Source organism: Passer montanus, unplaced genomic scaffold (assembly GCF_014805655.1).
Source record: "Passer montanus isolate IOZ18808 unplaced genomic scaffold, ASM1480565v1 scaffold36, whole genome shotgun sequence".
Classification (NCBI taxonomy): Eukaryota; Metazoa; Chordata; class Aves; order Passeriformes; family Passeridae; genus Passer; species Passer montanus.
In genome coordinates, this window is record NW_024368374.1 from 563,719 (window position 1) to 635,807 (window position 72,089).

The 72,089-nt window shown below is 37.7% G+C and overlaps 1 long non-coding RNA gene across 1 annotated transcript; it reads right to left on the reverse strand.

Annotated features, from left to right (window-relative positions):
• Positions 1-17,233: 17,233 nt before the first annotated feature.
• LOC120505848 lies at positions 17,234-40,242 on the reverse strand. The gene is made up of 4 exons (XR_005628358.1): positions 40,125-40,242; positions 35,472-35,582; positions 32,875-33,055; positions 17,234-17,371 (listed from the first exon to the last, which is right to left on the reverse strand). It is a non-coding gene; the product is annotated as an uncharacterized LOC120505848 (long non-coding RNA).
• Positions 40,243-72,089: the final 31,847 nt, after the last annotated feature.

Here is a 72,089-nt window from a genome sequence, read left to right on the forward strand (position 1 = left end):
AAAAAAAAACATAGATAAAAACACCATCTAAAATAAGTTCAGATATAATGAGACCTTGGAGACCAGATACAAAAAAGCAAGGTGTGGCACTTGTTATTGAGCAAATAACCAAGATCCCAAATGACTCCTACAGTACAGTAGAAAAAACTATCATTATGATCATACTTCTCCCAACAATGGGTTCAAAATTTGACAGCAGACTGTATACTCCACACACATATGGAATTAAATAATTCAGCTTAGAATCCAGAAGAATATTGGAAGAGTAACCACACCACCAGCATAAAATTAAATAAGCAAAGAACAACACAAATTTACATACTGACACCATATTTAAACTGCTCGGTCCAATTCTGTGCTCCTCAGTACAAGAAACACATGGACCACAAGACAGGACTGAGTTTGTCAAGAGAGCATAAAGATGATGGAGTTCCTGGAGCATCTGTCCTGCCAGGAAGGGCAGAGAGACCTGGGACTGCTCAGGTGGCAAAGACTCAAAGATCCTACCCTTAAGAGGTGTATAAATACAACTTAAGGGGAGTAAAGAAGACAGAGACAGAGCCTTCTCAGTGGTGCTCATGGACAGGACAAGACACAATAAGCATGAATTGAAATACAGAAAATTGCAATAAAGCATAGCAAAAAAATTCTTTACCATAAGGGAGACACAGGTAGCACAGGGAGGTGGTGGTCTCCATCCTTGGAGATACCCAAAACCTGGTGGGACGTGGCTCTGAGCAACCTATCTCAGTCTGCTTTGAGCAGGCCAGCTGGACTAGGTGCTCTTCAGGGATGCTTTACTAATTCAGCCATCCTGTGATTCTGCAATCATCTGTGAATCTATGATGGTATGAAAAGGGGAAGTGTGTGCACAATTTTTAACACTTTTCTTTCTGTAAGACTCCTTTTTTTTATTTTTTAATCATTACATCTGGACTAATAATAATTCACTGATTAAACTGTTTAGATGTTAATGATAAATTATTTTACATATAAGGTGGTTTTCTTTTCCTATAACAAGGTTTTGAGCATTTCCAAAGTGCAAATGTAGTGTACATGGGGTGTAGTCAGTGACTGGGCGTGTATTCACTAAGAGAGCTCATTTTGTCAGGGACTGTACTTAGTACTTCTTCACTTCTATAGAGTGATTAAATCTTCTTTTTGAAGGGTTATGTTCTAGTTTGTTGTAGGTCAGCCCAGTCACATAGGCTGTTCCAGCTGTAATACAATATGACTAGCTAACAAAGTGTTTTTGTGAAGTTTGCTACCCTTATTCACAACTAGAAGCAATCATGGTAATTGTCAGGTTACAGCAATAACTGGAGCATATTTTACTAGGTTTAGGTTGCATGTGCAGTAGCCACAGCTACTTGGTATTTTTTTGTGGGAAGATTTTTTTTTTGTTTGGTTGAGGGTTTTTCTCTTTTTGAGGGTTTCCTGGCTTTTTTTACAAGACTTGAAACAGGTTTCCACTTTATATTTTACAGGGTTTGGGTTTTGCTGGCTTTCTCTATTAGCAGTAATAGTCCCCTAGTTTAGCAAACACAACTGTCCATTACTATGAAGCAGCTCTGAGTTGGTGATTGTTGCCTTTGGCTAGAAGGGTGGGTGACACTAAAAGAGCTCATAGGATCCTCAATGAAAAAGTAACACAGAAGAAAATGAGAACTTGTAAGAAAGAACAGAAAGAACAGAGAACTCATGCATCAGAACAAATAAAATAAATATTTCCAAAGCCTCAGAATGAGAGACAATTTTAATGAAAACTATTAACTCCTATAGAATAAAAATCAAAGTCCACCCCATTGCTTTTTGATATTTACACAGAAACCAGATGGATTTTGTAGCACAGAAAATATCAAAAGACTGCAATGAAAGATGGAAATCTCATAACAGATCTTAGACATGAAAACCTCTCTATGAAAAGTTCTGACCAGCAGGTATTTTGTTGTGAGCTACCATTAGCCTCAAAGTGAGCATCATATATAATTTCTGTGTCATACTGAACGCTATAATTCCCTTGGCAGAAAAAACAAGAGACGAGGTCAATGAGGATGAAAAGAGAGCTGCAAATACTTATACATCTTGTAAACAAACAGTTTGGAATTGTTCTACTACTAAACACAACAGAACCGATCATAATTGGTAATTTCTGATTCAAAACAATGTCATTATTTTGTCAGTCTTTGCTTCTATTCATGATACCAAATTACACTTGCAAATAAGGAATTATTTTTCTGCTACAGAGCTTTTTATTTTTTAATGTTTCATGCATGTATTTTAGATTACAATTCATATATTCTAGTTAGCAGCAGAATTTATATGCTTCTATGATATAATATATAAGTGTACAAGACATAAAAGGGCTTATACAGGAAATGTGGTGCTGTGTAACAGAAATTATTTTAAACCTTTGTGCTTCCGTCAACAACCAAATACTAAAATCTGAAAAAGAAGGAATTGCAATGTTTGCCTGGGGGGTAAGTGGGCCAACCATCTGGTTTTAAATATAGCAAGACAGTCAAATTGCTGTTTGTATTATCATGAAAGCAAAAGCAGTTGCAGTGGAACCTAGTGGTAGGATATTTCAGACAGAGACTAACCTGCTTGTATAGTGTTGGAGTGTTGCTGAAGAGTCTTCTGAGAAGAAAATCCAAGCTCATGCAGAAGCAATTTCTGACTCTGCCAGTTTCACCCTGGATAAAGCCAAGCAATGTTCAGAGTACTTGCTATCACTTCTGTCAAAACCAAAAACATTGAAACTCATAATTAATTATTGTGTTTAGTGAAATATTACATGAGCCCAGCTGGTCACAGCAATAGGCAAAGGTACCAGTTTTGGCTTCTTTCACTATTGGCATTTTTGCCACATCTCATCAAAGGGCTGCAAAGTCTTTGCTCCTCCCCATCCTTCTGATATAGCTTTCATGCTGGGTCTCCATGATGAGTGTTATACTCCAATCAATATCTGCTTCTTGATTCTCCTGCTTCTAGTTGAAGAATAGTATATCACATCACCTGTCTTCCTGTTAATTAAAGGAGATCCTGCTTGTGACATTTATATAACAGATTAAAAGATAATGTAATAAAAGAAAATGCTGCTAACTGGCAGCTTCAACACAGCTCTTCACCATGAGAATTTTCTCTAATTCAGCTGTTTTACATACAACATAGCAAGGATAATTAAGCTGTAAGGGAACAAAGAGTGAATTGACATGACAACCAGTGGATCAATTACTGAACAGGAAGCCTTTTTAAGACCTGGACAAAGGTAAGGAGATCCAGCCCAGTGTGTCTTCACCTGCATTTCTCTGTTAAGCCCCTGAATGTTAAGCAATTTTGCCCATTGAGGCTATTGCCTACGGAAGTAAATGTCCAGGACTGTTCTCTGATGTCCAAGTAACTCATACAGAACTGCCCACATGATATATTGAATGGCTAAACCCTTGAAAATAAGATGACCTCAGTAAACAACTATTTTAAATGCCCCTAGTCCTTTTGAATACTGGACACTGGTACAGCATAAGCAGTAGACATTTAAGTGCATAGGAACATTCCTTCACTGGCACAGTTAATATAGTGAGAACTAGTGATTACTTCAGAAGATAAGAAGCAACTGAACTGATGTGGTCTAACAAATTCCCATGGAACAGAGCAGGAAAACTGGGTCCTAGACTGATTATGACTTCTATTTCATAAGGGATAACCTTCCCTCTTTCTATTGATGGTAGTCTGTAACATCATAAAGAATAAAAATTCTGAGGCTAGGAGAACTTGTCTTCAGCATGCACTTTCCACACTGTGAAAAACAATGAACTCATATTTGCTGAGATGTCTATTTCATATACAAACAAACCCATCAGTTTCAACCTTTTCAAAAGTGTGCAAGAAATTAAAAAGAAAGATTCTCAGTTTTGCACCTTAATATGAAAAATCTCTGATTTCTTTAAAGACAGTGAAAATCAGTAATTGAAGCTGAAAAGCAGGCTTCAAATTTCTTTTCTGATGTAGTGAGACTGAGCCGTAATGCTCAGTACACCACAACTCCTAGGTGTGCACATTGTGAACCAGACACTTTCAGACATATGGAATGAATAAATCTGAGCTGAATATTTTTATGAGTTCCTATTGCATGTTTTCTTCCCAAATGTTTTCTGAGCATAAGGACTATCTCAAGATGAATTACTTTTTCCTCCCTTCCTAATCACTCCTACAGTCTTACTGAGTTCAACACGTCAGCAAAATAGGTGGCTAAAAGGAACAATAAGAAACAAACCAAAAACTCCACAGATTGGTGAACTGTCTACATTTTCCATCTATAGAAGTCATTCTATGGCAAATATGCCTGATATTTTTCCTGCTCTGGCACTGGTATACTAACCCCTTCTCATGTTCCCAGGGGTATTTGCATTCTCAGAGGGTTGGTAGATCTTCAAGGTCTACACTTCACAAGCTGTACTGAAGGCTTTTGACGTTGCAGTTCATCAGATGATCAAAGTCTTCATTTGAAGCACTCTGAGAACTACTCATATAGTGAGAGGTATTCAACAAATCTTCCTGTGTCAAGTGTGCACTGTAACCACAGAACTCATGAAAAAAAAGGAGAGAACTCATCCCAGGAAAATTTTATAATCTATACCTTGGTACAAGTCTCTAGCCACACTTTAAAAGAGGCTGAGGTCCCAGTTGAAGATAGGCACCTCTGGTGGTCTCAGAAAAGATTTTAGTTTCTTGGAAATAAGAAAAATTATTTCTATCACCAGAATTTTTTCTCTGCTTTCCTGTGGTTAATTTGGAAGTGTCTCATTGGTAAAAAATAAGGCTCCCATGCTTGTGTATCTAATTCCTGAGAACTCCTCAGGTAGGGATGCAATGTATCTAAAAGCTAGGTCTTGCTACCACAAATTCCTCTGGGAATCTTAACCTTAATGTCTGCTGCTGCCCATTTAATGACCCATCTTTTTGGAGATTTTCTGGATGTCAGTGGAACTTGTCCCTAGACAGCCTGGCAAACCTCCACAGAGAACCTCTATCTTGTGCCTCTCTTCAAGTTCACAGTGTCAAGTTCATGACAACTCATCGCAGAATTAAAAACAATTATCCTTATTGCATGATATTTATTACAGTGGGAAAACAAACATGTAAATGACAAACAATTTCCAGCAGAGCAGATTACAAGTCATGACCTGTTTTAGTTTGGGAGCACACTTGAACTATCCATTTGCAGTGCATAAATTGCAAATCTGATGCAGTATTGACTGATATAATCAAGCAGATTTTGTAGCACTCTCTAATATTTCAGGCACAGCTGAGCTTTACTGACTTAACCTCAAGTATTCAAAAAATTACTGAAAGCCTGAATGAATGCAAAGTAGCACAAGCATTCCCCATCAGATGGTTACCAACAGTGTGACAGATATATTAAGCAGAGATAATTACTGCTCATAATCCAAGAGACAGGATTTTTTTGGTGCATATGTTTGCTCATGCAATGATTACCATGTATAAGAATGAGTATACAAGGCAATAACAGATTTCTTCCCTTTGGGAATGTTTGTGAGTCATATTACAATAAAAAATGAGTTCTTTTTGCACATGTACATAAAAATGGCACTTATTATGTAAATTCAGTCTGCCCAGGCATTAACTTACCTCTGTTACTGAAAAATATTTCTGTGTAAGGCCCCCAGGTCCACAATGCGGGGGTGCAGTTGAATGACTTTCCTATCATTCACATAAAAATAAATTAATTAAAATGGAAGTGATCATGAATCAAGTCTATGAAGATATTGTTATCCACATAAACTGTCTTAATATAGCCTAATTTATGCAGAAAGTCTATCTAATTACCATAGCGCATTGAGATTTCTGGGATGGCACAAACATTCAAAATAAAGCAGAGTGATTATCTAATTAATGTTTAATTGTAACTACCAGTTGCTGTCCATCATTGTCAAGTCTCTGGGTGCTTAAGCCTCCTTTTTTCTTGTCCAAACATAAAAGTTCCAAAGATTTACAAAAGGGTTTGGGATTTTTGGAGGGGGTTTTTTTTGTTTGTTTGTTTTTAAGAACACAAAGAAAGGCAAGCTCAGAGAAAAAGAAAAATCATCTTTGTTCTGCTAATCCACAATTTAGGGATGTCCCAGATACTCGGCTTCAACTTGTCTTTGGAGTAGAGCTGTGCTTTCAAATTTTTAAATTCTTCTCCCACAGGATAATTTTGTTCCTTCACTAAGAACTTCAAAATAAATTTTAACCTTTTCTATTTATTTTTAAAATGCGATGTACTTGTTTAATTAGAACAACTTTGCACTGTAAAATACATGAAATATAAAGCTAGTGTTTCATAACAAACAAAACATTATGAAACAGTAACTTAAATAACTTGGTAGAATCGTTTAGAAATATATATATATATATTATTTCATTGGGGTTTTTTTAATTGCTGGCTTTTATTTTAATTATTATCAAATATTTTATAAGGAAAAATGTGCAAGCAATTTTGGTTTAATATGTTATAAAATAAATCTAGTCTGGTTTTATTTAATTAATTTATTCACTATAGTTAATAACATCAGTGGTTGAGCCACAATTCTTGAGACAAGTTGTGAAAAAGAAACTCATGGGACAAAAGTAGAATTCAAGGTTCTATTCCTGGCAAGATCTTGGGTGGGTAATATTAATGCTTCCCAGGTGTGCAAAGATTGATTTGTTATAAATGTCTGGATACAGCTGAGCTGCTGAACAGTGCTCTGAGACCTGTACTTTAGGAAGATTCAAAAACTGCATTTTCCTCCAACCTAGTCAGGCAGATAAGAAACACCCTACACAGATTTGCAGTTAGCACCAAACTGAAGACATGGTGGGTCACCACCTCATTTTAAAACAGTGCCAAGAATGCACACTTCAGTTGAAGGAGGTAGAGCCTTAATCCGCTTCTCCCTGACAATGTTCATACCCATTGTTCCATTCCATGAGAAGGAAAGCCCAACACATAAGACCATGAGCTATTCTGAATTAGGGTATTTTCCATACCCCTCTCATTATGTGCTCTTCAGGTACAGCTGTTGGCTGATTTTTGGGGTGTCTACCCAAAGGGATCCCATGCTCTCACAAGCTGCTGCATAGTCAGATCAAAAGTCCATCTAGCACAGAAGTCTGCTTGCCATGCTAGCCATGAACTGATATTCTGAGAAAAGTAACAAAAAAGGTGTGTAAGGCTTTTATTTAATACTATCCCTGCTCCAACTATTTTGACATAATAAAATTAATGTAGACATTTACCACCTTATAGATCATAGCCAGGGCCATCACTTTCGTGACTGTAGATTTCTTAAAGAAAAAATCAAATCATTATTATTAAATAATATTTTTAAATATACCTTACTAAGAACTAAGCCATTAAATCACTAGAAAATAAAATCTCAAGAGTTCAGTGAGCCACTCTTGAATGTGTACATTCTGATATGTTCATGTCCATGCTGCAGTGCAAAATGAGTGACAAATGGAAAAAAGCAGTAATTATTTGTCTCAATAAACGAGTAACTTGAAGTACATAAGTAATTACTGAACCATCTAATATTTTACCTACATCAGGTAAATTATGAGCAAGGCAAATTACTAGGATGTCTCCTCTATAATCAAGAAGAATATTTGGTGACAGTGCTTATTATTATCAAAACCATCTTCATTGAGCAACTGCACTAGTGAAAAATTATATTTATATTGGTATTGATCACAGTTATTATTAACCATGACAACAGTAATATTATTAGTATTAATCACAGCTATTGTTATGCATTTGCATGGTACTTGAAAAACACATACTTAAATACCTTAAACAAGTTTTTTTCTCCTTTAATAAATTCAATAATACTCAACATAATCTGTTCGAGATCTACCCTAAAGAACTCACAATCAGATTAAGCAAGAGAAAACCAAATACAGAGTGATAATTTAGGTAGCAGTTTATCTGAGGAACTACTGGGGAGAATGGAAAATTAGGAAGAACCCCTGAAAGAATTTTGAGATTTAATAGAGAACTGGAAGAAAACAAAAAAGCTCACAAATTAAAAATAAACAATAAGAACTATAGAGGAAAGAGTATAGAGGAAAGAGAATAGAGAACAGTAGGAGAACAAAAACATAAGAGGAAGAAAAGGAAAAAAAAAGAGACTAGATAGGGACATGAAGATGATAATTTGTCGTGTCAGCTAGCCAGAAGTGTAAGCACTTAGCCCCAACAAATGGTGGGTACTTCTAGTTCATTCATTCATTCCCTGGTGCAATCCCTATAGGCTGAACACACAAGCATACAAGATGTTGACCTGTAGCAAGCTGTAATTGCTGATTAGCTATCCTGTATCTTGCATGTATGTCTGACCTTTCAGATGCTTAGGATGACCCTCCATGCTGCTGATAACCCTGCATGGCATGGCATGAACTGGGTGGCTATACCTACTGGGTAATCAATTCAGTAGGTTAATATGTGGCAGAGATAACACCTACCAATTTCTCCACTGTGGACCAGTTAAATGGCTTATATAACCAAGGAACAAACATAGCATTTGTTCAAATAAAACATTTGTTTTCCTCAGTTCAGAACAAGTTTTAGAATATACTTCCTCTGCAATCTTATATTCCCACCCTATAGAATTACAAAAGCATAAAGTATGCTATATGGGAAGGGATTTCTTGAGGCCAACCCATGCCTGCTCAAAGCAAGGCAAATTAAGCAGGTGGCTAAGGGCAATAAGAAATTTTCCTTCTCTCTAATATTTTTCAGTATTCCAGCTTGTGTCCAGTGCCCCTGCTGTACATCTCTGAGAAGAGTACCCTACACTCTGTGTTCCCTATTATGAAAAAGTTATAGGCAATGGCAAAATCTCCTCACAACTTGTTCTTCTCAAGGCTGAATAGATCAGCCCCCACAATCCCTCCTTGTACTCCAAGTGCTCAAGTCCCCTCACTGGGTTGGTGACCTCAGTATGTCAATGTCTTTTTTGACCTGGAAAGCTCAAAACTGGAATGAAATATAGTTTTGCAAGTGTTGAATACACAGCAATAATCACTTGCCCTGACCTGCTGCCTACAGCCTTGCTGCCCAGTATGAGGTTGTCCCTTTTTGCTGCAAGAGCACAGCTCTGATTTCTCTTGAACTTCCTCCCCACTGGGACCTTCAAGTCTTTTTCTACAAAACAATTCTATTCCCCACCCTCTCAGGTGCAGAACTGTGTTTGCCGTAGAAAACAATCACCCAAAGTCACCACAGAACTGGGTATTTCCAAGCAGTACTTCATAGAGCTTTGAATTGAAAATTACACTATCATGAGCAGAGTTCATAAGCAAAAACAAGATCTTTCTAAAGTACAATTTTAATGCTATTCTAAAAAAAAGGGATTTTAAGCAAGTTTAAGGGAATATTTTAGCTTAATTTTAGTAGCATAGTTAGAAATTAAACATCAAAACTGATAAATGAGAACATTAATTTACTGTACACTGCCATCACTGCCAGACTTTCATATCTGTATAAATAAGACCCAAAAAAGTGAAGAATTTAGGTGCCTCCAAAACATAATCCTGAGAGAACAAAAAAAAAAAAAAAAAAAAAAAAACACTAAAAAAAAAAAAAACAAGTATATTACCTCACCTTGCACATGACCAAAACTCCCAGGCCTGTCTGAGTCATCTCTTGCTTACTCTACTCACAACACTCAAGATTCAGGTGCAATTTCTTGCAAATTCTTGAACTGGAAGTGGCATCTAAAAAACACAGTAACACTAGCTTTCCAGTCTGGTTGTAAAAATATGGACCAGAAAGTATGACTTTGAATCAGTAGACCTCCATGGCACTGATGAAGACATGATTTTATCCACAGGTATGGATATATCCATGGATATTGATGACTTTGTGCCAGGTACTCACTAGCATGACCTAGACCATGGGCTTTGGAAGAGAATGGTTAGGCAGCCAAACTTCATGTAAGGAGATACTTGATTTTAAGAAGCATAGAGAGACATGGAAAATACTTGAGGTGCAATATGCAGCTATAGAAGCATAGAATAGTTTTGGTTGGGAGGGACATCTAAAGATCACCTAGACTAACACCCCTGCAATAAGCAGGGACAACTTCAACTGGATCAGATTGCCCAGAGCTCCATCCAACCTGACCTTGAATGTTTCAGGGATGGTACATCTATCACATCTCTGGGCAACTTGTTCCACTGTCTTACCATCCTCACCTAAAATAATTGATTCCTTATATCTGGTACAAATCTACTCTCTTTTCATTTAAAACCATTACCATTTGTCATATTACTACAGGCCATGATAAAAAGCTTGTCCCCATCTTTCTCATAAGCACCCTCTAAGTACTGAAAGGCCACAAAAAGATCTTCTCAAAGGCTTCACTTCTCCAGGCTGAACAACCCCAACTGCCTTAGCCTGGCCACATAATAGAGATGTTCCATCCTTCTGACCATTTCTGTGGCCCTCCTTTGGACTCATTCCAATAGGTTGATGTCCTTCCTCTGTTGGAGACCCCACAGCTGGATGCAGCACTCCAGGCTGGGTCTCAACAGAGCACAGCAGAGGGCCAGAAGCACCTCCCTTGATCTGCTGGCCAAGCTTCTTTCTATGAAGGCCAGGACTTGATTGGCTTTTGGGATTGCAAAAACATATTGCCAGCTCATGCCTAGTTTTTCATTCACCAGTATGACCAAGTCCTCAGCAGAGCTTCTTTCAGTCTATCCATCCCTCAGCCTGTACTGATACCAGTGTTTGACTGACCCATGTGCAAGACTTCTCAAGCTTTTCCATGTCTCAATCAGGTCCCAGGTTCCATATGCAGGAGAATATGTGAAAAAATACAAGTTCAAGCTTAGAAATTTTAGAAGCCAAATACTCATTTCAGAAGACACTCTGAAGTCCATATACTGTAAGCTTTCATATATTTCTAAGGCCACCCAGCCCTGAAACTATAAAGATCAATAGATCTTGACTAAGTTATGAATCCACAAAAGTTGTGCACTTATGAGCCATGCAGTTCTTCTATGAGGAGTTAGCATGAGCTATTGCAACTCCTGAGCCAACAGTACAGTAGAAATAACAATAAATGTTCTCCCAGCATGATTTTTTTTTCCATTCTTGTTGATGTGTATTTATTGAAGAAACATTTGAAGGTCTCAGACTGGGAACTAATATTGTTTGCCCTGTACCCATCACTTCCCTGTAGTATATCTACACTATTCAACATTTTTAACTCTAACACAGCAATTTTGCCTAAACTGTGAGTGTCATTGCTGACCATTCCAAAGAGTCATAAAAAAGCATATAAATTCTTTTTTCAAAGAATAACTGTTCCTAGAGTGATATATACATCACAAAAAGGGCAAAAGTATGGTGTAGGTTATTATACCTTCCAAGCATCCAAATGCTAAACTGGATATAACACCTTTTGGCCCAGCATGAGTGAGACATTATTTACTAAGCCAACAACAGATAAAAGTACATGCCAATGTTCTCAGTTTCAAGCCTGACCGTGAGTAAAAATGTGGAAGGCACAGTCATTTCATCCACCTACTAGGATTAAATCACTGGATGAAATATCACTGGTATTTATTTATATGGTGCCTTAGCTTTTATTACAGCCAGTGAAAAGAGAGCTCTCAGAGCTCAGTCTAAAGAAGACCTATTCATCTCCTCAGATGAAGAGCTGCTTCAGCTGCACTACCTGTATTAATTAGATCCCCCTTAACTGTATAATATGTAGCTCACATATAGATATCTGCCCTGCAGAGACCATATAGTCAGAAGTTTGAACCTGGAACTGCAACCTAAGTTTTTTCTTCTCTCATTAATTTTTCTAAACACCAAACTCCAATTTGTTAGCACTTTCCTACATAAAAATGTTACCATATGGAATCCAGTTGACATTTAAGCAATAGAATAGAGTTGGATTCACCTCAATTTTAAGTTTGTTCTACTTAGATGTCAACAGATGAGAGATTCACTGTGCTGTCTTAGTACTCCTGTAGCATCATTCCCTTGATCTATTTTAGAGAGACATTTTAGGATGCGAATAAATATATTTATTTATTTGCATTATTTGTAAGAGAGTTTAGGATAAATAGCTCAAACCTGACCACTTATAGCCTTCCAATCACAAATACCAAATGGCACAGACACACTGTAAACATTTCCTCTGTTCTCTCAGAAGAAACGAAGCTTGGAGAGCAAGATCACCTGATGAACCTCTGTCTTCAATTTACAACCCACAAAAGAACTAATTGTAGTGTTATTGTCTGGTTCATAGCTGACTGTAGCTAACCTGCAGCTTCCTGAGGATTTAACTTAGGAGACAAAGTGGGATCAAGTCTGGATTTTCCTACAGTGCTCAAGCATAAGCCAAGCAGAACAGTACTGTGAAATATTGAATAAGATATGTTACACACGTTTTCTGTCCTTGATAAGGGCTTTCACACATAGTCATTTAGTTCAGTAGCCAAGCAATTTGAAGCTAAACCCCTTAGTTTTCAAATACTGGAACACAAATCTAACTAAGAAAAAGGAATACTCTCCCATATGAGAAAAAAAAAAAAGCTAGAAAGAGAGCACAGCACACTCACAGTCAACAGATCTTAATGCAGGCAACTCAGCACCTTGGAGTTGCTGAGAAGGCTGAAAGAAGCTTTCTCCAGAAGTGTCCTCTGTGAGAGCTGTCACCTTGTCTGTTGTCAGCTCTAAGCATCACGTAACTGCATGTGCTACTCCTGGGGGGGAGCAGAATGTGCCAACAGAAAACATCATTACTTCCAAGTCTCACAGCTGCTTTATTTCAGAAAATCACAGAAGAAAAGGTCTCCTTGAAAGCTACAGTGTAGAGAAAAATGCAAGTGTCAGGCAGGCATAGCTGCCTCAGGGAGAGGCCAGGAAGAGAAAATCTGGAAAGCTGATCAGAGACTTGCCTAGAAGTGCAAAAGCTGCCGGACCCTACTTTCAGCTGTGCCCGCATTGCAGTGGGCACAGCTGATAATGGGCATCAAAGACAAACTTCACAGCATCCTGACTCTGTTCCTGGGCCAAGTCCCAAATGTGGATCACAGCAAAGCCTGGAGGCAATTTTGGCAACAAGTTGAAAATGATCCCAACATGCTGCCACCAGCTGAGTATTACCAGCCTGTACATCATGCCTGCTACTTTTTCTCCATCTTTGATGTGCACCTTATGCTGAGTACGTCAGGGTTTTGGTAGGGAAGCAAAATGGAGGAAGCATGACAGAAAAGCCACTACAATTCACAATGCATCGTGGACAGTCATGACACGAAATGCACATTTAATGCTTTTTACTTAAAAAGTGCAGCAAGATAAGTTCATTCCCAATACACATGTGATCAAGTTGTATTTTGTCATGTTTACATCTTTGATGTCTCTGTCTTTTATGTCTTTGATTCTTGTTACAGGGCGAGCCTGTCCAACATAATGTTTTTAAACACTTAATGCATTGTGAGAGTCAGGAAAAAATTTGGGCTAGAGATAGATATTATTTGGGAAGAGAACGTGAAGATCTGTGAATAAACGTTATTTTTCAACCCACATCTTACGCCTCCCCTTCAGCTGTTGAGTTGCTTGTTGTTTAACAAAACAGCAACACTTCTGGGACCTGAAATGGTGTCAATGGGCTTAGATTAGTAAAAAATATATCATTTGATAAAGAAAAATAAAAATAACTACCCCTGATATTCTACTCTAAAACATACTCCATGCATACTTTATCATCTTCCAACGCACCTGCTTTGACCTTTTGCTTTTCAACAAAAGCAAGAAATTAGATCTGAAAGATTCCTAGGCCATTGTCTTATAAATATGCAGCCTCCTCAGCAAATACTGTTACCTTTATTATGCTACAGACTTGACTTTTCTTCAGGAATGACCCAGTCTTTAACCATGACTTTATTATTTACTCCATTCTGGAAAAAGAACAAATAACTGCTTTTGCAAGTGCAGCAAAATAATCACAAGTGGTTGAGACAACTTCTTTTTAAATATGTTTAAATTTAAATTTGAAATATTTTTACAAAAGTGTCACATGTATCAGTAGGAGCACATTTCTTAGGTCTGATATGTTAGGTTAATAAGGGATCTCCCAATGTTTTCAAGGAGAAATTAATCCCCTTTTTATTTTACTTGAACAAACTATTCAGTCATATGATCCCATGTATATTTCCACTCTGAACCGTATTTAGTTATGTCTATGAACTCAGGTATTAGTGTCAGAAAAGTATAGCTCAAAGTGACCATACAGCTCAAGTGAAAGACATGTAATATTGCTCATTAACATGTGAGGACTATCTGCTCATTTTTAGATTATTAAAGTAGAAAAATAATTACCTAACACAAACCTTCTTTTTTAATAACTTGAGATAGTAGTCACATAATTTGAAGATAAAGTGGATCACTCTCTTTTGTCAGTATAAATCACTGTGACATATACATTTTTTCCAAGAGAAAAATTATGCACAAAAATATCTTTGCCATAGTTCTCTGAAAAATCTAGTGCAAATTCCTGGAGCCTTTTTTCTTTGTAGTTTTTATCACCTTGATTAGTATAGGATAGCATCTCTCAAGAGTACCCTGTATGTACTATTTGGCTCAGTGACTCCTACAGGAGATTTAAAAGTATGCTGCAACTAACAAACAAAATTCTGTCTTAATAAATGCAAAATTATGCCCATGGGACAAAATCAATCTTAAATTGCATGAAGTGTGATGAGTTCTGAAATAGTTAATTACCACTGAGGAAAAAAATCTCTGCACTACAATGGATAATCTAAGAAAATTACCCATAGCTATCACACAGGAAAACAAAATGATAAAAATATAAGGAAAGGGAGAACACATCAGACAAATATGTTATTTCACCATTCAATTCTGTGATGCACTTGCATCTTGCAAACCATATGTCGTTCTAGTTCTCAAATCTTAGAAAGGAACGTAGTAACTCTAGAAGATTCATGAAGAAAGCTGAAAATTTTGTCAGATAGTTGTGGTGGGTTATCCTAGTCAGCAGCTAAGCACCTGCTAGGTCACTGGCTCACTGCCACCTCCAGTGGGATCAGGGAGAAAATCTAAGTATCAAAAGCTGAGGTAGAATGGACCAGAATAAAGACAGTTTAATGGATGAAGCAAAGCTGCGCACACAAAACAAATTCACCTACAAACGGGTGTTCAGCCATCTTGAGGAAAGCAGAATCTCCGCACACTTAATGGTTACTTGAGAAAACAAATTCCATAGCCATGAACCCATTCTTTCCCAAGCTTTTATCAATGACCATGATGCCATATGTATGGAACATCCCTTTGGGTCAGCTGGGATCAGCTGTCCTGGCTGTGTCCCTTCACATTTTCTTGTGCACACCCAGCCTCCTCACTGCCGGGATGGGGTGAGAGGCAGAAAAGGCTTTGACTGTGCAAGCACTGCTAAGCAGTAACTAAATCATCCCTGTGTTATCAGCCCTGTTTAGATCACAAATTCACAGCATCATCCATGCTGCTGTGGGGAAAAATTATCACTAGGTCAGTCATATCCAATAAAAATAAAGAAAAGGTCCAGTATAAGAAATTATCAAATAAACTAGATCATCAAATTTAATGATCAAGAAGAGGATTCAAAATAAATAAAAGAGGAGTGCTTTCATACAGTATGTATTTAACATATTGAATTAGTTGCTTAGACACTTAGACAAGTGTCTGTGGGTTCCAAACTTTACGTCTGTTTACAAAGCAATTTTAAAATAATTTAAAAACTAATAAAAAAAGAAATGCAAGTCCAGTGGTAGTCAGTAAAAGTCAACTGCCGCTTTTTCAGGTACATATTTCCCTATGCTTACAGGTCTGCACAGACAAAGGGAACATACATGGGAAGAACTTCCACAATCTACATATTCATATATTGTCACAAAGGTATCAATTTTTTCAATTAGATAAAAGACTCCTTCCATTTTTGCATACTGAAGATTTCAGTTTTCTTTAAAAAGTGAAAGGAGAAAAATTGGCAAAAAGCAATCCAGAGAAGTCCATTTCAATGACCTCTTGAAATAGAAAATATCCTTCTCTTTCTCATGTGCTTGTCCCATTAGTCTGCAAACTGATCCAGAGAAAAGAGAAAACACATTTATGCCATTCCATGTCTACCTCATTCTTCTTCATCTCCCTCCCTTTCTCTGTGAAATATCAGCTTGCTATCATTTTTATTTTCACATAGTTACCTGGAGCTGATAAGAATCATGCTCTTGCAAGAGCCCAGATGACAAAGGGCATATGAGTTCCTTGTATAGAGGCATATGACATTGATGCAGTGGACTGCAAATAACATTGAAAAGTTCAAAGTGAATGAACTGAAAAATATCTTAAATTTCTTTCTGATCTGGTGATTTGAACAATTACAGGGAAAACACAAACAGTAAAGGTCTTAGTCTCATAGAAGTCAATGCTAATTAATTCATGGAAGTCCTATGACCTACCAGGACATCAAACAGTGACTTCTGACCTTAAAATATTTGAAGTTCACAGCCATTTTTTATTTTTATAAATTAAATTGATGTGAATGTTTTGTCTCATACACAGTTTCATCATAGATCTGATTACAGCTACAGTCCCTAAATATAGTTAATATATTCCCTTTTGAGTGAACTTTTAGCTGCCTGAAGTCTATGTATACTGACCTTGTTACTGATGGTACAGATTGAACCCTGGTTACCAGGACAAGTTTGTGAATTGGTTTGTATCAAGGCCCTTTGTATAATGCAATCTGCCACAAAAAACTACTCTTTCTTTCATACCCAGATTTCTACTGCTCAGTTTGCTGCTTGGAATCCATGACTGAATTAACACACATGCTGTGAAGATTATTGGCAGAGCTGTGTCTCTGAAGGAAAAAAAGAAGTAAACCAGCTTAACAGAGTTATATGCATCTACTGAATTCCCATTCCTACCCAGCCTAAGAAGGTCTTACTCATTTTAACAAAGCAACCATCTGATTGCTAGGGATCATTTGAGAGATCTTAATAGTACTGACTTAAGAACACAACTGACTTATTAAGTACAGTCTTGAGTGATAATGACCAAAAGACACTGCATGTATGTTATTTTTTTAAACCAATATATTTACTGTATTATCAATCTGGTTCCATGCAAAGGATTGCCCATATCCCATAAACAAGCATTATAAAGCATATCTCTTCCATTGCGTTCAGCATGTACATAAAAAAATTGATCACTTGATTCAGTTGTCTCCCCTCTCCAGATTAGGCATAAAAGATATTATTTACTCTCAGGAGAGCCTGCCTTCAATGCTGCACTTATCTCTGGATCCTGAAAAGGAAGAACATTGACCTTTTGGAATGAGTCCAGAGGAAGGGCACTGAGATGATCAGAGGGATGGAGCAGGTCTCCTATGGAGACAGGATGACGAGGAGAGGAGAGGTTAGAGCATACTTCCAGTACCTAAAAGGGGCATACAAGAGAACTCGAGAGGGAATTTGGACAAGGGAATAGAGTGACGGGATAAGGAGGAACTGAAAGAGGGTAGGCTTCGATTAGATATTAGGAGGAAATTTTTTACTGTGAGGGTGGCGAGGCAGTGGAACAGGTTGCACAGGGAACTTATGGATGCCTCATGCCTAGAAGTGTTCAAGGCCAGGCTGGATGGGGCTTTGAGCAACCTGAAATAGTGGAAGATGTACCCTGACCATGGCAGAGGGGCTGGAGCTAGATGACCTCTTAGGTCCCTCCTAACCCAAACATTCTATGGTATTCTAGAAAAACCCAGCTAATCATAATTGTTACTTTATCCTTAGTACAGAAAATATCATCTTTTTTTGGTTGCTGTTAAGGCAGTGGTTTCCTAAAACACTAAATGTACTTTAAAATAAGTTGAACCAAGTGTTTTGAGGGGGGAACAGTAATAATGCAAACATTATATTTTTTACTTATTTTTTTTACTTTATTTTTTAGCTTCTCATATATTTAAATCTGTTTCACCTCTATTTAATTCTTATCTAGGCCAATGTAAAGTAAATCATACAGAATTTATTCAGTCTACCTGATAATTTCCAGTTAATATTAATACTTTGGCATATAGAACCACAGAAATAAAGGCCAAAAGGGACCTGTTAGGTCATTTAAACTGACTGTCAGCATATGAATGGTGATTATATTTCATCTGGTTCTTTTCAAAACAGAACAAAAAGTTTGCATATGACTACGGCATATCTTCTTGAAAAGTCTTAATCTGAAGCAATGAAAATATAGTTCATTATGCTTCTCTCCCCTCTGTAGCTGTCAATCCTGACCATAAGATTGCTGCTATGTTCTTCAACATAGGGTTATCATTCTTTGCACTGCTATAGTGCAACACGTGGAAAGTATCTATAGCCTCCCATGTGACAGGCAGATACAGCTGATTTGCTCTCCTCAGGTACTACAGACAAATGAGTCTCTTGCTCTCTAGATACTTGTTATCATTATATGTTTGTTAGTGAATCAGAATGCTACTGTTTCTGCCACACCAAAAAGGTGGAGTTCTAAATAAAGATTATGAGCTTTGCATTATCCTTGCTTACCTGTGGCTCTTCAGTAGATAAAGTTATGTTCTTGCACTGTTGTAGGGATATGCAGAAGGGGGCATCTGGGGATTGTCCCTGTGCTTGGCATTTAGTGGCTCTCTCAGGAAAGCTTTCCCATTAGAAAGCTGACTTTAAGCTACAATTTTTTTCAAGGTGCTGACTGTGTGGATTTTTTTCCAAAGTGCTTCAGAGAGTGTGCACAGGGAGGCATGTGAATATGGGATGTGGGACTCTGGAGGACCATGTCCATAACACTTAGACATTCCACAGGTAAACTTGAAGACCCACAACCCTGTCCTGGATATTGCACAGTGAACCTTTGCAGTTCTGCACTTTTGTGAAGTAGGACACACATTTAAAACTATTTTTGGACTAGGAAAAATTCAGATCTGAAGGTATTTGGTGTGTCATCCTGACAAGGCTGTGCCTACACTAACATTTTCTCTTCCAGTCCTTTCAAGTAAAATTAGCTAATTCAGCAAAAGTTCAGTTTTGACAGTACAACTGTTTGTATAATGGAAGTTTCTGCTGTCAACCAAAGATCACATCCTTGATGATGATCACTATGCTGGCAGATGCTGCTATAACAGACAGAATAAATTGCATACACTGTGAAGTGCTTTGACAAGCGTAAATAGTCTGGGCCTAAATGTCTGTATTGCAATTGAAAGAGTACTTGGGCTTGAAAAGCATTTAAACATTTTCAAAAATATTACCTAGTACCTCATGACAAAGTGTTTTGGTTTAACTCCAACTGCCAACTAAGCACCACACAACTGTTCACCTACTCCTCATGCATCAAAATGAGAGAGAAAATGAGAAAAGCAAAAGTGAGAAAACTTACAGGTTAAGATAAAGACAGTTCAATAGGTAAAGCAAAGCTTTTGCTTCTTGCACAAGCAAAACAAGGAATTCATTCACCACTTCCCATGGGCAGGGACAGGTGTTCAGCCATGCCCAGGAAAGCAGGGCTCCATCATGTGCAACAGTGATTTGGGAAGACAAATGTCATCACTCCAAATGTCTCCCCCTTCCTTCCTTTACTCCCAGCTCTATATGCTGAACATGATGCCATACGGTCTGGAATTTCCCTTTTCATCGCTTGGGGTCAGCTGTCCTGGCTGTGTCCCCTCTCAGCTTTAACAGTGATTTGGGAAGACAAATGCCAAATGTCTCACCCTTCCTTCCTTTACTCACAGCTCTATATACTGAACATGATGCCATACGGTCTGGAATTTCCCTTTTCATCGCTTGGGGTCAGCTGTCCTGGCTGTGTCCCCTCTCAGCTTCTTGTGCACACCAAGCCTCCTCACTGCTGAGGTGGAGTGACAAAGAGAAAAGGCCTTGAGGCTGCTCAGCAGTAACTAAAACATTGCCGTGATATCAACATGGTTTTGGTCACAAATCCATAACACAGCTCCATACAAGCTACTAGGAAGGCACTTAACTCTATGCCAGCCAAAACCAGCAGACAGAGTAAAAAATGAAAAACTTCCAACATTATATTTTCATTTTACTGACTTGTAAGAATATTTCAACTGATTTTTCTTTAATTGATTTTCTGCCTTACCTGAACAGCTACTCTTGCCTGGGTAAGATTCAGGGTTTCATTTTTCTGCTGCCCCACAGCACTCACTGCTCCTGCTGGTGATTTATAAGTGTTCAAACTGTAAGTACAAAGGTAGTCACAACACTTGCCATTTTCACCTGTATCAACTACCATAAATAACAGTGTCAAAAAGTAAGTAATAAAGAATCCCAAGCGTCATGGGGTTCTTTATCCCTCACTGAATGGCAGAATAAACATATTGTGTCTTGAATGGTCTCCTAAATTTGGGAACTCTTCTGACCATAAATAACAGTGTCAAAAGGTAAGTAATAAAGAATCCCAAGTGTCATGGGATTCTTTACCACTCACTGAATGGCAGAATAATATGTCTTGAATGGTCTCCTAAATTTGGGAACTCTTCTGCTCATTCTAATAACTACAAAACTCCCTGGAGTTAAACATTATGAGTCTCACAGAATTTCGTAATTTCATGTAACAGAGATTATTGACTGCTTTCATTCTAAAAACTCCAAAACTCCCTGGAGTTAAATATTATGAGTCTCACAGAATTTTGTAATTTCATGTAACAGAGATTATTGACTGCTTTTCCCTCAATGAGGTTCTTCTCTCCTCTGATTTTATCACCATTTGATCCTAGCTATTTAATGGACCTGGCATTTGTTACACATGGAGGAATAGACCTTTAAGGCAGCACTTGCTTTACTGATTCTACAAAAACAAAGGAAGAAAGAACGTGACTTATCACATAGACCCAGCAGACAATATAAACAGATCGCATCCAGCCAACACATTCTCTTTACTTCTGGAAAAAGCTATAGGCAAGCATCTGGGAGACATTAAGGGATAAACACTTTATTAGTGCATAGTGCTATGTATACGTTCCATGGCCTTACCACTTTACGATGTTATCAAACAAAATGTCACAAGCAGAGCTAGCTTGGTACTTGGCCAAAAGAACCCCAAGGAGACCACAGCTACTGCGGGAAGTGATGTTAGCAATTCATAGTATGGCATTTTTCTTTGAGCAAGCAACTCAGTGTAATAAAAGGGTGACTGCTTGCAAATTGTTATCCATATATGAGGCAAAAATTCATTTCTGAGAACTTATTCAAAGTAAGAGGTTCAGCTTAGCACCATCTTTGCTAATTATTTTCTGCCTATACAAATATTCACAACTTTTCAAGCAGACGTAATTTCATATCAGTTCTGATCAAGCTGTTCATGTGCAATACAATCAATTTAATAAAAATAATGCAAAAAATTAATGGTAATGCTTTTTTGGTGAACTGACACCATTAAATATTTTGCTGATACATAGTGGAATACTTTTCAAAATTAATAAAACAGAATATTTGAGTGGCAGGTTACCTTCAGTAAAACTCTGATCACATGAAGGAAAAATAAGCCAATAGGGAGTCTATTCTCATATATTGTTGAAATGTTTTTGAAAATTTATTTTTTAATAATTAAATTTGCCTCAATCGAAAACATTCTGCTTGATTATATAGAAATTATGACAAAGGGAAGTTGGCTTCAATTAATAATATCAACAGTTCTTTTTTTCCCCCCAATTTATATATTAAAAGATACTGATATGATGATCCCAGTCTTTTACACAGTTACACAAGAACTAAAGTATTCATCCAGTATACACAAGATCAAAGTTCAAGATCTTTCTTTGTTTCTTGGTGTCTGGGCCCACTGTTTGGATAAACGCTTTTATTCTTACTCTTCGGAATATTCTGTAAAGGCTTGTGTTCCCGCTCCCACATGTGACATGAAACTGTGTCAATGGTAATTACATGCAGCCAGGAGCCAATATCATCCTGACAGGGGAATTTCTAGTCTGAGAGCCACTTTTTAAGAGATCTAATTTAACATTTTGCCACAGCAGTAAATAGAGAAACTTCCACAGAATAATTCATTCCATCCCCTAAGTAGGAAAGGGTTCATCCTAATAGACTTAACTATGTATAATAGAAAGACAGGATACAGTTCACCTACATTTCATTGTCTAAACATATATATCAACAAATAAGCTAGGAACTGGGTTCTCATTTATGTCAAAGGAAATCATAGCCAAGACAGAAAATGAACCTGTGTTTTGGTAATGAGCTAACTAACGCAGACAAACAACTATTTTACATTATTTTAAAATACATCCCAAACATAATGATATAAGAACTAAAAAAATATTCTATTTGAAGTATGTTAACCTTTACATTTTAGTAAGAAAATAGAAGAATTTGTTTGTTCCAATCAGACTAATTCTTTGATTACAAAACTGAAAATCAATTACTTATCAACCACTGTTCTTGACAATCATTTATCTCCCAAGATCTCCCATTAACTCATTATTTCCACCAATTCACTCAAGAGACTTTTGTGTTTCGGTTTCAAGATCTTAAGCTTTGCATCTATTTGCAAAGGTAATTTCAGTGAAATTCTTGCAACTCTTTAATGCTTCATTGGTAATTGCTATGGATTCATTTCTTACAATTGACTCAAAAGAAAAATGAAGCCTTGCAATGAGGCTTTTTTAACTTTCATTTTCTTCTAGAGATTGTAAGCACAGACTAATCTGATGCAGTGCTTTATATGCTTAGTGGAAGTAAATGACAGCTTGCTAAGGCATGTTATGATGGATTTGAGCTGCATTTGAATTTGGATTTTTTATTAGCTTGTTCACTGTCATGTTAGCAAAAAAAAGATGAAAATAGAACTGTGAGATGAAAGACTGACTTAATGCCATCTTTTCTACCAACTACTTAAAGGATAAATAGGAACATTCACATTGGATGGTATGTCTTTATAACTATTAAATGAAATAAACAGTCTGTTTAAAAGCAATATGACACAACAAACCTCAACCATGATGAGAAACACGTTGATCTTACTGAGCACATTTCACTTCATATTACTTGTGGTTCTATTAAAGACAGTAATAGCTAAGTCTGATGATATATTTTAATGCCAGTGTTATCAAAAGGAATCCTTTAACACACTTTGATTATATGGTAGCTGAGCAGTCTGTGGGTAATAGCTTTAATGGTGGCTTTTGACAGTCTTATGTAACCATCTCATTTGATCAGGACATATTCCCAAAGTAAAGCAATTTATAAAAAGACCTTTCCTCCTTGTTCCAGCTTGTTTACTTTAATCACACTTGCCTTCTCAAATTGTGATATTTCTGTCTTTAGGATGCTTTTCATTTTTGTTGATACTTAGTAAACATCTCGGATCTTTTATTCAGTTTGTTTTCACAGATCCCTCTTTTGACATCTTGTCACTTAGTACATTCAAAATTCTTTTCTGTGTCTTTTAACAGTTTAATTCTAATATTAAAATCCTTATTGTTAGTATTCCATAGAATTTAGTTCTCCTCATGCATTGTTTTCTCTGTATTATCCCAGCATAAGTTGTTACTGTAGAGCGTAACTTTGTGTATTATGTGATGGCAGACTAATTTATTGTTGCTTTTATGACTAGTTGACAAATCCTATTTCCTCTTCATCATAGATGTATGCAAATAGCTTGGCCTTAATGCTTTGAAAATAAAATCATTACTGGCTGGTAATTCAATTTCCCTGAAAAACTACTATTTTTTCAACTTTGTTTTTAAGAGACAAAAAGAAAAAAAAAAACACCACATATCAGAGCATTTGAATTTTGAATGCTTATATAACATTCTGCCTGGTTTTGTTTTCTTCTTTGCCACAGAGGTTTTATTCTTTGCTACACTGGCTTGGACAATTCTTTTCTTTTACCCATTCAATATAAAGGGCTTTCCAATTTGTCTTCCTAATTCTATCAAAGTTTTCAGAATGCAACCAAATGAGTTGCCTAGGAAGTTTCAATACTAAAAAAACACCTAAAAAAACACCCTGTTACAAAAACACCTAACTAAGTGTGATTACGGTCAAAATTACAAGGCTTTAATTAAGTTGGTAAAAAACACCCTGTTACAAAAACACCTAACTAAGTGTGATTACGGTCAAAATTACAAGGCTTTAATTAAGTCATAGTCAGAGAACCTTTGTGGCCTCAGTGAGACAACTACTTGATGAGCATTCAGAGGATTTGAGACATGCTTCGTGTTCTTTGTGAACAAAGAAGGGCAAGTGGGTGATGCAACCACTGGAGGCTGTTTTGGGCAAAATTGTAATGAAATAGATGGAGTTTTCAATTCTTGGAGAAGTAAGGAGGGAGCTTATCAAAACTACCACTTTGAACTTGCAGAGTGGGCTTTGACCTGTTTCAGAGTCTGACTGAGAGTCCCTTGGGAGGCAATCCTGAATAGCAAAGGGACTCAAAAAGGTTGGATATTTTTCAAGAGGAAAATCTTAAAGATATGGGAGCAAGATGTCCCCCTGTGCTGAATGATGAGCCAGCGGGGAAGACTGGCCGGGCTAACCAGAGAGCTTTGGCTGGAACTTGGGGAAAAAATAGTGTATCACCTCTCTAAGAAGGAGCAGGCAACTATGGAGAACCAGAGAGATGCAATGAAGTTATGCAGGGAGAAAGCTAAACACAAAATCCAATTAAAACTTAATCTTACTACTGACAATAAAAATTGTTTCTCTAAATACATTAACAAACAAAAAGGAGGTCTCCTAACGTGTATCAGAAACAGTGTGGCCAGCAGGACAAAAGCAGTGATTTTCCCTCTGTACTGGTGAGATCACACCTCAAGTCCTGTGTCCAGTTCTGGGCTCCTCACTGTCCCTCTGTACTGCGCACTGGTGAGATCATACCTCAAGTCCTGTGTCGAGTTCTGGGCTCCTCACTACAAGTAAGATATTGAGGTTCTGGAGCAAGTCCAACAGAGGCAACAAAGCTTTGAAGGATCTAGAGAATCCTGTGAGGAGCAGCTGACGGAGCTGGGGTTGTTTAGCCAGGAGAAAAGGAGGTTCAGGAGTGACATTATCACTCTCTACAGTTAACTGAAAGGAGGTTGTAGCAATCTGAGGGTTAATCTGTTCTCTCAAGAAACAAGCAATAAGAGGTAAGGAAATGGCCTCCTTTGGCCTCACCAAAGCAGATTTGATTGGACATTGGGAAAAATTTCTGCAATAAAAGGGTTGTCAAGCATTGTAACAGACTGACCAAGGTAGTCACCATCCATGGAGACAATGGAAAGGTATGTACATGTGACACTTAGGGATACAGTTTAATGGAATACTAAGATTAACAGTTGGACATGATGATCTTAAAGTTTCTTTCCAACCTAAATGTTTCTGTGACAATATGATTTAGGATGCAATTTGCTGCCTATTACTGCTACTGAATCAGTACCCCTCTGCTTCAGTGAAGCTTTGGAGGTGATCTTGAATGCCCACAGTCTGCCACCTCCCATGGGCAGAGAATGCCCAGCTGTGAGAGAAAAGCCATTTTGAAATAGTGGAGACAGGAACGTAGAATCTAAGGCCTTTCTTCAGTGAAATAACTCATGAGGCAAAGATACATGCCAAAAGGTCACCTACTTCCTTTCCTAGTGAGACCAACACCACTTACTGTTAACTCATACCATGCTCCTGCAACTTACCTCACCCACAGAGCTTCTGTATGAAAATCAGCACAGTCATAAGGCTTTGTGGTCACCTAAAAGCCACTTAAAGAAGACTTCTCTTATGATGTTCAAGCTATTTGAGGCAGAGCATACAGTAAATGGACAACAGCACTTGAACTGCCTAGACACTGAGAAAATATCTCTATAAAGGGAGGCTACATCGAAAAAGTCCTTTTATCCATGTGTTTCTGAGGAAAGCACCCTATGGCAACAAAAGCTGGCCTTAAGCGACACAGCAACACCATTAATTTTCTTCACTAATTTCCCTTGGTATGAGTACAGCTTTACTAAAATTACTCTAGGTTGCCAACAAAAAAAAAAAAATCAAAACCAGTGTCATTACTTTTCATCATATTTTTTACTCTCCTTAAAAACCATAGACTTTACTTCTTTAATTTTACAAATGCTACACTACAGAAGAATTCATTATCTGCTGACTATTCTCTTAAACAATTTGCAGAAAGATTTATCTCATCTAACCTTGCTGTCTAAACAGTATAATCTGTTATAAGAGACAGTTTAAGCAACAAGAAAAAGACAGGTATAGTCATACTATGATTCATCTCACAGACAAGCAGAACAGACATAACCTCTGCCCATCTGCTAGAGAAAAAGCCTTATCTAGATGAATTCATTATTTACAAAAAACTTTAAACCTCAGTGATCACATCATGGTTGTGCCATTGTCACCTATTTCTACAGAGCATAGATACTCACCAAATATCTTTGTTTTACATTCCTACAAAAGCACCATTTCTTAAAAAAAACCAAACAAATAAGCCCTCCAAAACCCCAATATTCTGTTGCTGTAAAGGTGTAGAGAGAATATTTTCTTGCTGACAATATTCTGTTGCTGTAAAGGTGTAGAGAGAATATTTTCTTGCTGACAATATTCTTGAGCCTTTCATATAATTAAATTCACTTATAATTGAAAATATATGAAAAATGAGCCACTCATACCAAAATTTGCTGCTGGTTGCTATCTGATTTTAAAACAAAGTACTTTAGATTTTGTGTGGGAGAGAGAACTAAGCATTTTTTTCCTCTGAATATAGTTGAATAGGAATCATAGGTACAAGTATATCTGCCTACAACAAAGTCTCATTATATAAAGGAGAAAGACCTGCTTAGGACTCACTTTTAAGCATTTTTCAAAAAAAATTGCCTTTAAACAATGGTGGACTCTTTTAGTGTTACCTCTTTAAGGCCAAATTTGCAAATAATGTCTGTCTGGATCTTTATACAAACATGCACTTCAGTGCACCTTAATACCTCACATCTGACACTGCCCGTTTCCACCAGGAATTTTGTGACCATGCAAGTCACAAAATGCATGCAAGCAATAGAAGCTTCTACAGCTTTCAGTGAGTAACACTGATTTTGCCAAACTGACCCTTGCATTTCCTCTGACTTTTAAAAGAATCTGAGTGTGTCACGGAATGACAGCCTTTCACCAGTCATCCCTCTAAAGATTTCTGTGCTATGATAAATCACATCAATTTTTGGTGGGGTGATGTTACTTTGGATTTTTGCTTTTATGTTGGGACAACTGATTGAAACTACTGATAGACATAGGGTTAACACCAGAGGAAAAAGACATACAGAATCAAAGCAGGACTAACAGCTCTACATGTCAGCTGCTATAAATCACTTCCTACCTATCTGTCACATCCTTTTTGACTTAAAAAAACCAAAAACTTCACCTTTGTTTCCACTTAAGGATTTTCTCCCAAACCCATCACATTCATGAACAAGTCAGTCAAGCCTTCCAGTTACAGAAGAGAAGCACTGTAGCTGAAAATTTTTGCAATGACAGATTAACATCAAGAACCTTGTGCGCATTAAAAAAATCTCAAAGTTGTTGTGCTTTCTCATTTTTTTTGCATTCATACCACAGAGAAATATATCTCCCATTTTTGATCCCGATGCTTAGAGGATTTAAAAAAAAAAAAAGGGAAATGCCTTTATCTTTCTTCCTCTGAACTCCATTATTTAAGATAATGAAACTATTTTTTCCACAGAGGTTACTATCTCTAGTTCAGTTCTTGCTAACTGTGCCTGCTGCAATATCTTCCATGGGATTTTAAATAAAATACTTAACAACCTTATCTAAGTACACTAGTCTTCAGCCCAAAATTCTAGAGAAAAATTGGTGACTACTGAAGTTATTTATTTTCATTATTCTCACCATCACATCATCAAATTACTTAAATCCTAAAGCCAGCATCCTGCTTAACTTAGAGTCCCACTGAGGCCAGGCATTTGCACCTTAAATGCAGGTTTCTACAGAAATGCAATGAAGTTGAACATAAAGGAAAGGGTTACCCCATGGCCCTGAAATGCTATGCCATGCTATGTGACAACTTTTTAAAAGTGGAACAGTCTTAAAGAATAGTTCAACATTTTAGTTAGTTGAAAGCTGTTAACATAGTTTCTGGAGAACTAGCCTTGGTAATAAAGTTAAATTTAGAGTAGCTTTAAAACAAGTACTTCTGTGAGAACTGAAATAATGTACCCTGGCTACTACTTATGACTGTCAAAGATATCAATAGCATCAAATACTTCAGGATTGAAATATATATATATATACACACACACACTATTTTTAGGATGAACCAATGAATCAGCCAGCAGATTCCCATAATTAACATGAATGCCTAACCCAAGAGTGAGCTCTATTTCTTAGCAAGTTTAGTAATAAACAAAATGGAAACAAAAAATAGCATCTTCCAGTGAAAATGTTATAAGTTCTTCATTCAACACATTGCTGATGATTAGATTGGTGATACACAATACAGAGGAGAGAATGGTAGAGAAATGCAAATTCATTTTGAGGATGACTTACAATTTAAAGGACATACGAAATTTCACTGGGGAAAGGGGGAGAAAGCCACACATTTCTAAACAAGAATGACTAAAGAACTATTAAGTTAATCAGCACAGACAATGCATGTTTATTTATTCCAGCATGTTTGCACTTACTTTCACTATATGTGTACAGTTCTGGCAAAGTGCTTTACATAATTATTCTTTGAAGAGAATCATATTGAAATACCATTCCTATTTACTAATAAACCAGGAATTTCCAATAAAATTGTAGAAAACAGATCTTAAAAACCATCAGCCAAACAAAAAGAAGATATAAGTATGAGAGATTTTTTTCTATTTGAAAAAGAGGGTAGTAAAACTTTTATTTCATTCTTCTTTTCCCAGAAATGTTGATTACAGTTTGTATCAGCAGTTTTGAAAATATCAGCTGAAAACTCCTCAGGATACATGAACACTTCTCTAAGAGATTTGCAAGAAAAAAATCTTGTAATGCAGCATATTTAACCTCCTCATAATGCAGTGCAACTTGGCCATCAATATACTAAAATCGAACTGAATTGAATTAAAATGTGCATGTTGTCATCTTCTTACCTGCAATAACTGAATTTTTCACCTACTGACAAGAATCTATCAGTTATTTTAATTTCAAAAGACACTCAAATTATTAGTGTCCACTAGATTAGATGAACCCCATATTACTATGCCTTTTCTTTTGTTTTTCTTTATTCTTTCACAAAGTATATATTAGAAGTACAACTTTTCTGCCAGGCACTTACAGACAGAATAGTTTTCCAGATTTTCTAGAACTAGTGCCCCAGTCCCTGCACAAGAAGCTAAGAAAAGTAACTACATTTTCTGACCACCCATTAAGCAGTATCTTCACAAAAAATAACTAAAACAAACAAATGAAATATTTAAATAAATACAATATTTTTGGAGGAGTAAAAGAGAAAGCATGATTATGCTACCTTTGGGACAATATGAATATTATCTGAAAAGCAAATTACCTTCCAGAATACAGGGGTAATAGTCCCAAATGAGTCCTTCTCCTTTAGCTGTGTGTAACTGCTCTAGCAATGAACCACAAGGCACTGCTGAATCTCCAGCTCTCATGAGCTGAACTGGCGCTGTGTTCATGACATGAAAACAATATCTTGTGGGCTCATGCTGTCAGGTTAAGGGGTCCTGCTCAGGTCTCCTCAATTCAATCATGTGTTGTGCTGCCTGTCACTGCCCTCTGGCCAGGGTGTCATACATCACCTGTATTTAATTAGCAAGGAAACCCCTCACTGTCCAGGCTTGTTGCCAGCCCAGACACCAACTGCTTTCTGTGCTCCTCCTCCTCATGACCTCATGAGCTTTCCCCACTAGCTGTGGGTATGCCTAATGAACAAAACTAGTTGTCCACCTTCATAGTTTTTTATATCTTAACAACAGGACAGGAGTGAAGGGAGGCCACAAATTGTCCTTTCCTTTCAGAAAAAAAATACCAAGCTTTCCTTGTCCAAAATTCTGACATATGGACCACAAAGCTGTGCCATCAAGTTAAGGTATCCGTTTTCTATCATTACATATAGGTAGCAATTGGTTTGTATTTCTCCAGCATAATTATAAATCTCACATTTTCTCCAACTTTTAAACTAATTGGCTTTAAGAGAAACACCCCCAGATGTTTCAAGACCCATAAATCAGCCCTTTTCAATGCGCCCATAGGATCATTCTGGCTTGTCTTCCTAACAGAACTTGAAAGTTCTTAAAGGCTTCCAACTCACTGGAGATCAGGAAAAAAATCAACAATTCCCCTCAGGCTTCAAGCTACCAGGTTTACATAGGATTATTCTTTCACTCTCTGGGAAAAAAAAAAAAGTAATCCAAAGAGATAATAGTTTCAAAAGTGGTGCTTTCCAAGGAGTGAAATTAATAGGTGTCAGAAAGTACTCAGTTAATCAGCTGGCTGGAGATATGCAAGCACTGTCCTGATTGACACCTCAAAATGCCTCTCACCCGGGGAAAGTTCATGGAATTATGGTTTTGGTGCAAGTTAAGTCATGCTGTGAGACAAAGTCTGGTAGAATAGCAACTCACTGCCACCAGAATAGAATAGGTACATGAAGTTAAAGGCAAGACAATTTTGTTTTACAAAAGCAAACTGAAGGCTATATAAGGCAATATATAAAGCATAAATAAAATATACAATCAATTTCTTGCATGAAAGATGACTTACCCCACAAGATGAGTAACCCACAGAGGCAATGGAACAATGCACTGCTGCTGAACAGTGGCAAGACCAGAAGAATGAATTTCATCATGCATGTCATACTGCTCTCATGACCAGGCAGAGAATATTCTTCTCATCCTGCACTGTGTTTAGACACTCCATGGACATAGTTGATGTTGTTTTTCTTTCAGCTTATGTGCATTTTTCTCTTAGTTTATATTCCTTATATGTACAAAAATATTATTCATGGTTTGTTTTGTTTTCTCTTCTCCCTATATGAACAGCTCTAGAAAAACTAGATTTTACTTTTTGAAGCTTCATGAGCAAGGATATCTTTGACTACTCTTTCTGCACAAGAATTTGTACTGAGTGGTTAAAAGCAATAGCATGGACTCATGGCATGAAGAATGCATTTAAATCATAGCAACTGAAACTCAAGAGTATCTTGAAGCATCCACTCTGATTCTCAGAACAGGCATTTTTGTCTGTTTCAGTTAAAATTATTATCAATAGGGTGAGACCTATAAACTGAAGAATTGCTTTTGTCCTTTGTGGTAAAACAGGGAAAGGATAGTGCTGCTGTGCTTTGAGGGTGTCTGCTGCATGGCGGGAAATCATCCTCTGAATCCTCTCTCCTCTTTTCAACACACACAATGCCTCTGAACACCATCTGCCCTGAGAAAGGCCCTCCCTGCCTTGAACATTTACCCTACTTACTTTTGTTTTGGGTTGTGCTTTGTTCAGTTTTCAGGATCAGGGAAGGATGAGCTGCCTAAACAAGTTCAACTTATGCCCTGAAGTTTTTTGGTTTTGTTGGGTTTTTTTTTCTTTCTGTAAAATATACAAATGGATTTTAATTATTAAGAAACAACAATTTGAAGCCAGTTGCCCAAAGGAAACGTGCTTGGCTACTTCTTAGCACCACAAGAAATCCTTACAGAAAAGGCTATGGAGCTGGATGAACACTCAAGCTGACACAATGAAGCATTTTAATCAACTTAGCCACCAGCTTGAAGAGCTCTGTCTCAAAACGAGTGAGACAAATACTTGTCTGAATATTTGGTCTGGATCTTTCCCTCTCCTTTATCTGTGGGGATGCAGGCAACCTTTTAAAACTCTCTGCTGACAGCTTAAATAAGTGCCTTTCCCAAGTCTTTGGCAATCTTTCACTGAATTGAACAGAGGAGCATCTGCACATGTTTTGTTGTCCTTTTCCACAGTGCACCACTGAATATTGCTTCCTTTCTTCTTGACAATAAACCTAAGTTCTATTCATGATTGCAGGTGGAAAAATATGAGTAATAAAAACTCACTCCAACTTTTCCTGATCTCTCAGGTATGCAAGAAATCTGAATAAATCCAAGATCATACGTAAAGAAATATAAAATCATTTATATAGAAAAGACCCTTAAAATCATTGAGTTCAAATGTAAACCTACTACTGCCAAGTTCATCACTAAACCATGTCTCTGAGTGTCATGTCTACACAAATTTTTAATGACACCAGAGATAGTGACTCAACCACTTCACTGGGCAGCCTGTTCAAATGTTTGATAACATTTTTGTTGAAGAATTTTTTGGTAATATCTGATCTGAATCTTCTCTGGCACAGCCTGAGGACATTCCTTCTTGTCATATAATCATAGACACATAGAATACCTTGGGCTGGAAAGCACATTAAAGATCATCTATTTCTAACCCCACTGCCATGGGCAGGAACATCTTCCCCTTGTTCAAAGCCTCATCCAGTCTGGCCTTGGACACTTCCGGGGATCCACAACTTCTCAGGTAACGTGTTTCTGTGTCTTATAATCCTCACAGTGAAGAATCATCCTCCCACTTGTTGGGAAAAATACACAGTACTTTGTATAGAGTAACATGATCTCCCCTGAGCCTCCTTTCCTCTGGGCTGAACAACCCCAGCTCCCTTAACTGCTCCTCATGGGATTTGTGCTCCAGACCCTTCACCAGCTTTGTTGCCTTTCCCCTGAACACACTCCAGCACCTCAATGCATTTCTGGTAGTGAGGGGCCAAAAACCAGAGGACTTGAGGTGCAGGCTCACCAGTGCCACACAGGGTGTGGGAATGCCTCAGTACAGAGGGATGAGAACATCCCTGCCTTGGTGCTGCTCGCCATAGCATTGCTGATCCAGGCCAGGATGGATGTACACAGCTCTGTCATTGCTTCTCAGTCATTGAACAATAAGCATGATTGTAGAAGATCACCAGGTGTGTCTTACATTCCTGAAATAAAAGAAACCTGAGATAAACCTGCACCTATGACTCTTTAATTTCTTTTCTCTATTGTCTCAGGTCTTCAAGAAAGGAGAGGGGACACTTTTCTTTGATTGAGTTTTGCTATAGCAGTTGAGAGTGCTTAAGAAAATCGAACTCCCTGGGAGATAAAAACATAATGTTCACAGGCCTTGCAAGGACATAATTACAATTCCTTCCTGCTGCCTTAAAATATGCACACCTTCCACTTCATGGCTGCAGATCAGACACAGAAATGGGCACATTTCAAAGTGAGAGTAGTGGAAAATGCTCTCTTTCCATACATTTTGCTTTCATCCTTAACTGTTGCTTGTCACTGTTTCTGGAAACACTAAACCCCAGAAGACTGAAGCTTTTTTCCCTGAAGTTTGAAGCTTAAGCTTATTTTCCTGAGTTTTACTTTCAATTAAACTTGAGATGTGTTTAACACTCCTTTGTCTCCCCTCTCTTTTTTATATCAGCTTACATTCTTGAAGGTTTCCTAGCTGCTCTAAGTTTTCTACAGCAGCTATTTCCAAAGAGCCCAAACAGAGAGTGACAAACCCTTTAGAGTCTATGCAAAGTTCTCTCCAAAAGAGAGGGACTTTTATGTCATTTTAGTTCATTGGCTCAGCAGCATCTTCCTTGCTGAACTACAAAACAACTTTCTTGAATCTCTTACCCTGAGGCAAGGACAAAAAAAAGCTAGCTAGACTATGGGATTCAGGTGTCACTGTGCCAGCAGAGCTTAGCAGAGCAGACCGTGGCTGATGAAATACTCCTTTATGCAAGGAGGATTTCAAGCCACATGAAACATTTCTTCTTTTGTTACAAAAGCTTATCAAGTTCCAGAGGCTTTAAAAAGTCCACATGGGAAATTCAATTTATAGAGGCACTTTAATCAATTATGTTAAAAAAAGATTCCAAAACAGTGAAAACCTATCCAAGTGAACAATATCCTGAAGAGAACAATGAAGGAAACTAAGTATCTGTGGAGCTGCTGGGGCAGAGATGAAGGTCAGGACTCCTTTGCTTCTGTAGCTGTTTACACTATTTACATAATGCAGTTATGAATGCAGTGATCCAGGCATGACTTTCAAATAAATAGCAGAGAAAACTGGGGGCAAATTAAAGGTTAGGTGTTGAAAACAGTAAAAGGTTTCCTCATTACATTGAAAATCTAGATCATCATCAATCCATCATAATTGACACCCTGGTCACAAAAAAGTAAATTTTATCAACAATTTTTTGTGGTCTCTTCATTGAATTAACAGTACCAGAGAGACAGACTGAGTTCTACTGTTGGAAAGCCCAAAAGCTGTAGGGAACTACTCAAAAGAGAACTTGGACATTAACAATGAAGTTAACACCACAAAAACAACCTAAATCCAGTGCAGTAATTTTCTATTCATTGATCAATTGTTAAAAGAAATAGATATTTTTGAAATGTTGCTAAATAGAATGAAAAGAATTGTGATAGGATTTCATGCCACAGTAAGAATTGCAAATGGAGAGAAGACACAGCATTTTATCTTATGTGGAGTCCAGAAGAGTATCGATAGGCGTTTAAATCATCTCCAGGAAGATCAATACGTATTATGAGAGATGCATAGTTTATCATTCCTCTTGACCAACAGAAGCAATGAAATACGCAACAGATACATGTAAACATTGAAATAGTATTCTTTGAGGGCATAAATATGCCTCCTGAAAAGAGAAGTCCCCATTTAAAAAAATGAAGTATCAGAAGTAAATCCATTCACCGAAGTGAGTCCATTTAAAGAATTGTGTAATTTTACATTGGGAGAGGAAGCCTCATCTAAACAGGTCTTTTGGGCCATAAAAAAAGAGTCCAGATCTGCCATGGAGGCCTGGTATTCCATTCCACCTAACTTGTATAAAGTTGGACCAAACAACAATCTCTGGTATAAAATGGTCCTTCAGAGTGACACTAAAGTATCCTGGAGCTATTCCCTTCCTAAGCCTCAGAAGAATCATTTGCACTCACTGCATCAGGTACAATCTAATCTCTAAAGACTTATAACTGCATTTGAGCACTTACAAGCATAGAACAAGGATTTGTGCAAACCAGTTACCCCAAATTTTTGTAGATTTTTGAAATTGTACTAATCATTCTGTTCTCTGCTTTTGACCACTACACCAAGATTTAAAGAATAAAAAGCAAATAACCAAAAACAGTGAAAAAAATCCTCATGAGTGAGATTTGGCTAAGCACTCAATGAGTGTTTTGAGGGTTTTTATGAAGGCTTAGCATCACAAGAGAACATTAAGCCAAATGGATGTTGTCTTGGAGAGGTCAAGCTGCTACTGAGGGAGCAATGCAAACTGCCATAAAGTGTTTGAAAATGGATGAGCTTAGTCAAGGAGAAAAAGAAGTCCATGTCACCTTTCATAGCTGACTTTCTGATGGTGAGAGAGAAATCCTCTATAAGGTCACATGGTAGCATGGACTATGTGCCAACAGGAGCACCAGGATCCTAGGAAAGCTCTCCAAGACCTGGAAGATAGAAAAGCAGAGCAGTGCAGGGCTGTGGCTGAACTAGCAGCCCAGCTGGAAAGTGAATTTTCTTATCCTGCACTCAGAGCTGCCTTGGCCCATGCAGGTATCACACGCAATGCCACAGCGCAGACATACGGTCACACACCTCTGCCCTGAGCCTTTTCGTTCAGAGGTTCAGAAACAGCCTTTAGCCCACTTTGTTTCATGAAGCACATCAAGTAGGAGCTGTAACCATTCCAGCTGACCTGGACACAACATCTTTGACCCACGGAGGACAGAAGGCATCTCCAGGAAGCAACTCACTTGCACAAAAGCTGAATCCTCTCTGAAGCTCTGTCTCTGATTCACCTCCTCCCTTCCTCCTCCTCAGCCTATCTAACAAAGATGCCTAGCCAAGATGGGATAAATGTGCAACTTACATTTTAATATCAAATCTGGGGGGAAAGCCTCCATGCTATTTACTTTCAGTCATGGAGGAAGGAGGTGATTCTTCCTAGGTCTCAAAAACTTCAGGGCTTTTGGCTGAAAGTACGCACTAAGCAATGATGGTGTACCAGTGCAGCAAGCAAACTGCTCTTAAGTGACTGTCAAGCAGCAGCAGCTACTGTCAGCACCCTCTAAAAAAAAATTAAAACCTAACATGCTTGTTATTTAATCAGCAGCCATGCACTTCGTGCTGACTATATATCACTGATGAACAAATGGATGCTAGCTTTTCCCTGAAGAAAGCAATACAGTGGGACATAAAATTAATACTGAATGTCAGTGCATATGAGTAATAGATTCTAATGTTTTTAGCTCCTTTGAGGGAGAAAAAAAATCAATTTCTGAGTAAAAGTTTGATACTTTTACACAAAGCCCATTCTTGCCAAAAGCACTCAAGCATTTTAATCTAAAAACCAAAACCAGCCATAACTTTTTCATCTAAATTGGCCTAAAAATTTTAGACTTTTTTCCTGAATTCTTATAACATTGATATAACAAAGACCTAATAACCCTCTGATCAGATGAGCTATAAATAAATTACTGAATAGTAGTGCATAATACCTTATTTCTTCAATGTACCCCTAACTACAAAAGAGCAGGTGCAGGTTTAAGGTTGACTTGATTAAAAAAAAACCTACAGATACATTGCCAATTTACACCTGGAAAAGAAATGGGTTGGCAGATGACAGTGTGCCCTGGTAGTACGTTCTTCCACTTCAACTTCCCTCCCTTGATCTTTTGTTTGCATTGCATCTATCCAGTTTAGATCTTTCCTCCTCTCTAGCTCAGGTATTCATAACACACCCATCATCTTTATATATAAATTCCACAATCAGGAACTTTGTCCCACAGGGCATCAAATTCAGCAAAGTCGTATAAGTATGAAACTTCTGAATCACTGTAATAAAGCAAAAGGAGTCTGTTGACTGTGACCACTGGCATAAAGGAGATAGCAAAGAGATGTAGGGAGTAGAGACCTACAAGAGGAACTGAACAGGAATTATAAGGAGGCAAGTGAAATACATCACCCAGAAACAGAGGGAGGGAGATCCCAAGCTGAAGTGTTCAGGTTTGAAGAGAGAAAGCCAGAGCCAAAGAGCTCTTCTCAGAGATGTTGTCTTGGAAAATCTCTAGAAAACCAGGTGTTGAATCTAGTCAAAGGGCTTTGATAATTAAAGAAAATATTTCAAAATTCTTTTCCTCACTGACCAGCTGGCAATAGTTGTCAACAAAAACTTTCCAGATCCATTTCTGTCCAATTTCTGTTTAAAAACTAAGGGCCGAATGAAGTATTCTTATCTGCTTCCTTTCTTTCCCAACTATAAGCAAGGATGAAATGCCTCCAGGCAAATACATGTGCAATTGGCATATTTGATATATTTGATTGATGTATAACTCTGTGGTTCCTGATTATACGTCTAAGAACACAAGTAGTTCATGATCCTGTTAACAGTTAAAAATGCACTGAGGGCTGAAACAAACACCTTATCGAGAGAAAAAAATAGAGGGAACATTAGCACAGTGTAAGGTTTTAAAAAAACAAGATAGCAATCCTCAAGCATGATACAAAATCTGATCAATTGTGATGTCAAAATATATATTCTTCAAAACAAATTTCTTTTGAGAACTACGGTTTCATGAAGTATTGCAGAACAGTGTGATATGACTTAACAGGCAGGGCTGCTCCATCCCCCAGCTTTTAGTAAGCAGTGGGTTACAACACACTTTCAAGGAAGCACCTGATTGGATTTCTACCCATTTGATTACAGAATTTAGATGTGCCATTTCAAGTGCTTTTCTTTTCTCCTGTGAAATTTGCTCAGGAGGGGAAGAGTGAATTTTTCATTTAGATGGTATTTCAGTAGTAACTTGTTTTACAGAACACTCACATGTTTTTTCTGAAAAATCTGGGTCCTTCCTCATCTCCTTTTCCTCCCTCAAAATCTTCTGCATAAAATTAGCTGAATAACAGTTCCATACATCTATAGTATTCAGACATGCTCAGTTAAACAGCACCTACTACAGAAGGAATGGCTTGCAGTGTTCAAGTTTAAAATAGCCAGCAGACTAACTGGTAGCAAAGGGGGACACTTTGTATTTATAGTAACAGAGCTGTCCATCATATATTAGATTGAAACTGATTGTTACTCATCCGTTAAAGTCAGCATATAATCTCTTCAATCCTTGCCCCTAGATATCTAAATACATCAGAGTTTTTTTCCTGGTAAGACAGAAATGAGCACAGTGATAGTAAAAAACCCAGTGACTGATCTAAATTTAATCAAAACCTTCCTCTGAGCTATCAAGGTAGCAGGAAATAACAGAATGAGTCACATCCTTCACCAGTGAAGGATAGTGACCAGTACTGGTTTTTCTGGAGGAAATGTCATCATAACATGAGAAAAAATTCCACACGTACAATTAGTAGCAAACACAGCAAAAACTTGACAGCATTTCCTTTTTTAGTTGCTTTTTTTTTAAGAAATGAGCAAAAAAACCCCAGAGAGATGAGTATACAAACAATAAAAATTGTTTCAAATAGCAGATCCCCTGAATTTGTGAATGCACCCAAAGATCTAGTTTAACCTGATACTATTCTCAGAAAGTGTCTCTTGGAAGCTAAAAGGAAAGTCAACACCCATAAGCTGTATTGCTAATGCATCTTTTTATGGATATTTCTTCAGCTTAAGGCTGTTCCAGCTGCAATGAACTAGGTAAGAAAGGTAACACGTTCTATTCAGAACAGAAAAATAGGTTACTGGGTGAAGAACTTCTGCACAAAAGCATCTCTACTTTGAGGTGCACCAACTGATTAAAAAAACATTACTTGACCATGCAAACACTCACCTCCCTGCAAAACTATCTCAAAACAGCCTTGTTTTTGTGGCCTGCATTTTAGCAATACCTCTGCCAACTTCCCTTCATTTCAAAGTTCACATACCTTACTATTACATAATCCTTTGAGAGTACATGTATTTAAATTGTGTTTTTCCAAAATACTTTGTCACAAGGCCATAGAATCAGGCACATCCATTTGTTTCTGGTAGACCAGCTATGAGGCACCACTTGTAGAAATCTTTTTGACTTCTTAAACATCCATTTTTTTCAGACCTTGACTTGGTTACATTTGGATACACAAGGTCCGCAGCAGATGTGCCAGAAGATCAAATTATAACAGTGCAAGAGTGTCTTAAAATGTATTTCATTAAACTTATCAGTACTTACATTAACATCAACTTTACTCTTTGAAAAACCCACTGCATTATGAAAAGTCATTCATTGCTGCAAATTTCTTCTCCATTGTCTACGGAAACATTGGGTCAAACAGCACAAGTAATTTTTCTTTACTTGGAAAGGCATGGTTTATACATATCTTTCATCTTGGTAAATTACCTAGACTGTATCATGTCAATAAAAAACCCCCATGTTTTAGGCATTTGCAATATTGTAAAAAATAGCCCAAGTCTATGAGAACTTCCATTTTTAAGTTTTTTTAGTTACATAACCTATCTTATTATATATAAATTCATATATAAATTATATTAGTTTTAAAAAATAATTATTTATTCTAAAATTTAGGCACTCGGCCACTAATTAGTTGGTGCATCTGTAATAAATTATAACCATATACTGATGCATCACTGTAGATTTTAGGATTACAAAACATAGCATGACACATCTACATCTTGTCCTTCCTTTCCAACCTTTGATCTCTGCAGCAGCTGGCAGTTATGCAAGCTACAGACAGCTGAAAAACTCTGCAAAATCCTCTGGGACATGGATAGTTGAGTACAGAGCTAATCCTCGTCAAGCAGAAACTTCCATGTTAAAGTAGCAATTTGCTTTTTTCAGTTAACATTTTTTATTGATTTTTCCCCAGTTTTAGCCAAAACCCCCAAAAGGATATTTCTGTATATACCTCTTTATGGAAAAACGAGTCTTTATTACTGAGTAAAAGCTAGCCTTTTGTGCATGGAGATGACTGCATTTGCTCATTCTACAGGATCACCCCAATATTATCATTAGATACCCATGTTTTAGTACTCTACTCACCATACAAAGTCCTTTTTCTCTAAGCTGATGAGAAAGACTGTCGTCATGGCAAAAGTTCCATACCGTCTCAGTGATTTCTCATGGACAGCTCCTCACACCACAACCAACAAACACCAACTCTCTTCACAATCACCTAACCCACTCTTTTATAGCACTCATCCTTATTTGAAACAGCTGTGGCCTATTAAGGGCAGGCCTGCTCCTAATCTTTGGTAATTAGCACAGCTGCAACTCCTCAGGGGTGAGATTGCCTTCTGCACTCTTCTCTTACATTCTATCCCCCCGACAAAAAAAAAAAAAAAAAAAAAAAAAAAAAAAAAAAAAAAAAAAAAGGTAATTCATGTGTTTATTAAGGTCAGATAAATTTCAGTACCTAAGTATTTTTTTTTAAATGTACAAGTCAATATCATAAAGAATTTGCCCGTGTAAAAATAAACCTTAACATGCTGAAAAACTCTACTGCGAGATGCAGGGCTGTTTGTTGCTCATCTGCCCATTGGACTGTGAATGTATTCTGCAAATTTCTGTGCAAGAGGATCTTCAAATATTCGATCACAGGCACTCCTGCATTCCATGTTGAAGTATTTGATTGTTTTTATGTGCTTTAAGCCAAAAATATAAACTTCTTTCCTGTGTAGTGCTAAGCTACACGCTTCCTGCTTAGCTCTAAGCAGATGTTACTTTAACCCTGTTTGTGACATGGAAACTAACCAAAACTTCACAGAACTCCTGTGTTTTCCCTTATGGCTAACTTAAATTATTGAAATATAAATCTTCATGTAATCTTTTTCCTAAGTATATTTTCTCCTTTTTCTTTTGACAGGAACCCTCTTTCCTCTTTCATATCTTCTTTACTGTTCAGTAACACTACAACTCCTACCCCTGCTAATGGTCCCTGCCTATACATCAGGCTGAGTCAGAAGGAGATTTCTGCTTTTCTAGCATCTTATTACAAATTCAAACCCCACCACCCTACTATATAGTTCATAAACTCACATTCTTTACTCTTCAACTGTATACATTTGACATCATTAAAATTTGGCACTACCAAGTGCAATCACCATTCCGATAAACACATGGTATCTCCAGTGCCTAGAGATAGCTATATGAAAGGGCAGGAATAGCATATCTGTGGACACCCTATGAAATAATAATCTCTTCAGAGACTTAATTTTCTCAACATTTTTCTTTCCCTTTTTTCCCGTTCAAAATACTAGCCACAGGAAAGAGCAATGGCAGCAACTTCCAGAGAGGCATTTGATGGAAGAATAATAAAATGGGTGGCTCAATAAGAAAACATGCAGTTCGGAGTCATACAGTAATGTTACATTTATACCTTCAGCAAGGTTTATAAGCCAGCTAATCCCCTTTGGCAAAGCAAGTTTTCCAAAGAAAGAATATTTTTCTTAGTAAGCTATCTAATTTTGTGTAGAAGAGGTTAACTGTATTGTTAGAACAATGTTAATTATGATAGGGAGTCATAACTATTGATAACACAACAGTGCTGACAATGATCCTTGCAGAGATCCACCAATATGAAGAAGACAGATAGAACCTGGCTTCTTTTATGAAGCAGGTTAAAAAAACAAATTGATTACTTTTCCTTAAGGAAAAGGGTTGAGGATAGGGTTTTCAGAGTTCTGCTTATGGATCAACCCTGCACAAGAAAATGACAATATAGTTAAGGTTAGTGTGACTTGTTCAAACTGGTAAGTGTAATGAATCAATACTTTTAAATCTTTTACAGTTACCTAACTTACAATGTCAGAAAAAAATCAGACAGAGTTACAGGATAACAAAAATGATTGACAGAGAAGTGGCATAACCAGAAAAGATAGCATATTGGATATATGTAGTAACTTATGTTACATTATGATTTAAACTGAGTTAAATGCATCTGTCATTTGCCCTTCCAGCCACAAAATCCAGCATCTCATAAAGTGAGAAACAAGAGTTAAATAATCCAGAACCTCTTAATGACTGACTCAACAAGCCACAATACAATTCACCTGTAAGAAAGGCAGAACAATTTGAAATGGGCTGTTAATTAAAAGCTAAGGATCCAAAGGTATGTGCATTGAATTTCACCAGCACTTAGTGTTAAGATAACTCTGATGTATTGTTACTTAATTGAAAACGTGAAAATAGAATTTATAAATAAACCTCTGATACTACCACAGTGAGAGAGATAACAGAACTTTTCTAAAAAATTGAAAACTGCAGTAGGCCATGATGAATAGAAACAGGAAAAAAAAAAAAAAAGGTAATTGAAAAGGATATGTTCTTAACTAGTCAAAGAAAGGAGCTGGTGATTTAGAAACAGTCAAATAAGAGTCAGATGTGACATTTCTCAGAGGTACCACAAAAATTTTAACATTGTACATTCGACTTTTATCTGGGTGATATCAGTCTCCATATGTATCATCTCTCACTCCCATAGTTTCCGTGTTTCATTGCAGGTCACATATTCATGGATATGTCCCAACTGCTGTCTGATTTTGAACAGTTTTTTAGAAGTCCCAGTACAAGCAGCTTAACCAGAGTGCAGTGCAGCAAGCATGAAAAAAATAAAAAGGGCAGGTTGTGTAACTACAGATAGTAAACTCAGAGAAGGCAACAGACAGGCACATCAACAGGGAGTTGCCCAGGAAGGTCAGGGATTCTCCCTCATTAGCAACCTTCAGTATCTGTCTGGATACAGTGCTAGGTGACCCTGCTTGAGCAGATGGGATGGACCAGATGACCTACAGAGGTCCCTTCCGACCTCAATCATTCTGTGACTCTATCAAATGAGGGGATACGGTTACCCCCCAAAAAAGTTAAGAAAGTATGTGAAGCTTACTAGTAGCAGAGTGATAAACACAAAAGTTCCTGCAAGCCTGTGCTTGCCTGTTTCATCTTTACCCTACTAAATCTAGTAAGTCTCCTTATGTACATAAAGCTGTGCTGTTGACAACACACTACCTCTAACTTCTTTAACACATTGTGTTTCTCAAAGCTACATGACCATGTTTATATAGGCTTGTTACCATTTTTCATGGGATTTGCAGAGCTTCTTCCACTGTCCCCCCCATGCCACTTACAGCACTGATTGCACCTCAAGGTTACCCAGGTGATGAGGTCATTTTTGGAATCAATGTGCTCAGATGGTCAATCTGTTTGCTGAGGGAGATGTGGATAAATCAAAAAGATCCAAGACCAATAAATTTATGTAAACAAAAAAAACAAACAACCAAAAAAAAAGTATTAGAGCCTGATAGGTACTCTCAGGTTAGCTATACATTCATTTTCATTAAAAACTGAGGAGTGCTGGGTAGACACCAAGGACAGCATGACAGATGATGGCTCATCACAGTTAGAAAACTAAGAGAAGTGGAAACAACACAGTTCCAGTGTCAGAGGAAGAAACAACCACATCACATGTGTTTACAGCCATTCTTCCTGCAAGATCTAACTTGATTCAATGTCCTAGTGAAATTCCATACAGTATACATAAGTATTTGTTTAATTGCTGATTCTCAGACTGATCCCCAGAAACAGGACATTGCAACATCTTTTTCTTGCAGTTAATAAGTTAGGTAGAGAGTAATCAGTAATCAACTCATTCCCATAGAGACTTCATAGGACACCTCATTTTGAAGCCAGAGAAATGTCATATATTATATCCAGAAACAGAGTTACCACAATCACCAGCTGCTTACCACTCCAAATGATATTTTTCTTTAATTGTGTATGTTATTAGCTGTTGAAGTTGTTTTTTTCCTTAGGACTGAAGGGTAGAAATGAAGTTGGTTTAAAATGAGAGAGTATGGCCTGTTTATAAATCAGTGTTATAACTCTGAACTAAATAGTAGTCAAAGACAGTTTACAAATATCACATATACTTTCACTTGTTATGGTCATTCATCACGTATTTCAAAATAATCAACTGCTACAACTTTTGGACATTGCTACTCAATTTTCATCCCTATTTCTCATTCAGAAGATAATTCACCAAACTAAAAACTCACACTTTGTTAGTCAATATAACATGTTTTTTGGCCAGGGTTCACTTAATTGGGGAAGATTCATATCACAAAACCAATCAGTCCAGTGGGGTCAGTTTGAAAGCTGAACACAGCAAATGATACACCTATGTCAGCAAGAACTGGAGTCTTTTCATTGTTTAGTAAGTGTATCTCAAAGAGTATTGCATTTTGAACTACAGTCCAGCAAGTATTTCACAATGACCTTTATATAAACCAGAGCATTAAGATGGAGTCCTGCAGGTCAGGGAAGTCCTTGAGCAAGGAATATAAGCAAGGATGCTATTTTGCCTAATTAGACCAATCAAGCACAAAGTAGGGGAAAGTCCCCTTGCAGCTGAGCATAAAACCTGCAGAAAGGAACTGTTCCAGTGAGGAGGCTCTTCAGACAGCCACAGAAACAAAATCCAGCTCTCCCATTTCTGGTATCAGTGAGGTAATCACTAGACTGTGACAGGATAGATTGATTATTTTTTTCCTTTCCAAAATAAGGATAGAACATCCAAGTTTTTCAAGGAAAAGAAATGCTGTTAAGTGTCTCATAAGTAGGTCTGGCCCTTTGGGGGACATAAGAGGAATGTCTAGATTCTGGATCTAAGGTAGGAGCTATACCATAAAATGCTACAAATAGACCATGATGATAGAAGAAATCTGGACTCTGGGAATGCCAGCAGAAGAAGGACATGGACTCGTTGGGGAGGAGGAGGGCTGCAAAGATAACCAGAGGACTGGAATGTGTCTCCTACAAAGACAGGCTGAGAGAGCTGGGGTTATTCAGCTTGGAGGTGAGAAGGTCCTGAGGAGACCTTACAGCTCCTTCCACTGCCTCAAGGCATGAGAGCGGAGTCTTTCTACTACTACATACAATAAAAGGAGGAGAAGCTTTAAACTGATTTATACTAAATAGTAGAAAGAAATCCTTTACTGCGAGGGTAGTGAAACACTGGAATAAGTTGCCCAGAGGAGTTGTGGGTTCCCCATGCCCAGAAATGTTCAAAGTAAAGTTGGATGGGCTTTGAGCAACCTGGTCTAGTGGGAGGAGTCCTGATCTATAGTTGGGGGATTGGAACTAGATGATTTTAAGGTCTGTTTCAACCCTAAACTCTCCATGATTCTGTAATTCTATGATTATTTGATGCTCAAAATAGCAAAAGAGGAAAAATCCCTTATTAATAACAGCTGTCACCTGCCTAGAAATTATGAGGATTTAATGTAGACAAAAAAGCTGCTACAAGTAAGATATGTTTGAGCCCACCAGAAAAACATTACAGTGGGATGGAATTCCATGGTGGAATGAAAAATAGACTAAGAGAGCCCAGAAATAAAGGAATAAAAGCAAGCTGGAAATTGAAAAATTAAAATTAGCCAAGCAGAACAGTGTCAAAACAAGGTATCAAGATTTGTGAGCATTGGACAAAGAAGTCAAGCTTACTCCCTGCTCTGGAGTGACCTAAAGTGCATGTTGGAAGAGAAGGGGAAGAAGTCTCCAAAACATTAGGCAGCTGAAGTTATATTTTCATCCTGATGGACTGGTTGACGATCATATTTATTGGTACTAAGAAGACTTAGGGATCTTAGAACCTCTGTGGAGCTTAGAACATGGTACCCATGCAAAAAGAAGATGCATCCTCTGTAAAAGTTTACAGAGAAATAGGAAATGTGCATTTAGAGGAGTGTCATTGAAGTGCCAGTGGCTCTTTGTTTTTTAGCACTACAGCTTGGTTTCTGGTCACACAGATGTGTGTGACAGAGGGATCATATAACTTCTGCTCAGGGCTAGCCCAGCTCCCCACCTGCCCAAAAGCAGATCTGACATGGACAAAGGTGACCAAGGGAGTCCATAGAAGGGTGAGAGATTGAGAAGCACGGAAAATGAGCATTGTCATTGTCTTCTTACATCTTATCAAAATAGATGTACTTTAAAATGTGGATTGTCAGCTGCAGAAAACAAAATGACTACCCACCTCTGAAGGGGATCAGACAGGGGAATGAACTCTTCCTATGTTTTTCTTAAATGTGTCTCAAATCCATTTTGATGGTTCCACTTCTAGGAGGGTGTTGAAGCCATTCACTTTCAGAACTGCTCACAGAATATAATTTTTCTACACTCTGTATGTGGAAGAAGTTCATCAAACACGCCCAGTAACTGTTAAGGCAGTTTTATGATATGGGTATCTGCCCCCTTGGGAGCAGGACTGAAGCCACTGACAAAATTTGCATAAACTACCATGCAGTCTTCAGATGGTAATAAATTAAGGTGACACCCTCCTGCTAAAGGCTGGGTATTCTTTTTAAAAAAACCCTGAGCAACACAGAATGTGTGTAGCTTTTGAGACCCTAAATCAAACCAGTAACATTTTGTGAAGACAGGTTGTGGCATTTTGTATTTTATGTTGTGTCAAAGAAAAAAAGGCAGCAGCTTTTTGTTTTGGGGTGGGGGAAGTGTCAACCAGTATGTTAAAAGTTAGGTGAGCATAACACATCATTCTTGATATGCATTCAACAACACACACTGTAATGACTGAGAATGCTGCAAATACTGAATGTAGACTATTGCTAATGTGTTTTACAGATCCACACCACAGAGCACTTTCAGTCATGTTTCAAGTTCAGCTGACAGATTGACAGAAACCAATTGACAGAACACACTGTAGTGGAATTCTTGACATTGATTCTATCTATCTTAGAGTGTAGATGCACGACCACAGTAGGACACATTTCCATGTGAACAATTAGTCACAGGAAATGGTGCGTTACTGTGGTTCAGCAACACTGATTGTGTGGAAAATTAAGGATGATGAAGGTACAGTTTTCACTGCAGATTCATAAAATATTCCTTTAAATCCTGCAAGGAATAATTAAATAAAAATACTGATATGAACCAATAAGCTGAAGTACTTGATTTACATAATCAATTTCTATCTGGAAAATCAATGAGATGAAAGCAGAAAAGTCAAAGGTATGATTATACTTCAGCTCTTAAAGGTACATGATTCATTTTAAATCACAAAGAAGTCACTCTGAGACCTTATAGCTTCTCCTGCTGAAACATAGTGACAAAAGAAAAGTTCCATAGTGAATAGGAATAAGGTAGTCCTTTAAATTCTTCCCCTTCACTAAAGATATACAAATACATATATATATATATATATATATGTATGTATATGCAGATACTTATGTGTAGGTAAATATATATATATATATACACACTTACCTAATTATGTATGCATACCTGAACAGAAGTCCTGAGGGCAGGGGTTTAGGTTAGAAAAGTTCTGAAATGCTGAATAAACATAACAGTCAGCACATCATAACAGCGTAAAGTGCTAAAATATGCCTGCAAGAATTGTTACTCAAAATTGTACATGCCATACGGATTCTTGTTCTTTTCTAGATGACTCATATTTATATTTGTTAAAAAATTCTCAGAAACAACTGCCACAGGAATTAATCAAAAGACGAATACAGGAAGGGTGATTTTAGAAGCAGAATAAATAGACACGAGCATGCACAGGACATGCAGTTCTCAAGCAAGTTCACATAGAAGTATCACAAATATTGTGAAATCAAAGGCTTTTTGGTTTATAGGAAAATTAACTTCTAAAAATAAAAATTTAGATAGAACTAAATATATCTACATTGCTTTAATAGATATTTCAGCAGATTGAAAATATTAATTGCTAGACAAAATATTTTGAAATTTGAATTAGAGTGTCACTGCACTATCAATAGAACAATATTACTTCCAAAAGAAACTTAGATTTCTTGCTATTTGCCACATTTAATTAAAAGACATTCTGTGACCCATACTTGCATAATTTTCTACAGCTCCTGTGTCTGCCAGTGACAGTCTACAGCTCCACAAGGGAATCAGTTCATACAACAATGCATACTAATGAAGCAACTCATGCAGCATTCTCTGCCAGCACAGGAGAAAGTGCATAAATGCTGTTGCCTTAATTGTGTAGATCACTGGGAATTATAACAGGATTTTTTTTCTGTACGATTAATATATTCTTTAGGATTCAGCTGTACAGCGTGCCCCATCAACATGTTAATTCCTTAATGCAAGTTGAATTTCTTCTCATTGACAGAAAGCCAAAGGCTTCTAAATTGCTTGCTCTCTTATACTATTTATTTTTTTTTCTTTTCCTTTTCCTACTGCTTTTTTCATTTCAGAGAACAACTTAGCATACTGTAAGTATCTTTCAGTTAAGGGGCAATTATAAAAGTTGTTTTGAAGAAATGAGTTTCCTTGAATCATCCTGAAGGAAATAAAGATGCATAGCTAGACACCTCAAGCAGTCTGTAAAAGATTTTACCAATTAATTTACTGTCTGACAAGGAGATGATTCACTTACTACAACTCTCTTTCTTATGTCTCTATGCACTTTCACTTCTGGCAGTTTCCTATGAGAAGGTGGCATCTTATTTGTTATATGTTGAGTATTAAACATCACAAAAAAAATCCCCAAACATCTATCAACAAATGTTTCAGCCAAATGACCTTTTTCAGGTTTCCAGCTGAGGCATGTTCTCACTCAGGTGCTGGAAATAAAGCAGTGTAAGGAAATGGTAATTAATTTTGGTTGCGGGAGTCGGGGGGGGGGACTTTAAAAAAAGAAAACTTAGCTCTTCATACAGTTTCTTGGAAAAATGTCTGGTGTTCTAATGTGTGCCCAAGGCAAGAGACAACATAAATGTGTCTCTAGCAGCAATTGGATATTCAAAGATGAAAAAGAAGCTTAGTTCTTAAAGATAATGTTTTGACAGATCCATTCCTCATGGTAGTCTCAGTTGAGACATAATAGTTCCTACTCCTCAGGTAGCAGAGCAGGGGCAACTGAAGTGTGAACAGTAGACCACAACCAGCCCACAAAGCATTTTCCCAGATGTTTTCTGTGAATGCTGCTGGCCAGCAGATCAGATCACACTGTCAGCTGACCACCCCAGAGATGGAGCTCATGAATAGTAATTCCAGACAGTTCTTAACTCATCTCTGTTGAAAAATAAGAACACTCTTCCTTCTGCTTCTGGGAGGTTGTCTGAAATTCCCTATGTAAAGCAAAAGAACATATTGATCAGACAGAAGCAAAGCTGGCCCAGACCTCAGCTCCTATATTTGTTGCTTCTCAGCCCAGAAGCAGAGACCTGGCAGAGAAAGACCATTTTAATTTTCCTCCTGCTCAAAACCTGAAGTAGGAGAGGGGAGGAAATGCAGGTGTCTCCATGCAGCTTCTGCCTATCTGCTCTCAATAGAATTGGTTTAGCCTGTACAAACACAAGTGCCAGCCTTGTAATGTTAAGGGAAGTTAGAGTGGTCACCTCTTCCAGCCACCCTGGCTCAAGGCCCCTCCTGTCTGGCTGCTGGAGCCCACCCAATATCCCAGAGACCAGGTGTCTTGCCAGGCTAAAGATTGTGTCTTCTGCTGCCCCCCTTTGCAGGTTCAGCCAAGAGTGAAAGAGTGAAGCTGAGCACACAATCCAGACAGAAGACACAGACACAGCTGGTCACACAGAGAGCTACAGACGAGGAACAGCTCCCCCATTCAGAACTCACAGCAGACACAGGCACACAGGGACACATCTCCTCCTCCTCTTGGGCTGCAGAGGCAGAGGGTGACAAGTGCAGCACACACCCCATACTCCCGAGGTTCAAAATCACACACACACTGGCAGATCCCCTGAGCACCCTCATGTTTCCTCTGCCCACCCTGCAGCCCTGTCGAGATCCTGGCCCTCCTCACCCATCCCATGGGTCCCTGACTCACAGGCTGGTCTTGCTGGGTGCTCACTACACACACAGAACTCACAGACTTGTCCCCTGGGCACCTGACAATGGCAGGTCCCCCCAGATACCAGCACAGACCCTCCATCTACCTGATACGTCTGCCCATACCCAAGGTCCCTCTACTCTCCAGCTGGTCCATGGGATTTATGGGGAAATACACACCCATACCCCAGACACACTGTTTGGGCCAGGTACAGACACCCCCAGGAGATGGCATTCATAACAAGGGCTGTGGTCTGCAGTCCTGATCCAGCCACTGGCACTGAGCACCTCACTTAGCTCTCTCATACCTGTATCCCCATATCTGGTTTTCAGGACACACACTATTCCCACCAGTGGGTAAAATCTGAAGTCCCTACTGGTTACAGTACCTAATGATGAGACCATTAGCTTTCTATTTTTCTTTCTATCTTTTTTTTTTCATTGAAAAAATCCTTACCTAGATCCTTAAAGGAGCAGACACTCCCTTTCTGTATACCTTTGCACAAACCAAGTGTGGTGCTTTTTCTGCCCAAAACAGATACAATCTCACCAAAACCTCCTTTTCTCCAGGCTAACCATCCCCAGCTCCCTCATAACACTTGTGCTCCAAACCCTTCACGGGTTTCATTACCCTTCTCAAGACTCACTCCAGCACCTCACTGTCCTTGCAATGAGCTAACTGGACACAGGACTCAAGTGCAGCATCATCAGCAACCAACAGAGAAGGGCAATCCCTGCTCTGGTCCTGCTGGCCACACTATTGCTTATGCAGGCCAAGATGCCAATGGCTTTTCTGTCCACCTAGGCACACACTGACTCATGTTCACCTGGCTGTCAACCAGCACCCCCAGGTCCTTTTCCATCAGGCAGCTTTTCAGCTGGCCATAGCAGTGACCAGAAATGCCAAATAGCAGTAGTACAGCAATAAGTAGAAGGTACAGAGGCCTTATACAAAAACACACAAAAATAATGGTTTGCATAACTTTATAAAGAAACTGAGATAATGCATATCTTGCTGCTGGTAGCTTTTGAGTCATATTGTTTATGTAGTGCATTTTCTTATATCACAGAATTACAAGGGAGCTCGTGTCTGTTTTCCAACTATTCTCTCTAGACAGGAGAGCTTTTTCACTGGGACTCTCATAGATGAACAGTGTCACATTTTTAGCTATTTAGAGAAAAGGTATAATTAACAAAGAAATAAGTTTCATGTCTTCTCCTGCCAACATCACCAGGCAACTGCAGAATTATTGCCTTCTTGCTTTGAGGTATGCACCTCATTTCTAAATTTTATTTCTCACTGCCTTTGATCAGCTCGTCCTTATAAAAATATGTCCCATTAAAAATGCCTCTCTGTGGGCTTGAGTGTTTTACTTTTTTTAATATCAATTGCCCAGTGATTATAAAGGGCAATAAGAAAACTAAATCTAAAGAGCAAAAAACTGTGTCAATAAAAATAGCACATATACCATCTGCAGCATCACACAGTATAGCTAATTTATGCTATGAGGTTGAAAGTCAGAACAAGGCTCAAATGTACTTGCCTAAACTTTTTCTCCTACACAGATTAATAGAGAACAATCAATCCAGTATACTGCTCTTTCAGTAGACTTTATGTACAGTGAATGAATAGTAATTAAACTTTAACTTTCTAAATTGTCATTGTGCTATGATCTCACTTTTTTGCCACCACCAATAAATTACATTATAATGAATTATTAAAAGGATAAAGGAGGCAGAATTGAGATTAGAATATCAAAGTACGACAGCAGCAAACAAGGAGGGCTCTGCTTTCAAAGAAGTTTTTGTCTTATAAATGCAGTAAAGAAAAGCACATGATGTTTTTCTGGAAGCAGAGAACAAAGTTATACATGATTAAAATATTTCAAATGGATGCTGACAAGACAGATCCCCTTCTGGACTGCATAGCAGAGCCAGACGAAGGACTTCAGACATCATGTCATGAGCTACTACACAGAAATCTCAGAGCTAGTTTAGTCATTACTGTACCACTAGACTTACATCCCATAACTAGCAACCTAGATCAGATAAATAACACATTTGAAATCTCCCCATACTTTGCCATGCTCAACATCTCATGTCCTCCTTTGCCTACACTTATTTATGCCTAATTTTACTGAACAGATTTTAATGTTCAAGTTAGTTTTCCAGTTTCCTCACACTCTATTTATAGTCAGTAGGAAAAGACAAGCTTCTACAGAATAATTTAGAAGAGGAGCCTAAATAGAAGAGGTCCTTTGAGCGGATTAACTAACTCTGCTGACAAGAGAGAGGCCAGTGAGAACAGTCGTAGATTAAGTGTCTAAAATTGGGCAGCTCAGTCCAAGCCAGTCTAGCCTAAAACACTCATACTTTGCTATTTTTTTAAATAATAAAAAGCAAATTCCACTTGCAGTCTGTCTGCTCACAGAAGTAGCTTTGCACTGGGAAGGAAGAAATGGCTTTAAATTCTAGTGACATAACCTGGTCTCTAACAGGGCAGGGCCAGCAGCTGGCTCATTTCTTCTTCAGCAGCCCAGGAGAATTCATCCAGCAGCTGATAGACCAAGGCTTGCAACCTGAGATGAAAAAATTTGGACAGGGAGAGCTGATTGAATTTGAATGCTAGCCACCAAAGCATGGCAAGTTTTATGTGAATAGTCCTTGAGGAAGTGATGTGTGAGGGTGTGGGGGTGTTTATAGCAAAGACTGTAGCAGTAGAACTGAATGTTAATATTGTACGAAAAGATGAGGTGCTAACATCCTAGAGAGGAAACCAAGAGTTTTGTTAAGAAAGAGAAGAGCTTGCTTAAACTGGAGGTGTCAGAAGAAATAAGCCACCTTCCTTTATCTCCTCTGTTTGACTCCAAGGTGTAGAATTTACTGCTACTGAGACTCACCAATGCCAAAAGTCTAGTTAGGCTGAACACTAACAGGACAGCATCATGGGGAAAAAAAATCATCAAGCGTTATTAAATGCAAAGACACCCCTCAATCCATAAGTCCATCTGTCATGAACAACTGGAAGTTGAAAGAATATTCTGGAAAATACCAAATGCTCACTTTCTTCATGTACTCTTCCTTACGCTGTTGTTGGCTAGCAGATATTCATACTAACACAGGATAGGGATACATTTTTGTCTTTCTTGTCATAGCCCTAAATAGCCTTACAAGACTACAGAGGAAGACCTGATCTTACCTGGTACCCTGACTTCCTAGAAAATCTATCACTGACTCTCTCTATAGTGAACCCAGTTAAGCATGTTGGAAAACCATGAGTGTTTGAAAAAGTCTCACTTGATTGAGGTATTACAAAGAGAATAGAAAATGAAAATTTTTTTTCCTTCTATAGACAGAGTTGGTAGAACGAAAAATCCTGCAAACAGGCCAGCAAAAAGAAATTTAATCTCTATCTCTTACACTGACTTTTTATAATCTTAGTGGAGATATAATCTTAGTAGAGATAAAATCTCTGGATTCAGGACCAGCTACCAAACTTGTTCAATTTCCTGTTGTCACATTCTTCACCTGGTCATTCAAAGTGTTCCAAGAAGTAAAAGCTGAAACATTCCAAAGAACTATTGAGATTCCCAAGGGATTCCCTTATTTGTTAACCTTCAGCTATTCTAGACTTTCTTATAAAGCAGCACAACAAAACATAAGCAAATCCTTTCATCCTTGTCTATTCAGCAAACATTCTATTATACACACATTTTAGAGATTTGAAAATCAAGGATGAATGGTTGAATCAGGATTCCAGTAGACACACTTCCTTATAAATCAGAGTTTTACATAAACTTTGAGATTTAGAGAAGAGGGGCACCATTGCTAGAGCAAATTTTATTCTACTGTGTGTCATGGGCCACAGATATTAAATCCTGCTTTGAATCCAATAACTGTGGATGAGCCAGTGAATATCAAAAGGTTTTAACAAAAAGAGAATTAAAAAATAAGTGGGGCCAAAATACCAAACTATCCCAAGCTACTGAGAAATGACAGTTCTTAGAGACATAGAAGACAATATATCTCAACAAAGTAGTCTAGAACATTAGAGAGAGCCAAACTGGAGAGTTGTAAAGATAATTCAGTCTAATGTGTTTAATCAGACAGAAAGCAATAAAGTACACTAACTATGAGAGACCTAGATATATCATTTTAAATTATAAGCCTAAATTGGAAATGTTAGTTTTCTTCCAAAGGCAACCAGAATACCCAAAGCATCTGTCTGCTTTAAATAATGCATGAAGAGGGAAAAAATTATTTCAACTTCCTTAAAAAAAAAAGCAGAATTTTTGTTAGAACTGTAAATTTACATTCTCATTTCAAGAAAATAAAAATGCCTTGAGAGACATAAAACATTCTTAGGCTAAAGCAATACATATTAATTAAACAATTCATTTTAGTGTTATTCAGAAATTATTGATATAATATATTTAACTAAGACAAAATATGAACACCTGTCCATCAAAGCATTAAGAGACTTAGAAGCTGATATGATGACTTCATTTTTACTTTTAATCAAGATTAATTTTAATAAAAGCCTGATATCAAAAGTAGTTCTTATGCACTCTTAGTAGTCCTATCTGCTCCAATAGGAATACTCACAAAGAACAAAAACAAGCAGTTATGTAAGTCTCTCTGCACAATAAGATTTTAATACATGTGGGAAAAATAATTTAACTATTAGCCTGTGGGTGAGAAGAACCTGAAAGGCACTGATTCCAAAAGAGCCCTGAATCCTTGAATTGGGAATAAATTAGATTAGTATGTAATATGACAGGGAAACAAAAAAGGCAATGCAATTCTGATTGAGGCATCACATCACAGAAATAAGGAGAAAATAATCCTCTCTGGTTTAGTCAGATAAGAAAAATAGTAGCTATAATTAGGAAAAAACCCATATAATTATGTTATTGAAAATGAAAACATTGAACAATTATTAGAAAAATATCCTGATAAGGAGAAATATTATGCTGTGGCATAATCGTTTAGAGGAGAGATAAAAGAGCAGAGCAGTGCATAAGATTTTAAATGCCATCAGACATAAGGTTAGGTAAACTACTCCCAGGACAAGCCTTCATTGGCTAGAAAGAAAGGTACATAGCTTCCTTTTCATATTTCAATCACTTGTCATTCCATGAGCCTCCTAGCTGTGTGAATAGCACTAGAGACTCTGCCAGATTTGGATGCAATGGCTCACACAAGATGTAGACAACACTTTGTGTGAGTGTATTCCCTCTCTGTGGGCAAGACATCAAACACATCTCATGGCTGAGCCTAAGTGTGCTGAATTATGTCATAGTTAAATAACTATAATTACTTACATTATCCATAATTTAATGTAATTACCTAAATGATCACAGTAAGCTTGTGTCTCAAATTAGCAACTTTTTCCCCCATTCAAAGACAGATGTCCTTTGCGGCAACTGTCAGTGATTTGGATTTGTTTTGGTTTTGGTTTCTTCCTATTTGTTACAATGTGTCTTCTTTGACAATTTAATTGAGTAACTGTTACCTGACCCTCAGAGAACTTACTTCATTCAAGAGTTTTTAATCCAGCTGAGAATTAAACAAATATGGAATCTTAGATCCTGCAATACTCTTACAGATCAGAAGACTCAGTTTTGCACATTTTTTATTACAAAAACATGGGATTTAGCTCTTTATTACTTCAACAAATAGAAAAGTTTCAGCTAAAATTTTCTATGAGCTGTGATTTCAATTGTAATATTTAAAACCATGAAATACTCTATAAACACTGACAAAGCCTTAAGAAAGTTTCTAAGACCAAATAGACTTTACATTTTCTATCCACATGGAAACTTTGACCCTTTCCACTTAGAAACTGCTGAAGGGATGCTTTATAGAACTACCTGAGTGGAAAAGAAAAGAAAAAAACTTAGACCAAAGAATCTGGTCCACCTCTAGCATCACAGGCAACCAGCTTACCCGAAAGAAAGTTTCTAAGACCAAATAGACTTTACATTTTCTATCCACATGGAAACTTTGACCCTTTCCACTTAGAAACTGCTGAAGGGATGCTTTATAGAATTACCTGAGTGGAAAAGAAAAAAAAAAATTAGACCAAAGAATCTGACCCACCTCTAGCATCACAGGCAACCAGTTTACCCTCAATACAGAAAAATGTAATGGTCTAGGAAACCATCTGATTTGACTGCAAAAATAAGAAAACTAGAGAAGGCAGTGTAGGCTACCTGAGTGGAAAAGAAAAGAAAAAAACTTAGACCAAAGAATCTGGTCCACCTCTAGCATCACAGGCAACCAGCTTACCCTCAAAGCAGAAAAGTGTAATGGTCTAGGAAACCATCTGATTTGACTGCAAAAATAAGAAAAGTAGAGAAGGCAGTGTAGGAAAAAGAATTAGACCACTGCCAAAAATTTAAAAAAGAAAAATCTTGTAGGCCTGGTAGAAACTGAGAGATTAATGAAAAGATCATGACTTCTTAGTTAATAATTCTATGGGCAGGAAGGTGTTAGGCAAGAAAGCTGTGACTAGACGAATTCAAGGCTGAAGGAAGAGGAAACACTCTCAGCAGAGGTGGTTAAGTACACAGACTGTGAAGCCCAGAGCATGGTATCATACTTGCCAGCCCAACCAACTTTCAGCAGAAGTGGTGAGCTGTGTTGGCCCAGGACCTGTCATATTTATATGAACATTATGAAAATTTCTGCTCTTTGAAATGGTGGGAACCAGTGTGCTGCAGGAATGAGAAAGCAAGACATTGTTTTAAACTTCACATGCAAGGTAATTAGTCCTACAAAGGGAGATTTCATTTGGAAAGCATGTTGCCTTCAGACCTGTGATTGTGCAAAAGGAAAAAGTCCTATTCCTCTGGGTACCCCAAAGAATCAGCCAAAAGTAAAATCCAAGGCACACAACAATGGCATTCTGCAGGGGACCAAGGCAAGGCATTTGAGACAGCTGGGCACAGCAGTGCTGAAAGGAAAGCAGGATCAGGAGCTCCAGGCCATACTAAGGCTGTTCTTCTTTGGCTCTGTATGATTTAGCAAAGCTTTCTTTTACACCATATTTCTCCTGGTTCATACACTTTTTTGCTTGATAAACTAGATCAGTTGGTTAGATCACCCAGAGAGCACCACACAGAGAGTACACACATACCATGAGTAGAAGCACTGCATATAAGGTTTAGAAGAGCTTTAAAATTATACAAGTTCATACCACCTGCAGTGAATTTCTATAGCACAACACTAAATAAAAAGACACAGCTAATAGAATCCTCTGTATTGTGAACACAGCAAGTTTCTTTTACCTTTCTACCAGAGCCAGACTAATCTGCCTACTAAGCTGAGAAGAGGCTTTATCCAGCAGTCCTTGGATCAGGTGCCTTCTCTCTGTGCCCAGTAATGTTGGTTTCTGGGTGAAGGTAGAGCAAGAGAAATACCACTGTACTTCGAAAGGAAAAGCAATTTAACTTTTTTTTTTTTTCATGGGAACATGAACTGAAAAGGAAAAGCAATTTAACTTTTTTTTGGTTTCATGGGAACATGAACTGCCTCTAGCCCCAGGAAACATGTAAACTAGATCCTACAGTTTAGCATGCAGCCTCCCATCCCACCTCCAAACCCTCCCGAAGAAATGGACCTATGCTCGTCATATCCCCAGCTGCAGTAATAATTTTTAATAGCAAAGAGATCATTGCTATAATATCAAACATAAAGAAGTAGAAATGTTGCTTTTTCTACTGTTTTTTAAAAAATGGCAGCTTAAAGTGAGTCCCCCTATTCTTTATGGTTTATGACTTGTGATTCTTCTGCTTGTCAGCTGTTTTCAAAGTCTGCTTATTCTATGAAAATAGCTTGTGAGGCAGTCTTAAGTAAAGTCTCTAAGGATTAGAGAGAAATAGTGGATATATGAACAAACCACCATCTACAAGCAAGAGGTTTAAACCTGTTTGGCAGTAATAGATCCTAGCACATAAGCCCTTTCTTTTTTTAATTAAAAAAGGGTTTTGCTAACGCAGACCAGAGTTCTGTCTTAGAAGCTGCCAAACCCCACAGCCTGATAGCTGCAAGCTTGCTGCACTCTGTGTGCCCATCTCCAGCCAGCAGCGGGGTTCAGCAGTCATTCCCTGTAAGCATAAAAGTGTCTTATGCAGCAAACAGATAGAGATATATCTGTACTCTCACACACCACGCAGAGAAGCACAGGCAGGGAACACATGACACTCACAAACACAAACAGGGAGCCTGAACCCTGTTCCTCCTCTCCAGCTGATCAAGGTTGGAGGCTGTCAGTAGAACAACACAGGTGACCATACACGCAGTTATAAACATGCACATCTGTTATATGTGCATTTGCAATGTTGTCCTGCCAGCAGCTAGCCTAGAAACTCAATCTATTCAGTAGCTGGTCCCTGATCCTCTGGTTTACCCTGTGGACATACAAACCTGTGAGCCCTTGGAGGTTCATGGTTTCACTCCAGCTGGTGGCAGGAAGATCTTTTTACCTACTCACTGGCTAGTACATCTTTAAATTCGTTCATATTCACACTTATGCACTCTTAGGATGAAGAGTTCATTCACACAGACAGTAAAAATAGGGCTTTCTAGGAAGATATGCCAAACTGTGTTAATTAAGCACAAGGTTTAGTCAGACAACTCCATCAACAAGCATATTGAATAAACTCAATGAGGTCTTTTAAACGCTTCTTCTAGTCCTCCCCAATCCATTGTTACATTGTAACAATTCCCATAAAATAGCAATAATAAGTTTTACATTAATACAAAAATGCTCTTCCACCTGCATTCCACTATGAGTCCTATTAGCCCTGTGGACAGTTGCACAAAATTATAAAGGACAATATTTCCTAATCCTTAAATGAATACCCTTTATGAAAGTGACATATCTTCAATTATTTTTTAAAAAACCCTGAAGCCTAACAAAATATAGTAACCAGTATCAGCAAGTTAAAAAAATTTTGATTTGTCTACACACAAATAATGAAATTAATGTTACCAGTATTTCTGAGATGGATGAGACAGTGGCTCTAATGCATGTATTAAAATATCTAATGGAGAGGCAAAAAATTTACCCACTGAGAGCTAAGTACAGATGCTTCACCCCACAAGCATGAAGTTTTAATATTTGCATTAGCCAGAGGAAAATTGGCAGAGAAACTGCCTGTCATAGATCATAACCTTCCTACCTTTTTTGTATAATTTGTCTTGAAAATCTGGAATAATCCTTAAGCATTCTCTTATGAACAGCATGTAAACTAATCTAAACTAAACTAAAAACTAAACTAAACCTAACCAAACAGTTTAGTAAAACTAAACAGAAGCAGATGAATAATTGATTGTTTTACCTGGAGCTACTTCTTTACATCCAAATGGTGGCATGGACAAGAACACGATTTTCTCCCAGAAAGAGTATGCTGGCCTTCCCAAATAGAACATAACTGGCCTTAAAACACAAGGCTAGTCTGAACCTGTGGGCAGGAAATAAAGATTTCTGCAGTCTGGTTTGAGTGAATTCACTGCCTAGGAGTTCTGCTTTCCAATTGATTTCTCAGTAAAGCTGCTGGATTTTGATGCAAGATTTTTACTTTAATCTTTGAAACTCTAGGTGATTACCTTCATCATGATATGAAAGATAGCTGACAGTCTCAACAAATGGTAACAAAAGGTCTTTATCTGGATCCCCTTTGCTATAATCAGGACTTTCTCTGGCAAACAGCCGTGGTTTTTGAACTCCTTCACCTTTAATCTCAGCACACAGATTTGTTTCTGTTTTCAGATGTGTAGCAGAGACCACCCCTTCTCAGGTTATTCCTCCAGAGGAGATTGCAGTAATTAACTTCATAGCCCCTGTCTTAACCCATGAGATTGAATGCATTAGACAGATAATAACCCAACTTCATGATGCAAAGCAACCAGGCAGAGTGGGATTTCATAGCCACAGCCTGCTGAACCATTCATGCTGGATACTCAAGAAAATGAGGCCATTTAGCTTTGAATGGAAAGTAAGAGATGCACCATGAGCAGAAATTACTAGTGCTCAATCTCTGGTTTTCTTTCTCCTTTTTTTTCTTTTCCTAAAAAATTACTTTACTGAGCATGTATCATAATGCATAGTATTAAAGAGGAAAGAGAGATAAAGGTTCCTTATTCCATCATCTGAGCCCTCCTAGGAACCTATTCTTCAAGTATATCACATGAAATTCATCAAATACTTACTAGGCTCTTGATTCTGAATAGCCTACAATTCCAAAAGGTCTTTCACAATCTACTACAGGTAGAAAAAGCAATAATAAAGAATAAGATTTTTTTAGTTACTAAATTCAACATTAAGAAAAATTATTTCATAACAGAATTTTAAGATTAAATAAAAAAAATGTACATACAGTCCTCAAATATTACCTACTAAATGCTGTATTGCTAATATGTACAGTAAATGTTAAAATTTCTCTTTATTTTGATGTGAAAAAGTCAAGTCTCTTAAGCATTATCAAAGTAATGCCACTTCTCAGATAGTAAATAATTTCTCATCTTTGTTTTAAATTTTTACACCTTCAATTTCAACAGATTTAAATTTATCTCAGTGAAAGATTTGCAAAATATTTTTTCTGCGCATCTCTGACCATTATATGAAAGGGGAAAATGCACATTTGTATATGTAAGAGTGTGTGTGTATAGATATACATATATATACAGACACATAGAGAAATATTTCTAAAATACACACTTCTCTGCGTGTGTTTAGATGTATACACACACATATATGCACACTTACATGTTTCTGTGCATGCGCACAAGGTTCTCTGTGCTTCATATAATTTGTAATTTCATCTTCCCTTATCGAAAGAATCTATCAAGAATTCCACTAAGCTCTGTTATGAGCAAACTCCTCAAAGTTAAAAGTGAACCCTTAACTACTAAAAGAATAAAACCCTAATTGTTTCCCAGAAAAAAAATGCTAAAATATTTTCATTAATCATTATTTTCATGTTCTTTTCCAGATATGGTAGATTATGGCAACCATGGAGGAGCTGCATTCTTTGTTAGGCCACATATGATAGCTTCTAGCAATGTACATCACAGCCCTGTGACTCCAGAAAAGAAGGCATAAGGGAACACAGCTTTTATTTCAGCCCAGCAAATCTGCCAATATTTCATTCTACAGACATCTTAATCAGAGAAAATCATAGAGTTCCTTCCTAGCATCCTCAGTCACTATTTTTTATTCTTTTCCAATTCTTAAGACATCTTGTTCACATAAGTTCAGAAAAGCCTTTAGAGACCTTTGATACTCCCAGAATTACAGCTTGAGAATCATTGCTTCCAGCCGTGGTTCTTTCCTTGGCACTCTGCTCACATAATGCTCTGAAGTGCACGGTGTCATTTGGAGGGTAGAGCACAAAATCGAGTGACAAAAAGCATTAGAAATAAAAAGAAGGGACGTGATTTGAGGTGGGAGGCTGAAGTAAGAGGAACAGACAGATAGATTAGAAGAGCCCTGATGTTTTTTCCTACACATCAGCAAGCCTTCAACAGTAGGAGAGGAAATATTGTCTGCTGAGATGGACTATTGCCTAATAGCTAAGGCAATTTTTGGGAGATGCAAATATGATTCCCATCAAACAGAGGAGGGATTTTCAGGTTAACTGTGAATGCTCTCACATCATTAACAGCTCCAGCTTCTGTTCTGCAACATTTTAAAAAGGGAAACATAAACAGAAAGTTAAGTGCCTGGAATCTACTCCTCTTTGGCAAGTGGGAGACACCATCATAAAAACCAAAAAGAAGATGCTTCAGGACATTTTTAAAATTTAGGCACCGTCCAAAAAACCAAACTCTTTCACATCAGACAGAAGATTAGTTGATTACAAGCTTGCACTTCAATACTGAAATTTCACTCCATCTTTAGCAGAAAGAATTGAGCTTTTTCATTGCTTCTCAACCTTTGGGACTCTCCCAGCATGATCAAATCATGGTATTTATCAGAACTCTTCAATAAAATGCACAGCTTCAAGACAGGACACCCATATAGAGACAAGCTAACCACAGTGTCAACAAGTTAAAGTGGTGATTAAGTTGTTACCTTTCAGGGGTATCAAAAATATCTCAGCAACCACTGAAACTGCCTTCAGTTATACACAGCACTGCAATACATCGCATGGCAACCCACCTGCTCTGTGGCAGCTGTCTGCTGTTCTGCCCTTCTGCTGCCATGACAGTGCTGCCATTAAAATGTAATCAATACAATTCCGTGTGTGATCCTGACCTAGCTTCAGAAAGGCATATAATTGGATTATCTATTGAATTGTAACTTCACAACAACTGCAGATGGGGCTTTTTTGTATCTTACTCAGTCAAGGGCAGGTGAAGTATGAGAGCATGTTATTGAAAACAGGAAATTCTGTTAATAAACCTACAGTTAATAGATTTCAGTATGACCTGAATCTCCTCCAGTCTGGAATCTTAATATTTCCAATTTATTAGCACAGTAACTTTGAGAACATGAATAAAGGAAAGAATTAATGGAGATAATCCAGCCTGGGAATAGTCTTTTTTTCCTTCTTTCCCATCCCTATCTCCAGGGATCTGAGGTTTTCCCTCCACACATCACACAAAGGACTGAAGAGCTCGTTAATTATCAGATAACAAAATGCAGTCACTTAGCCTATGGCATATAAACAAAAATTAGGAATTATGTTAGGACTATAAGTTTCAAACTGGCTTCTGTGGCTGTGTTGCAGTAGTAGCATGAAGCACCAGAAGCATTTCCTTGAGATTTACCCTACAACTTGTCAGTCAGATTATTTCTGAATTATTCCTGGATCCTTAGCTGGGTACAGTACCTAAAGTGGGGCTCATGACTAAAACCTTGCATCTTTATTCAGCACTGCTATCCTTATTTAGGGCTGAGGCAAAACAGAGATCTACTTTCTTTCGAAGGCCGGTAGGAACATCCATGCTCTTCCATAGGGACAGTGATCTTAATAGTCATGAGCTGATTACATAGGATTGGACATTTCCTGAACGCTTTAATTAACACATTTCCAACTAGAAGAAGGGCAACAGACATGGAACTACTACAAATATTTAAAAAGAAAAGCCACAATCAAAGCACTGTTCTTCCCAATCTCAAGCAGCTGAGACAAACAAAAACCAATTCAGAGACCTTGGTACCTTGGTCTAGAGAGAAAAAACTAGGAAAGTAAGGAGAGGCTTTTCATAGACCAGAAGTTGACAGCTAAATACAAAACAACTTCTCTCTCTTCTGTATCTTTGTTTCCTTCTGTAAAGCTTCTTAGGGGTGTTGGCTGCCCAACATGTTGTACAGGTGTATTTGTACAGGTCTGGCTGAGATGGAGTTCATTTTCCCCACAGCAGCCCTCACAGCACTGTGCTCTGCACTGGTAGCTGGAAAGGTGCTGATAACACACCACTGTTTTGGCTGCTGCTGAGCAGGGCTGGCACAGCTTCAGTGCTGCCTGCCTAACATTCCACCCTCAGCAACAGGCTGAGAGTGGGCAAGATCTTGGAAGGGGACACGTGGCAGCTGACCCAAACTGAATAAAGGGTATTCCATAAAATATGGTGTCTGCTCAGCTATAAAAGCTAAGAGAAAAGAGGAGGAGGAAGCAGCAGGCATTCATTATTTGTTATTAATTTGTGATGATATTTATGATATTTGCCCTCTAGAGTAACCATTACACAGGCCAAAGCCCTGCTTCCTGGGAAGTGGACAGACATCACCTGCTCATGGAAAGTAGAGAATAAAAGCTTTTGGGCTTTTTGTTTGCTTGCATGGACAAGACCTTTGCTTTTGCTTTAGCCAACTGCCTTTATCTTAACCCACAATGTTTGTTTCAATCTTATTTTCAGCTCCTGTCCTACTGAGGAGAGGAATGACAGAATGACTTGGTGGGTGCCTGGTGTCCAGTCAATGTCAACCCACCATAACAGAGAAGCTCAGATACCTGTCTGGGGACTAAGACTGTTTTTGAGTTGTACCACAGACATCTTATCCAGCATCTTTTCATTTCAAATAAGACAGGGAGTTGAAGAGGAGAAGAAAAGGGATTATGTTTTTTTTTTAAGCTTCACACTGTGACTCATTAGCACACGGCTAGGCATTCTCACAGCCCCCAGTGCTGACAAGCCCCAATATCCCAGCACATCTGGCTTGTTGTTTAGGCTTGATTTAATTACTACTTTATCCCATAGCCAGCTTTGGTTTTCTATATTTACTCTATTTTAAAGGAAAGAACAGCTACCATCCCAATGTACATTTTATTGCTGGGTTATGGCAGGAGCCTGTCAATGAATAACCACAGATTTTGGAATATGCCAGGAAGTATTGCTGTGAAATAGTCATGCAGGCAATTGGACAAGAAATGCAACAAAGGAGTGAAATTCCAGGATGACAATCAAATCCACTCTGTTATTTTGTTGTTTATGCCAAAGCCCATGCCTCTGCTATTGTTAAGGGTCTTGTCAGCTTTGCCATTATATGTTCTTATTTTCAGGGATTTGTTTGTCACAGTGACTCACTCCAGGCAAAGTGAAAACATTAGGAGACTAAAATTTGGCCAAAGGCAAAGAGCATTTTTTACAGCTGAGAGTCACAGTTGGACCAACTCTCTGCTTTAACAATGTCAAAAAATAAATGGAGATGTAACCATGTATTCCTATAAAATGAAACTCTGATAAGAATTTTTTTTGCAGTATCAGAACCTATTAAGAGCTAAAATGTTGGTGAACAAGACAAAATCTAGTCAAAGAAACATGATCAGTCATCCATCAGAGTAATTTTCATTCATCCCCAGTTCAGAATTACAAGGCAGGAGCAAAAGTACTTTGACATCTGCATCCACATGGTCAGATTCTGTCTGCACACATAGGCTGAACTCAGTACACTTTGAACTCATCAATTTCGAGTATCTATTTCTATGTCCTCTGAAGAAGCAACAACCTTCTTCAGGTAAAATCAACAGTCCTAAGATGTAAACGGAGCTCCAAATACCCACAAGCTTTGGACAGGGTCACACTTCAGTTCCCATATCATAACTCATATCAAGGAAACCAAAAGGAACCATGAAACAACTCCACACAAAAAAGGCATGATTCAAGCATTCCCTCTAGGTACATCATATAAAATAACAATTCTCTAATTTTTTTAATTAGCTCTCTCATTAAAAGATGAGTAGTAAACTACAGATAAACACAGATGTATGTTTTGCTTAATTTTTAATAACCATTGAAGCAAAATTTCAAAGAAAAATTCATATTTTCACTTTTGCAGAGAAACTCTTCCAGTAGTCTCATCATCAGATTCATAACTAGAAAATACAAAAATGTTTCTTGACATAATCAACATTTGAATCAAGTTTATTCAAAAATAAAAAAGGAAAAATTTAGACATATAAAGAACAAACAGCTTTATAAAATAATGCACATTTCTGAATGCCTTCTTAATTTCAGAGAAATATATGTAAGCTTAAATGCCATAGATAATTGGATTTAAATAGCTTACCAGGATTTCTTTACTTATGTGTGTACATGGTACTCTTGCCAGCAGGGAAAAGAATGTAACATAGGTCTGGAGGCAAGGAATGTTCAGTTTCCAGCTGTGTGCTCACTGCCTGTGTGGTCCCAAAGAAGATGCCCTACTGTCCCTCTAAAGAATGGTATCATGAGATGTTCAAAGACCACAGGCAACAAATTCAGCCTTTTAGAGAAAACAAAGCATGATGCAAGGATAGCTTCTAACATTGAAAGACTTATTCCCCACTTTGCTCTGTAAATTAAGTGACACCATTGACTCTTGGTGGGACACACAGAATAGTTTAAGCTCTGAAAAGTACATGTCTCTAGTCAGCAAGCATATTTAGAAGCATTCACCTGAATGTTTTGACTACAGTACATTCCTACAGTACTCACAAAGACAAACCCAAAGCTTTGATAGAGAGTGGAAATGCTCCTGGACAAGGGCAGAAGTATTAAAGCACCGGAGTCATCCTGCTAGATTTGAAACCTGTGCAGTTATTTACAACATCTTTTCCCCACACCTCCAAGTTCTAAACCTTAAATATCCAGTTACTGCAAACACTGGGAGGTCTCATGTATGGTGCTAATAACTTTGGAAGAGCAGCAGGAGACACTATAATTGCCTCAGCAAAATTCCTTCATTTATGTGTCTACATCACTGAAAAATTTGCAATTATTTTTAAATATTTGCTGGTGTGTCTTTTAAAATATATTTATAGACCTAACATTTTGTGCAGCTTAGAAACTGTAAACTGCACAATCTATTCATTATTGTTTTGTATGTTACACTTCACTGACACCACAATGTCTCTAATGGAAAAGAATCCTGGTACATTTATTGCAATGTAAATTTTAACAGTGCTTCCAGACATTCCAGACAACACAGGTACTCTTCTACAACTGTAGAGTCAACATGAGCTATTGCATCTCTAGTGGATTACTAGGATATAATGGAAATTACAAAGCACATAGGATATAGAAACCAAAAAAGTGCTCCAACTCCTCGGATGATACTCATCATTGTGCTAAAATTGCCTTCTATTTAATGCACAATCTTAATATCTCCATGCTCAGAGTAATTAGGAATGGTTCTCTAAGCTGCTCCCTCTTTAAGTGAAGAACATTAAATATTTTGATAACTTTACTGTACTTTGTTGTGCATATTTTCCTTCACCAGGAAAAATTGGAAGTAGATAATATCAGTAGAACATTAAGAAGGATGAAGAAAAATTCATTCACATGAACTCACTCAATATCCCTTGGTTAAGAACTTGGCTGAAAAGGGGAGTTTCACCAATAATAATTTTCCTATATAATTATATTATATAATTATAATTATATAAGTATATAATATAATAATATATTATTATATAATAATAATAACAATTATTACTTCCAATAATAATTGTTCCTCCTGAACAATTCTTTGTACAAGTGGAGATTTTTTTTTAATGATGATTTGAAGCCCCTCTCAGGTAATACACAGATACCTTAAGAAGGGTAATTATTTTTAAATCCCAGAATAAGCCTCAACATTTGCAGTGGGCTAGGGAAAGGAAAGGGCAACACAAAATTGCTTTATGGAGTAAGAAGCAAGATGTAGCAGCAAGATGGCTTAGAAAAAATTGTCACTGTGATTAAAAAGATGCATTTGAAAGCTTATTTCTGGACACATACAGGCAAAGCATAGTTGTGAACTTCCATGGGATAGAATCATGATTTAGAGTCAACAGCCCCAGAAGTCCTTGTCCATCATCTAACAGTCAGTAAGACAGGCTCAGATGTCTCTAAAAGACAAGACCAAAGCTGACCTAAGGACTTTCTTAAAGAAGTGAATTTTTGCATCAAACTTAAAATTTGAGACTTTTGAAACACTGTGCCACTGATGCAGGAAAGACAATCATAAATCCAAAAGTAACTGGGCACATTAACTAAATTTCAAGGTAAACTACTATAAAACCCAGTCTGAAAATAATGTATTTTTAAAGAAATTAAATTGCCAATAATTAACACTTTTAAGAGCAGTTGCTACAATAGTCACAAAAGTTCACTTATAATTACAGATTTTTCCCCCAACACATCCTGCCTCATCTAATTTCAGACAAAGTGGAGAACTGTAGAAAGCTATTGCATTGCTACACACAAAACAGATCACTAACTCACCTTCACACACTTTTCTGTGAGATCACTGAAGCTTTCTAGTTAGAGTATCCTTCTAAAGCACTTGACTCCTCCAGACTCAACAACTACCTGAAATCTCAACAGAAAATTAAAAACTGTTCATAAATTACATTGAACAATTATTTTATTTTAACTTTAAATGAAATTAAAACAAAACAACCAAGAAAGAGCAAAGCAGTCAACTTCGAGTGTAGTTGTGTAGCCACTTTAGAGTACTTTTTCCATTTGGAGTACTTCTAAGTAGTTGGATTGTACTGAAGGCTCTATTGAAAACTGAAGTACAATAAAGGGAACAATTCCAGAATAACTGCCATTCTAAAGCTCTAATCAGTTAAGAAACAGTGAAGATATTTAGCCAACCTCACTGAGGAATCAACGTGAAATTCAAAATACAATACTAAATTCTGAGGTGATTTGGCACATCAGTTTCTTGATAGCAATAGTGAGGGCAGTGATCAAAAATACCCACAGAGTGCAGGAGTGAGTCTTGCATGCACACACACCCACACACCCATCTCTGAGCCCATTTCTTCTGCTGCAGGGCAGCAGCTCTGCAATGCACTGCACTGCAGAGAAGACAGCCCTAGAAGTGAGATAGCCATTACAGAGGAGGATTACAGCAAGTGCAGGGGAGCCCTCCAGTGGGACACAGTCATCATAGCGTTTTCTCAGTTTCTCCAGTGCCTCCGGCTCAAACTTTGTGGAAAGTGCATTACCATACAGATCACAGAATCACAGAATGTGCTGAGTTGGAAGGGACCCACAAGGATTATCGATTCGAACCCCCTACCCTGCACAGCACCATCCCCAAGTGTCACACCACGTGCCTGAGAGTACTGTCCAATACTTCTTGTCTCTGTCAAGGCTTGGTGCTGTGACCAATCCACGGGGAGCCTGTTCCAGTGCCCAAACACCGACTCAGTGAAGAACCTTTTACTAATATCCAACATAAACCTCCCCTGACACAGCTTCAGGCCACCAGTCCCTTGGGTCCAGTGGCTGGTCACTCTTCTCACAGAGCAGGGATCAGTGCCTGCCCCTCTCTTCCCCTCAAGAGGAGGATGCAGACTGCAATGAGGTCTCCTCTCAGTCTCCTCTTCTCCTGGCTGGAGGAGCACAAGCTCAGGTTCAAGTCCTTGGTCTGTCGTGGGGTTAAGCCACTGTGTGACCTGCCGCAGAGCAAGGCCAGAACCCCTGCTCAGTGCTGAAGGACAGAGAAGCAGCTGCATAGGAGAGTTTTTAAAAATAAATTCACCCAGAGCAGAATATGTGTGTATTCACACGGGCTGCATATGTGTGTAACTATGTAAATACTACAGAAGTTTCAAAGCACAGCCAGCCGGCTCTCCTCTGGTTCATTTCTGAGTCCTCGTCTCATTTCTTAATAACCACTGCTGCATTTCTCAGGAAAGGCCATTAACTGCAATGAGTCAGAACAGCATCAGAGAAAATAGAACTTTTTTGTTGGAAGTGCCTGTGGATTAATGCCAACATTGATCAGCACTGATCAAAGCATGGATCAACTCTTATCCTTCCTGTTTCAGGGGACTTAATGAAGCCTAAATTGAGATCCCAAGCTACAAGAGAGATCTCCAGCAACAAGAGAAGCCTCCACAAGAAATACCAAGGGACTGTTTCAGTCAGCTGGCATTACCAGGTAAATTTATAGTGTCCCTAGCCCAAGGGCCCACTCCTATGAGGATACTTTATCTCAAAGCAAATTTCATACTTCTGACTGCTCAATTTGTTCCCACTCAATTTCATTTTGCCTCATGCTGACTTTGGGAAGGGGCATTTGTGTCTAAATATCCAAGGACAAACCAGGTCAAAGAAAGAGAATCTGAGATGGTTTGCTTTTCAGGTGTTTGAAGGCATGCAGTTTTCCTAAGATTTTCTCCTATAATTCCACAGATTTCAGTTTGATCTCCAGGTTCTTTAGACACTTCAGAATATAAACCTTTCCAATAGTGTACATCACAAAACTTTTAGTGCTCAGCCCTCATGCAGACATCCTCTTGATTTCAATATAAAGTACAAGTATAGTCAAGTGTTAACAGAATAAAAACTCTGTTGCAGTTTAAATTGCATGGTTTATAAAGGAGAAAAATGTCTTAAATTATTCCTTAATGCGATATTTCTAAAATGCAAAAACTATGAAGAAACTAAGCCTGTCTCAGTTTGCAATTTTTTGCAAAGCACTGAAAATGTTGTTAAATTCTAAGAGCAAATAAGCAGAACATAGGTGTTTCAAAAAGAAGGCAAAGACTAATTAATAGGAAGTCAGAGAAAAAATAAGGTTTTGCTCTGCACTTTCATTATTTTCCATTCAGCAAGAAATAAAACTGATTGTACTTAAATATCTCATTAAGGCTTAAATTTTCAAAGGTTGAAACAAGCTGTTCAGTGCTTAAATGCTCACAATACAGGAAAAATAAAATAGTGTAATCACAATAATTACAGAGAAAGAATAAAGAATTTCTTTCACTGATGTCAATAAAACTAACTTGTGCAAAATGAACGGTTACATCATCATTGTATCAATTTATTAAACTAGAATACATTAAAAATCATATTTATACAATTATCTCTTCTAAACTAAACCAAACACCAAGGAAATTTTTTAAAAATCAATTTATAGAGAAAAAAAGAGCATCACTTCACTGTATAACATGAAGTTTCTATTTCTTATAATATTCTCAACACAGGCTCACAACATTCCTGACCATAGCTTTAGTTTACAGAATAATTAATAGCTATTATTGGATGATAATACTGCATAGCTTCTCACTTTAATAGAAGAGTACTTTAATACATAGACTGAACACTTCTAATGAATTATTATATTCTAATAGAAGAGTATTTAAAACAGAAATTAAGGTAAACAAATGCATTTTCTAAAAAGGGGTTCACACTGAAGAGTTAATTCTTACATTAATCTCACAATAAAAACTGTCTGATTCATTTTGCAGAGTAACCTCTCTGCTTGAGCAGGAAGGGAACTAAGCCTTTTCTGCTATCAGACCCAGCAGGAAACAAGCACGTGCACACACATAGACTCTGTGTCCCTGGGGCAAACCCCACCATTGAACTGTGGCTAAAAATTAAAAACATTTAACTTCATTACACTACTGAACACACCTGCCATGTATGTATGATCAGGGAAGGGAGATGGGGCATTGAGGGGTTTGGGTCTTTAAGGACCAACCTGGAATTTCTACATATTTCCTCCCAAAATTCGGCAGGACTGGTGAAACCATGTTGTCACACGCTCCTGAATGATATTTTAGCTTTACCTGTTGTGGGGTCTGTAGATAGAGCTGCCCTGCCCCTACAAAATGCAATTACAAGAAGGAAGCAGTTCACCACACACTTGAGGTTCAGACTGCCCTCCTGCAAACAGAGAACTACTCCCACTGAAACATTTCTCACACTAAGTGGAGAAACAGGGTACTAAGTCAGGTGTGTATTTAAGTTTTAGAAACTATTTACATGGAAAAAAACCATTAAACTATGAACTTACTTTTTAAAAAAAATCTAGAAACTAATTTAATTTATCCAAAAGTCACATTTTTTTGGCAAATAGAACAGTTTTGCCAGAATCTATATAATTAAGACTTAAATTTGAATGGTGTGCAGCATCATTTTTTAAATGCTTTCCAGCAAAGACAAAAAAAATTTTGCTTGGTTTTGTTGGTTTCTGTTCTAAGAAAAAAAATACTCATCTTTATGTTTCAAACATAACAAAGCATGCCACAAACCCCACAATGCTGTGTTGAATAAAGAGGAGGCAGTCATCTTACAAAGCACAGCATTGCTTCATCATCACGAAATCTGATCAGGACTCTTAGAAGGAGTTAACTCACTTGCAGACTACACAGTTACAGCATATGTTGCCTTAATACTTCACTGCTTTATCAATATTAAGATGCAGTCCTGTTTGTAGGAGCATTTGGGAGATGCCAGTGCTTTCACTGGATGAACTGCTGGCTCTCAGAAAGTGCTCTGTGGTAGACAAGATTATTCCCAGGCTTGAATATGCCAAGTTTCCAACTTCTATTTGATATACACAGTAATACAACATGTGCTACAGTGATTCTGATAACAGTTTAATTCCAGATCGGGGTCAGGCAGAAGCAGGAGAAAGGCTGCAGGGAATCAAATTCTGAGAATGCATGAAGCCATGATTAGGGTATAACTCATGTGGAAAAAGCTTGGATTTGATCTTATTTTATCTGTGACCTGCTCCAACCCCAACAGAATAATTTGGTCTAAAGGTTCACTTGGAGTCCTCTCATTTCAAAATCAGCAGCAAAACAAGAAAGAAAGGCACACCTGAGGGACTGTCAGTTGGTTAAACTGCCTTTGCTATACCCACTTCAGTGGAGTGATAGTAATTTATACCAGCTGAGAATCCGCCCTGGTGTGTTTCATTTACTCTTGAAGTCCTTT